Source organism: Aquarana catesbeiana, linkage group LG06 (genome assembly GCF_042186555.1).
Source record: "Aquarana catesbeiana isolate 2022-GZ linkage group LG06, ASM4218655v1, whole genome shotgun sequence".
Classification (NCBI taxonomy): Eukaryota; Metazoa; Chordata; class Amphibia; order Anura; family Ranidae; genus Aquarana; species Aquarana catesbeiana.
In genome coordinates this window covers 63,232,956-63,289,840 of record NC_133329.1, presented here as the reverse complement: position 1 = coordinate 63,289,840, position 56,885 = coordinate 63,232,956, and the positions used below count along the sequence as shown (strand labels likewise).

The 56,885-nt window shown below is 45.7% G+C and overlaps 1 protein-coding gene across 1 annotated transcript; it reads right to left on the bottom strand.

Annotated features, from left to right (window-relative positions):
* Positions 1 to 8,844: 8,844 nt before the first annotated feature.
* Positions 8,845 to 55,415, bottom strand: LOC141147616 (uncharacterized). Its single transcript, XM_073634848.1, has 4 exons — positions 55,047 to 55,415; positions 24,778 to 25,122; positions 20,578 to 20,880; positions 8,845 to 9,201 (listed from the first exon to the last, which is right to left on the bottom strand). The coding sequence occupies exons 1-4, from the start codon at positions 55,345 to 55,347 to the stop codon at positions 9,086 to 9,088; spliced, it is 1,065 nt and encodes a 354-aa protein (XP_073490949.1). The 5' UTR covers positions 55,348 to 55,415; the 3' UTR covers positions 8,845 to 9,085.
* Between the last annotated feature and the right edge of the window lie 1,470 nt (positions 55,416 to 56,885).

Genomic DNA, 56,885 nt, shown 5'->3' with positions numbered 1-56,885 from the left:
TTTTCGGATGCACTGTAAACAGTATATATATATATATATATATATATATATATATATATTTATATTTATTTATTTTTATTGTATTTGTATACTTGTTACCATTACCATAGCCCATAACCAAAGAACAATCCAAAATAAATTCTCCTGCTGCTGACAATCACAGTGACAGTGGTTTGTACTTGTAGTAGGACCAAGAAACAATAAGGCACCTTGTGTTGTCTAAACTGACACTAAATAAAAAAAACTATATTTTTTTCTAATTCTACCTAAAAAACACAGAGACTCTGACCTTGAACCTAATCCTGACACTGACCTAGATTAAATCCTGATCTAGCTTTTTTAAAGTGGTTGTAAAGGCTCCAGGTTTTTTGGAATGCATGAAAGTAAAGAAAAACTCCTGTATGCAGCAGCAGCCCCCAGCCCCCCAATACCTACCTGAGCCCAAGCCCAATCCAGTGATGTCCACGAGAGCTTCTGCTGTCCCGGGTATCCCCCTCATCATTGGATGAGACTGCAGCGGGAGCCATGTTTGTTATTTTAGAGAAAAAAAATGCCTTTACAATCACTTTAACTTTTTTTTTTTTTTGCACACATTTTGTTTTTTTTCTCCATTCAAGAAGAAATAGTACATTGGCAGTCTGTGCAGTGATCACAGTGATCATGTGATCAAGAGCCAGTTCCCCCAGTTCCCAATTGTTAGTTTGTGGCCAGGAATTTTGCTTGTAGCACAAACACATGTATTCACATATGGGCCCCACAGTAGAAGACCCACTTCAGTGGGGCCACATATGTGCATTTACTCCTTGGCAAAAAGTTTAATTATTTTTTTATCCTCCCCTAGGCAGATGCCTTTTGAAATGTGATGGATTGTCATGGGCAAAGCATTAACTTTTAATACCCAAAACATGTGCTGGCAGCGCTCAGTGTTTTTATACCTTTGCCCCCGGAGTGGCTCCATCATTTGAGTTCCAGCTCCAGGCTTACTCTGGAACCTTAGCAAACCCCCGGCTTCCATTCCAGAAATCCAGAGCTGGTCCGGAAAGGGAGGGCAGAGAGATTACGGCCCCCTTCTTATACTATACCAGGCCACATGCCTTAAAGCTGAACTTAGGGATAAGTATATACTGTCTAAATCCATTCTTCATGTGTATTCTTCTTGAATCAGATATCTGCTTCTCCCAGAGGAATGAGTACCCCTTACCCAATTCTACAAAGAGTCATAAAGTAAATAAAACACACATAAAGATGCCAATAAAAATCTAAAAGCCAACCCTACCCTACTAAAGTTTTTTCATTGCTGTCTGTGCCCCTTTGAAGGGACTCTCCTCACTTCTTATACCGATAACCACTGTCACCGATACAATAACCAATAACATTTTCCACGCTGTATCATTTTTGTTCTTTTATTTTTATCAAAACATTTTTGACACAATGAAAACTTCCTACTTCACATGACTACACATATGACAGCATTATCAAATAACATTATTATTATTATTATTATTATTATTATTATTATTATAATGTTATTTTATAATGCTGCCATACCTTTTTAATTATTATTATTATTATAAATAAAAAGGTATGGCAGCATTATCAAATATTATTATTATAAGTAAAAAAAGTATGGCAGCATTATCAAATCACATTAATATTCTAAGTAAAAAGGTTTCTTTATTTTTATGATGAAATTTGACAGATGTTCTAATCCACCTCCACTCTATCCAAAACTAATAAAAAAACATTGTCTTTAGTTACATTTCAACATGTATGAAGCAATCATGTACATTAATTCGGGGTGAATTTATTTTACTTTATACGATTTTATGCTGATGTTATATATATATATATATATATATACATATACACACACACACACACACACACACACACACACACACACACACACACACACACATATATATATATATATACACAGTATATAAAAAGCAGGGATGGGAAACTGAGAGATCACTCAGTAAAAGCAGCACACTGTACACACATTACACATAGTTAGGTACATATTTAACCCCTTGATTGCCCTGGATGTTAAAGGGGTTTTAAACCTACGTGTTTTTTCACTTTAATGCATCCTATGCATTAAGGTGAAAAAACTTTTGGCAGTGACCAGCCCCGCCCCCCCCCCCGTTTTACTTACCTGAGCCCCTTCATTCACTCGGCGGAGACGCGCTCTCCCTCTCTGCACAGAGTCCCGGCTGGTGTGTTCTGTCCCTAGGATCCAGGTAAAGAGCTGATGACACAAGGCTCTGTACCCATGTGATCAGCTGTTTTCAATCACAGCTGATCACATGTAAACAAGGAAATGCCGGTTATCGATATTCCTCTCCTCACGCTGACAGCGTGTGAGGAGAAAAGATCAGCGGCATTTCCTCACAGGGGAGATCTGCACAGATAATCAGTGCCCTGATTATCAGTGCAGCCCCAACAGTGCCCAGCAGTGATGCCAATAAGTGCCCATCAATGATGCCAGTCAATGCTGCCAGTCAGTGCCTATCAGTACTGCCTATCCATGGTACCTATCAGTGCCCATAAGTGCCACCCATCAGTGCCCATCAGTGCTGCTTATCCATGGCACCTATCAGTGCCCATCAGTCTGCCTATCAGTGCTGCATGTTAGTGCTGTCTATCAGTGCCCATCAGTGCAGCCTCATCAGCGCACATCAGTGACAGAGAAAAATTACTCTTTTATAACATTTTATAACAGAAACTATGGCCCCTTTCACGCGATAGACCCGCTTGGATCCGCCTGTCCATTTTTTAGGTGTATCTGAGCGGGCCATGATCCATTGACTTGACAGCGCCACCAGTGCCAGCAATCAGTGCCCACCAGTGCCAGCAATCATTGCCCACCAGTGCCACAAATCAGTGCCCATTAGTGATGCCAGTTAATTCTGGCTATCAGTGCCGCCTATCAGTGCTGCCCATCAGTGCGGCATATAGTGCTTCCTCATCAGTGCCACCTAATCAGTGCCCATTAGTGATGCCAGTTAATTCTGGCTATCAGTGCTGCCCATCAGTGCGGCATATAGTGCTTCCTCATCAGTGCCCATTAGTGATGCCAGTTAATTCTGGCTATCAGTGCTGCCTATCAGTGCGGCATATTAGTGCCTCCTCATCAGTGCCACCTAATTAGTGCCCATAGGTGCCGCCTCATCAATGCAGCCTATCAGCGCACATCAGTAAAGGAGAAAAATTACTTATTTACAAACAGAAACTAAGAAAAACTTTTTTTTTTCTAAATTTTCGGTCTTTTTTATTTTGTAAAAAATTAAAAACCCAGCACTGATTAAATACCACCAAAAGAAAAGCTCTATTTGTGTGAAGAAAATTATAAAAATTTCATATGGGTACAATGTTGCATGACCGCGCAATTATCATTCAAAGTGTGACAGCGCTGAAATCTGAAAATTGGCCTGGGCAGGAAGGGGGTGAAAGTGCCCTGTAGGCAAGTGGTTAATATGTGCAGTCTGGAGGAGAAGGGAAAGGTGAGATATGAGTGAAACCTTTAAACACATTAAGACTGTTAATTAAAGAGGGAGTCCACCTAAAAAAAATATATTAAAAGCCATCAGCTACAAATACTGCAGCTGCTGGCTTTTAATAAATAGACACTTACCTGTCCCAGGGTCCAGCGATGTCGGCAGCCGACGCCGATCACTCGCTCGACTCTCGGCAGCTGCCGCCGCCATCCTGGGTGAGGGAATCAGGAAGTGAAGCGTTGCGGCTTCACTTCCCGGTTCCCTACTGCGCATGCGTGAGTCGCGCTGGGCGTCATAACTGGTCCCTACTATCTCCTGGGAGCTGTGTGTTTCCAGGAGACAGTGCGGAGGGACAGGAAGAGAAGCGTAGACTCCCATGGGAGTCTATGCCAGGAAGTGGGTGCAAATACCTGTCTTAGACAGGTATCTGCACCCCCCTGAAAGGTGCCAAATGTAACACCGGAGGGGGGGAGGGTTCTGAAAAGCGGAAGTTCCATTTTTGTGTGGAACTCCGCTTTAAGTTCAGAAGGGCAGTATTTTCAATATGAAACCAAGATCAAAAATATTGGGATATGATTTCAAACTAGCAGGAGGGAAGATCAAAACCCCCAAAAAATGTTAGAAAGTATTATTTTACTGAAAGAATAGTTGATGCTTGGAATAGACTTCCAGCAGAGGTAGTGAGTCAGACAACAGTAAATGGCTTCAAACATGCATGAGACAAAACATAGATCTATACTCAGACAATATAGTAAAAAAGCAAAAAACAAAACAAAAAAGCAAAAACATGTATGAATATTAAAACTGTCCCTGATTTGGAAAAAAAAGTCCCTCTGTCCCTCTTTCCCCCTCATTTGTCCCTCATTTTGGTCTGATCTATATAGTTGTATATAAAATGCACCTTTCATCTGATTTCTAAATTGGTGCATTTGTAACGTTCAAAAGCCAATATAAAGGAATAGTACTGTAAAAAAAAAGTAGCATTTGTGGGTTTAACTAATCATTTTTGTTGTATAATTATCCTTTAAGGGGGCGTGGCAGGGGGTGTGTCCTATACCTACATATTTTTGCCAATAGGTGTCCCTGGTTCCCATCTCAAAAAGTTGGGAGGTATGTACTTGGTCTCTTTTCTGCTGTCACTCTTCTACGTTTCTATGTCAGTAAGTGATCCTGCCATCAAGTAATGTAATGTGCCACCAAATGACCATGCCAGCAAGTTTCAATGCCAGCAGGTGACTGTGACAATCTTTCCATGACCATCTTGAGCTGGGCCAAGCCAAGTGTCAAAGAGATCAAAGTATATGAATCCATCTTGCAGAGAAATGACAAAAATGTGGGCTATCACACCACAACCTAACCATTCCTCAAATCAGATCATTTCCTCTACATCTCATCTTCTTCAAGCACTTCCCACTTTAACCACTTCAGCCCCGGAATATTTTACCCCCTTCCTGACCAGAGCATTTTTTGCGATATGGCACTGCGTCGCTTTAACTGACAATTGCGCGGTCGTGCCACCTTGCACCCAAACAAAATTGACGTCCTTTTTTTCCCACAAATAGAGCTTTCTTTTGGTGGTATTTGATCACCTCTGCGGTTTTTATTTTTTGAGCTATAAACAAAAAAAGAGCCACAATTTTGAAAAAAAAGCAAAATTTTTTACTTTTTGCTATAATAAATATCCCCCAAAAATATATAAAATAAAACAAATTTTTTCCTCAGTTTAAGCTGATACGTATTCTTCAACATATTTTTGGTAAAAAAAAAAATCACAGCGTATATTGATTGGTTTGCACTAAATTTATAGTGTCTACAAGCTAGGGGATAGTTTTATGGCATTATTATTATTATTATTTTTTTTTATTAGTAATGGTGGCGATCTGCGGTTTTTAATGTGACTGCGACATTATGGCGGACACATCGGACACTATTTTGGGACCATTGTCATTTATACAGCGATCAGTGCTATAAAAATGCACTGATTACTGCGTAAATGACACTGGCAGGGAAGGGGTTAACCACTAGGGGGTGATCAAGGGGTTAAGTGTGTCCTAGGGAGTGATTCTAACTGTGAGGGGAGGGGCTACCACTGACATGACAGAGATCACTGCTCCCGGTGACACGGAGCAGTAGATCTCTGTCGTGTTACAAGGCAGAATGGGGAAATGCTTTGTTTACATAGGCATCTCCCGGTTCTTCCTCTCCACACTGCAATCGTAGGCCCATTTGCCTGCCTGTGCCATTCTGCTGACGTATATCTATGTGCGTCGGTCAGCAAGCAGTTAAAAACACTTTCAAGGGCATTTGACAAGATCTCTTGATGCTTTTTCAACGCCTAAAAATTCCAGGGGCACGTTACTTTCATAACCAACACACATGTGATCGAGCCCAAAACCACTCAGAGAAGCTTTCCCCTGCAATAATTATTTCACTCCACTAGATGTTACAAGTCCAGGTTGAATGACAGAAGTGATAAGTGGACTTTTGCAAAGTTCAGTTTGCTGGACATTCACCAAACCCAGCGGGAAATCTCCAATCCCCGAACATAGTGGCAAACCCCTCTATGGGAGGTAAACCTTGTCATTTTGAAATAGGAATAATTTAACCACTTGCCAACCGTATACTGTATATATACGGCGGCAAGTATACTGTATATATACGGCGGCAAGTATACTGTATATATACGGCAGCAAGTATATTGTATATATACGGCGGCGAGTATACTGTATATATACGGCGGCAAGGTGGCTCTGCAGCGCAGGATCACGCACCTGTACGTGATCCTGCACTCCGTTTGTGTTGCGCACATGTACCGCCGGAGGCCCGCTCCCATTGTGATTAGACACAGCAGGAGCTGATCAGCGGGTACGTGGACTTAATGTCTATGTAAACAAGAGAGATCGCCGTTCTGTCAGTACAGGAGTACTGTGTGTCTCTGCTAATCAGGGGCACCGATCCATGCCTTCCCCTAGTACAAGCACCCACAGTAGTACTAGCCTTCCCCTAGTACAAGCACTGGTCAGGCACACATTTTAACTCTTAGATCTTCCCTGATGTTTAACCCCTTCCCAGCCAGTGTCATTAGTACAGTGACAGTGCATATTTTTAACACTGATCTCTGTATTAGTGTCACTGGTCCCCAAAAAGTGTCAGTTAGTCTCCCGACTGTCCACAGCAATATCGCAACCCCGCTAAAAGTCACTGATTGCCGCCATTACTAGTGAAAAAATAAAATATAAAACAAAATAAAAATATCCCATAGTTTGTAGACGCTATAACTTTTGCGCAAACCAATTAATATACGCTTATTGGGATTTTTTAACCAAAAATATGTAGTGGAATACATGCCAGTCCTAAATTAACGAATACATTTGATTTTTTTTTTTTTTTGCTGGATTTGTTTTATAGCAGAAAGTAAAAAATATTGTTGTTTTTTTCAAAATTGTTGCTCTTTTTTTGTTTGTAGCGCAAAAAATAAAAATCACAGAGGTTATCAAATACCACCTAAAAAAAGTTCTATTTGTGGGGGGAAAAAAAAGGACATAAATTTTGTTTAGGTACAACGTCGCACGACCGCGCAATTGTCAGTTAAAGCGACGCAGTGCCGTATCACAAAAATTGGCCTGGTCATGAAGGGGGGTAAATCTTCCCGGAGGTCAAGTGGTTAATGCAGCTTAAAAGGCACCATTAAAAATTTACTAATCCTTAAAATACCATGCTTGAGGGATGCCCTAAGCTTGTAAGTAATGTTGTGACCACTACAATGTACTCCTGCAAATGTGACATAAAAAAACCCTGCTGCAAAAATGACAGTTACTGGCGGGTTTTGTTATGATTGGAAACAAAGCAGGAGGGGGATTCCAGGTAACGTCATTGACTAAATATGGTAAGGCTCCATGCACACTGGACGTTAAAATAATGTTATAAAAACGCCAGGAGCTTTGCAGTGAGTCTTTCAACCATTAACGTTTTTTGCAATAGTGTTTTTTTTTTGTTTTTTTTTGTGAAAACATTTTTTTTTTTTTTCAGTGGATCAAAAACGTTTAACGCTGGTGAACCACGTTTTTTAGCATATATCGACGTTTATCCGCGTTTTTTGGTGGTCATAAAAATGACTCCTGAACGCGATTTTAGGGCGTTCAGAAAGCAGCCCATAAACTCCACTGCTGATAGACGTCCAAAAACTTCCATGTGTGCATAGACACATAGGATAACATAGAGGGGAGTTTATGGGCTGTTAAAAAAAAACGCCCAAACTCCAAAAAACGGCCATTTATGAGCTCCATGCAGTGTGCATGGAGCCTAAAGATTATATTTGGTCAATTATGTCACCCAGTATCCCCATCCAGTTTGTTTTCATCATTGCAGCAGCCAGGAAACTGTCATTTACAGACAGGAGTGCAGCTGGGCAGCAATATTGGTGCTGCTGGTCATGAAGTCAGCGAGTTACACGTTACTGATGGATTTACATTCCTAGATGACGTGACTGACATTAGATTTACAGCACGGGACATTATTTTTAGGACATTATTTTTATATTGTTACATAAAGGATTATATACACTATATTGCCAAAAGTATTGGGACACGCACATGAACTTTAATGGCATCCCAGTCTTAGTCCGTAGGGTTCAATATTGAGTTGGCCCACCCTTTGCAGCTATAACAGCTTCAACTCTTCTGGGAAGGCCGTCCACAAGGTTTAGGAGTGTGTCTATGGGAATGTTTGACCATTCTTCCAGAAGCGCATTTGTGAGGTCAGGCACTGATGTTGGACGAGAAGGTCTGGCTTGCAGTCTCTGTTCTTATCATCCTAAAGGTGTTCGGGTCAAGTTCCCTGAAGTTCCTCCACCCCAAACTTGCTCATCCATGTCTTTATGGACCTTGCTTTGTGCACTGGTCCAAATCATTTGGTGGAGGGGGATTATGGTGTGAGGTTGTTTTTCAGGGGTTGGGCTTGGCCCCTTAGTTCCAGTGAAGGGAACTCTTAAGGCGTCAGCATACCAAGACATTTTGGACAATTTCATGCTCCCAGCTTTGTGGGAACAGTTTGGGGATGTCCCCTTTCTGTTCCAACATGACTGCACACCAGTGCACAAAGCAAGGTCCATAAAGACATGGATGAGTGAGTTTGGGGTGAAGGAACTTGACCGGCCTGCACAGAATCCTGACCTCAACCCGACAGAACACCTTTTGGATGAATTAGAGCGAAGACAGCGAGCCAGGCCTTCTCGTCCAACATCAGTGCCTGACCATACAAATGCACTTCTGGAAGAATGGTCAAACATTTCCATAGACACACTCCTAAACCTTGTGGACAGCCTTTCCAGAAGAGTTGAAGCTGTTATAGCTGCAAAGGGTGGGCCAACTCAATATTGAACCCTACGGACTAAGTTCCACTTTAAAATCCCTTTTTCCTATTATATGGGTGGGAATGTGGAGATTTAAAGTGAAAAGATAGCTGAAGACCCCATTATCACACTGCAGGTCAAGGCGAGAAACGGTCCCTATCCTTGCGCTACCATGATTTATATTGGTCCTGAATACCGGTGAATTTCAATTCTGTATCCATGCACAATGGTTTTATCACACTGGGTTTACACTGCCGTCCACTGATTTCAGATCATTGTTGGACTTTGTAATTGTCTTTGGTACTCGCTCCAGCGATAATTTTTCTTTTTTGAACAACTTCTCAAAACATCCTGTTTGGAGAAAAACGACATTTATAGGATTAGTAAATTAAAAGAGTATGGACTTACATAAAAACAAACAATCATACTCACCTGGGTGGATGCAGCATCAATCCGATGCTTCATCTGTCCAGCGCTGGCTCAGCAGTGAGACCAGAAAAACAAAACACCACTGATCGCTCAGTTCTCCCCTCCGCTCTGAGCAGAGAGCCGTGATTGTCAGTCTCTGGCTCTCTGCTTTGCCCCTCCAGCGCTCACTGGAGCGTTGGGCTGTGAAGGGGGTGGGAGTGGCTGGCTCGGGCTCTTGGAGGATCGCTGCGCTGAGAGGCTGAGCCAAGGGTCGGTCCAGGCTTCTGGGTGGATACCGACTATATGAGTGACGTCAGCTGACAGTGGACTTTAGCCCGCTGTCGGCTGAAAATATAAAAAAAACCTTTGGCCATACTTCTCCTTTAAAGGGAAGCTTCAGTCCCCTTTTTTCATGGGTCCCCCCTTGTGCTGTCTATTAGGGATGAGCCGAACACCCCCCGGTTCGGTTCGCAACAGAACATGCGAACAGGCAAAAAATTTCTTCGAACACGCGAACACCGTTAAAATTTACGTAAATGGGTGACCCCGCTCTCTGACACCACGCAATTTTTTTTTAAATTTTGTCTCAGGGGTCCCCTTAATATTCATAAAAGGGCCTGGTAATTGACTGTGGGGGAATCCCATGCTGTTTCTTTTCAATGACTGTTACGTGTATTGCAGAGACCCGACAAATCATTATAGCCGCGAGTAGTTTGAAATGACTTTTTTTTCCTTTAGAAATGTCATTTTGCTCTCGGACTGTTGTAAACACGGGAAACATGCGCCCCTTTACAGGCATATATAAGACAGTCGGGATCACGCCGCTACACAGGAATGCGCGTGCGATCCCACTCCTTCTGAGGGACATTCCTAAATGTCCATTCAGAAGGTGGAAGAGCCCAGCCGGCCGTATATGTGCAGTGGCCGGGTGGGAGGTGGTTAAACAAGGAATTGCTAAAGTATATAGTAGATTATATATTACAGTGGAACCTTACGAGCATAGTCCTTTCCAGGAGAATGCTCGTAATCCAAAGTACTCGCATATCAAAGCGAGTTTTCCCATATAAGTCAATGGAAACAAAAATAATTTGTTCCGCATTGAGTTCAATGGGATGCAATACCGCATGCGGCCAGAGGCGGGGGGTGCCGGAGAGCCTCAGAAACGGACCAAAAGGCCCGAGCACACTTCAGCTGACCTCGGCAAACCTTGGAAAGACTCCTTTCAAGAGCCTTTCCGAGGTTTGCCGAGGTCAGCTGAACTGTCCTCGGGCCTTTCCGAACGCCGATGATCAGCGCTGTTCGGCTCCGGCGCCCCCCCCCCCCCCCACCTCAGGCCAAAAGCGGTACTGCACACCGCTTTTGGCCTGAATCCTGCTCGTTTTGCGAGACAACATTCGCAAACCGAGTTAAGATTTTTAGACATACAGTGCTCGTTTCGCGAAACGCTCTTTAACCGCGTTACCGAGGTTCCACTGTATATAGTACAGTAATTCATAGATTATATAGTAGTGTTATATATTTATACCAGGCGGGGAGTGTGCTGTCTATTACAGAATAGGATTGTAATTTTGAGGACACCTGGTGGTTGCCTGTTGTAATTGCAGTCCAGTTCCTCACAGGAAAGACTTACCTTTGTTAATAAAGTTTCTTATTGAACAACATAAAGTTTTTACCTCAGCTACAGAAGCCATTTTAGTTGTTATGCAGATAACTGAAGATCTTCAAATTTGCCTCTAGATACACAAATGCCTGAAAGTCTATTTATTATTTCCCACTTTGACTTATATAAATATACTTATTTAAATATAAGCTTTCTGTATAGTAATATTTAATGTTGTACTTATTGTAAAGTGTCAGGTATAACTCCCAGATGTCATTCCCATCTATATCCAATTAAAGAGTGGGAGGGGGGAGCATACAGGGCACGAGGGTATTAGGTTTAGGCTTTAAAGTGTATGTAAACTTCACCAATAAACTTCTTTTACTTACTCCTATTCGTTCGGTAAATATACAATTGAATGCATTTTGTTAAATCTGTTTGATAAGTTCAATAAAATACACGTTGATTATGCCAAAAATCAGTTGAGCTTGTAACTTCCTGTGCAAATCTAAAGCAGTGTGATCAGCCCCGTCCAGTTCCCAGTTTAATAGATATTAAAGTAAAATGAAAGGTAACATTTGGATAGAGTGGAGAGGGATTAGAACACCTGTCAGGCTTTTATTTGCTGTCTGTGTCCCCGTTATGGAGATTCCCCCCTCTCTACTTGTTCTATTTACCTTTATTACTGAAAGGGAAAGAAAATCCCAAGTTTTGGGTAGTCACCAGAGCAGGAATAGAAGGGAAATTGTCCAATGGGGACAGTCATTCTAGGGATTCCCTCACTTTGGTGGGATTTCTTCTCACCTCTTGTTTTGGCTCTGGGACAGGAAGTGAAGGGAAATCTCCCCAGTGAGGATGGCAAAAAACAGACAGGGGCTATAACCATCCCTTAGGCCCCTTTCACACTGGGGCGGTGGGGGCGTCGGCGGTACAACAGCGCTATTTTTAGCGCTGCTGTACCGTCGTTCTTGCAGCTGTATTCGGCCGCTAGCGGTGCGGTTTTACCCCCCTGCTGGCGGCCGAAAAAGGGTTAAAATCCCTCGTACAGCGCGGCTAGAGCCGCGGTATTGCCGCGGTATAGCCGCACTGTCCCATTGATTTCGATGGGCAGGAGCGGGGAAGGAGCGGTGAATACCCCGCTCCTTCCCCGCTCCAAAGAAGCGGTTTGCAGGACTTTTTTCACCGTCCTGTTAGCGCACCGCTTCAGTGTGAAAGCCCTCGGGCTTTCACACTGAACAAACAGCGGAGGCTGTTTAGGGGCGGTTTGCAGGCGGTATTTTTAGCGCAATAACGCCTGCAAACCGCCCCAGTGTGAAAGGGGTCTTACATTGTCCAAAAAAGGAAAAATAAAAAAGTTTTGCTTTTAGTTCTATTTTAACATGAAAAATTGTCTTTCCATTTCAACCTGCAGCACTTAAATTTTCTGTAAAATTCAATGCAATGTGGCAACCCGGAGGCATTTGGTACCCCATTGATAGACACGAAGTAAAGGGAAATTTCCCCAATGGGACACAGATGGAATAAAAAAAATCTGACAGGGGTTATAACACTCCTTTACTCTATCCAATATGCACTAGTTCTACTTTAACTACTTCAGCCCCGGAAGATTTTACCCCCTTAATGGCCAGAGCATGTTTTGCGATACGGCACTGCGTCTCTTTAACTGACAATTATGCGGTCGTGCGACTCTGTACCCAAACAAAATTGACGTCCTTTTTTCCCACAAATAGAGCTTTATTTTGGTGGTATTTGATCATCTCTGCGGTTTTTATTCTTTGTGCTGTAAACAAAAAAAGAGCGACAATTTTGAAAAAATCAGTTTAGGCCGATATATATTCTTCTACATATTTTCTACATATTTTTGGTAAAAAAAAAAAAATCGCAATAGGCATATATTGATTGATTTGCGCAAAAGATATTGTGTCTACAAACTACAGGATCGATTTAGGGACTTTTTTTTAATTGTTTTTACTGGTTTATCTGTGATTTTTAGCGACTGCGACATTGCGGCGGACAAATCTGACCCCAAATGACACTTTTTGGGGACCTGTGACATTATTACATTGATCAGTGCTAAAAAAAATGCACTGATCAATGTGAAAATGACACTGGTAGGAAAGGGGTTAACACTAGGGGGCGATCAAGGGGTTAAGTGTGTTCCCTCAGCGTGCTCTAACTGCAGGGGGGATGGCTTACTGAAACATGACATCGATCACTGTTCCCGATCACTGGAAGCAGTAGATTCCTGTCATGTCACTAGGCAGAACAGGGAAATGCCTTGTTTACATAGGCAGTTCCCCGTTCTGCCTCTCCTCGGCACGATCGCGGGCCGCCGGTGGACATCGGGCCTGCAGGACCCTCGGGCACGCTCCTGCGGCACGCAAGCGACCCTGCTTTTGCGGACATCGTACAGGTACGTCGGTTTGAGCAGGAGTGCCATTCTGCCGACGTATGTCGACATGAGCAGGCCGGCAAGTGGTTAAAGAGGTTCTAAAAGGCATATATTTATTAAAATATCACACATGTTATATTCACCTGCTCTGTGCAATGGTATTGTAAAGAGTGACCCCGAATCTTCTCTTCTGGGATCCCCTGCTAACAAACTTGGCTTCTCCTCTTCTCAGTGCCAACCATAGCAAGCGCTTGCTATTGGGGCACACATGTGGGCTCGCACCCGAGCTGCACTGTGTATGTCTATAGACACACATAGTGTGGCTCAGCCCCGCCTCCTGCTTTCTGCTCACATGATTTGACTAACGGCAACAGGAACCAATTTGCACTTGCTGCTGTCAGCCAGTCTGTGAGAGAAGGAAGAGGGGAGAGAAGACTTTCAGACAGGCACAGCCCTGGATTGATTCAGGACTCAGGTAAAAATTTAGGGAAGGGGGGGGGGTGCACAGTGGCAAAACATTTTTTTTACCTTAATGCAGGTAATACAAAAAGGTAAAAAATGTTTTAGCTTTAGAGCCCTTTCACACTGGGGCGGTGCGGGCGACGGCGGTAAAACTGCGCTACCGTCGTACCCCCGCTAGCGGCCGAGAAAGGGTTAAAACCACCGCAAAGCGCTGCTGCAGCAGCGCTATTCCGGCAGTATAGCCGCGCTGCCCCATTGATTTCAATGGGCAGGAGTGGTGTATACACACCGCTCCTTCACCGCTCCAAAGATGCTGCTAGCAGGACTTTTTTTAGCGTCCTGCCAGCGCACCACTCCAGTGTGAAAGCCCTCGGGGCTTTCACATTGGAGTGTGAGGAATGGCTCTTTCAGGGTGCTTTGCAGGCACTATTTTTAGCGCTGTAGCGCCTGCAAAGCGCCCCAGTGTGAAAAGGGTCTTAGAAGCACTTTAACCGCTTGTCGACCAGGCGCCGTCATTATACTGCGGCAGGTCAGCACGATCCTGCGAACCGTCGTAGCTATACATCGGCTCGTGGGAACGGGATAGCAGGCACACGCGTGCCGCTGGAGGCGCGCGCACGCGCCCACTGCACTGCGGGGGTGCCGATACTCGTGGCCAACGGTCGCAATGACTGCCAGCCACGAGCGATCACAGGCACGAGAGGCGGAACAAGGACGCGTGTGTGTAAACACATAAATCCCTGTTCTGTTCTGTGAGGAGTGACAGATTGTGTGTTCCTAATAGCTAGGAACCATGATCTGTCATCTCCTCTAGGTCAGTCCCCTCCCCCTACAGTTAGAAACACACAGGGAACACAGTTAACCCCTTGATCGCCCCCTAGTGACACAGTTAACCCCTTCACTGACAGTGACATTTTTACAGTAACCAGTGCATTTTTATAGCACTGATCGCTGTATAATTGCCAATGGTCCCAAAAATGTCTCAAAAGTGTCCGATGTGTCCGCCATAATGTCGCAGTCCCAATAAAAATCGCAGATCGCCGCCATTACTAGTAAAAAAAATAATAATAAAAATGCTATAAATCAATCCCCTATTTTGTAGACGCTATAACTTTTGCGCAAACCATCAATATACCAATCAATATACACTTATTGCGATTTTTTTTACCAAAAATATGTAGAAGAATACGTATGGGCCTAAACTGAGGAAAAATTTGGTTTTTTAAAAAAAAATGGGGATATTTATTTAGAAAAAAGTACAAAATATTGTGTTTTTTTTCAAAATTGTCACTCTTTTTTTGTTTATAGCGCACAAAATAAAAACCGCAGAGATGATCAAAAACCACCAAAAGAAAGCTCTATTTGTGGGGAAAAAAAGGACGTCAAATTTTGTTTGGGTGCAATGTCGCATGACCGCGCAATTGTCAGTTAAAGCGACGCAGTGCCGAATCGCAAAAAATGGCCTGGTCATTCAGCAGCCAAATCTTCCGGGGCTGAAGTGGTTAATAATAGAATGAATACACAGTGCGTGCAACTTGATATAATGTTAGCATTGATACAATGTTAGCTAATTTTTTATGTGGACTGTGGAGTTTTTCTTCTTCTTTTCTGTATCACTAATGGTCTAGGAAAACTAAAATGGTTTGGGGTAAATCTTATATGTCTTTTTAACCACTTGCTTACTGGGCACTCATATCCCCCTCCTGTCCAGGCCAATTTTTAGCTTTCAGCGCTGTCGCAATTTGAATGACAATTGCACGGTCATTTTACACTGTACCCATAGGAAATTTTTATCATTTTTTCACACCAATAGAGCTATCATTTGGTGGTATTTACTACTGGGGTTTTTATTTTTTGCTAAACAAAAAAAGACCGAACATTTTGAAAAAAAAAAAAATCAAAAAAGAGTTTTCATAGTTTGTTATACAATTTTGCAAACAGGTTATTTTTCTCCTTCATTGATGTGCACTGATGAGGCTACTCTGATAGGTGGTACTGATGGGCACTGATGAAGTGACACCGGTGGGCACTGATAAGGTGGCACTGATGAGGCTGCACTGATAGGTGGCACTGATGACGAGGCACTGATGGGCACTGATTGGCAGCACTGGTGGGCACTGATGAGGCCACAGTGGCTCTCCGTGTGCGGCACCGATTTCCCTTTTACACAAGCCGGTAATTGTCTTTTTTTTCCCCTCCTCATGTTGACAGCGGGAGGAGAAAAATAAAGCCTTTTACCGGCTTCTGTTTACATCACGTGATTAGCTGTCATTGGCTGGCAGATGATCATGTGGTAAGGGGTCAAGGAGGTTAATGTGTTATTTTTGTCAAAATGCCTGAAATAATCTTTTTTATCAGAGCAGCACAAACAGAAGAGGAGGAGTCACTGCTCTTTTGTGTATAAATCACAGCTTGAGCTTTAGAGCTCCATAAGACCCCTTTCACACCAAGGGCGTTTTGCAGGCGCTATAGCGTTAAAAATAGCCCCTGCAATCCGCCCTCAAACAGCTGCAGCATTGTCTCCAGTGTAAAAGCCCGAGGGCTTTCACACCGGAGCGCTGTGCTGGCAGGACGTCAGGAAAAGTCCTGTCAGCAGCTTCTTTGGAGCGGTGAAGGAGCGGTGTGTTTACCGCTGCTCCCCATTGAAATCAATGGGGCAGCGCTGGGATACCGCAGGCAAAATGCCGCTATTGCCGGGCATTGCGGGCGGTTTCAACCCATTCTCGGCCGCTAGCGGGGGGTAAAAGCGCCCCGCTAGCGGCCGAAACGTGCAACAAATCCGACGGTAAAACACCGTTATTAATAGCGGCGTTTTACCGCCGACGCTATAGGCGGCTCGGTGTGAAAGGGGTCTAAACTACAGGCTTTTCTCAGCAAAGCAGATAATGAAAATCTGCATAATTAGTGTAAAGAAATTGAGAGCTCCACCTACACCCTGAAATTTAGAATGCCAGTGACATTGTATTTACCTAAATAAAAAAAAATAAAAAGCTATTCTTTTATGTAGACCATATAAGTAAAGAGAATATACTAAATACATAACAATTACACTAGCCTTTTAACCTCATCCCACTGAGTGTACAAGGGTCTTTATCCATGAGGTCACATACAATGAGGACGGAAAGTATTCAGACCCCCTTAAATTTTTCACTCTTTGTTATATTGCAGCCATTTGCTAAAATCATTTAAGTTCATTGTTTTTCCTCATTAATGTACACACAGCACCCCATATTGACAGAAAAACACAGAATTGTTGACATTTTTGCAGATTTATTAAAAAAGAAAAACTGAAATATCACATGGTCCTAAGGGTCCTTTCACACTGGGGCAGGGGCGTTGTCGGCGGTAAAGCGCTGCTATTGTAAGCAGCGCTTTACCGTCGGTATGCGGCCGCTAGCAGGAGCGGTTTTACCCCCCTGCTAGCGGCCAAGAAAGGGTTAAAACCACCGCAAAGCGCCTCTGCAGAGGCGCTTTGCCGGTGATATAGCCGCACCGTCCCATTGATTTCAATGGGCAGGAGCAGTGAAGGAGCGGTATACACTCCGCTCCTTCACCGCTCCTAAGATGCTGCTGGCAGGACTTTTTTTCCCGTCCTGCCAGCGCATCACACTTAATTAAAGCAGCGGCACTTTCGGGTCGGTTTGCAGGCGCTATTATTAGCGCAATAGCGCCTGCAAACCGCCCCAGTGTGAAAGGACCCTAAGTATTCATACCCTTTGCTCAGTATTTAGTAGAAGCACCCTTTTGATCTAATACAGCCATGAGTCTTTTTGGGAAAGATGCAACAAGTTTTTCACACCTGGATTTGGGGATCCTCTGCCATTCCTCCTTGCAGATCCTCTCCAGTTCTGTCAGGTTGGATGGTAAACGTTGGTGGACAGCCATTTTTAGGTCTCTCCAGAGATGCTCAATTGGGTTTAAGTCAGGGCTCTGGCTGGGCCATTCAAGAACAGTCACGGAGTTGTTGTGAAGCCACTCCTTCGTTATTTTAGCTGTGTGCTTAGGGTCATAAACCTTCGGCCCAGTCTGAGGTCCTGAGCACTCTGGAGAAGGTTTTCATCCAGGATATCCCTGTACTTGGCCGCATTCATCTTTCCCTCGATTGCAACCAGTCATCCTGTCTCTGCAGCTGAAAAACACCCCCACAGCATGATGCTGCCACCACCATGCTTCACTGTTGGGACTGTATTGGACAGGTGATAAGCAGTGCCTGGTTTTCTCCACACATACTGCTTAGAATTAAGGCCAAAAAGTTCTATCTTTGTCTCATCAGACCAAAGAAACTTATTTCTCATCATCTTGGAGTCCTTCAGGTGTTTTTTAGCAAACTCCATGCGGGCTTTCATGTGTCTTGCACTGAGGAGAGGCTTCCGTCGGGCCACTCTGCCATAAAGCCCTGACTGGTGGAGGGCTGCAGTGATGGTTGACTTTCTACAACTTTCTCCCATCTCCAGACTGCATCTCTGGAGCTCAGCCACAGTGATCTTTGGGTTCTTCTTTACTTCTCTCACCAAGGCTCTTCTCCCCCGATAGCTCAGTTTGGCCGGACAGCCAGCTCTAGGAAGGGTTCTGGTCATCCCAAACGTCTTCCATTTAAGGATTATGGAGGCCACTGTGCTCTTAGGAACCTTAAGTGCACCAGAATTTTTTTTGTAACCTTGGCCAGATCTGTGCCTTGCCACAATTCTGTCTCTGAGCTCTTCAGGCAGTTCCTTTGACCTCATGATTCTCATTTGCTCTGACATGCACTGTGAGCTGTAAGGTCTTATATAGACAGGTGTGTGGCTTTCCTAATCAAGTCCAATCAGTATAATCAAACACAGCTGGACTCAAATGAAGGTGTAGAACCATCTCAAGGATGAACAGAAGAAATGGACAGCACCTGAGTTAAATATATGAGTGTTACAGCAAAGGGTCTGAATACTTAGGACCATGTGATATTTCAGTTTTCTTTTTTAATAAATCTGCAAAAATGTCAACAATTTTGTGTTTTTCTGCCAATATGGGGTGCTGTGTGTACATTAATGAGGAAAAAAATGAACTTAAATGATTTTAGCAAATGACTGCAATATAACAAAGAGTGAAAAATTTAAGGGGGTCTGAATACTTTCCGTCCCCACTCTATATATATATATATATATATATATATATATATATATATATATGTATGTATATAATATTGTTATATATAAGTGTGGATCATCCCTTACATCAGGGTCCCCAGAGAGCCCCCCCACTTACATCAGAGTCCCCAGAGCCCCCTTATTACATCGGGGTCCCCAGAGCCCCCCTTATTACATCGGGGTCCCCAGTGAACCCCAGGGCTCAGAAGTGCACTACATAAAGAATGCAGGGCTCAGCTGTGCCCATCTATGCAGCCTCACCAGTGCCCAGCAATTCAGCCTCACCAGTGCCCAGCAATGCAGCCTCACCAGTGCCCAGCAATGCAGCCTCACCAGTGCCCAAGAATGCAGCCTTACCTGTGCCCAGGAATGCAGCCTCACCAGTGCCCAGGAATGCAGCCTCGCCTGTACCTAGGAATGCAGCCTCACCAGTGCCAAGGAATTCAGCTTCACCTGTGCCCAGGAATTCAGCTTCACCTGTGCCCAGGAATTCAGCTTCACCTGTGCCCAGTAATGCAGCCTCACCTGTGCCCACATCTCAGCCTCACCTGTGCCCAGTAATGCAGCCTTACCAGTGCCCAGAAATGCAGCCTTACCTGTGCCCAGCAACCGCCCTGGTCACCCTAGAGACTTGGGGCTATGGGCCCCAGATTCTGGGCTATAGCCCCAGAAGCCACCCACTAGCGACTTCACTGGGTAGAATAAAAAAGCAAAATGCGCACTATTGTTTCTGAGTCATACTGTGAGTACAAACAACAAATCACATATTTGATAGCTCTGTGATCACCAGCAGCAGGAGAATTTTTTATTGGGTTGTTCTTTGGTGGAAGGTCATGGTATTGGCAAGAAGTAATACAGCTAAATTAAAAAAAAATTTTTTTTTTTTACTATTTTGGGACAGTTTTTTTTTTTTCCATTTACCACCAAATAAACGCCTAATTTTTCCTGAAATAACAAGGTATAATTCACCTGGATACACTAATTAATTGTGATGATATGTAAAATTTTACTAACACATGTCAAAGTTGCTGCGTTCAGACATAAGGATTTGTTTTACCTTTGTTATAAAGGGGTTAAGTGTTTTTGCATATAATGAATCCCTATAAGAATATCTATTCCAATATTGACACATTGTCATGTTTGTCATTAACATCTCTGGTGGTAATCCCGAGTGTTACTCGTGGCAAATTTTCATTACCAAAAGCATTAACCCCGAGCCACACTTTGGATTGTTACTTACCTTGTCCCCAGGATCCTGCAATGTCCTCCCGCTGTGTCCGCCGGCTGTGTCCTCCGCCCGATGTACTGTGTGCCGGGCTCCGTTCCCAGCGATAGTAAATTAGAATCACTTGCAGGATTGAGAAAAAGTAATTAGTGGGGAAATTGGTCATCAGACACTGAAAGTAACGACAGCGACAATTCTGCAACTGAGCAAATTTCAGTGTTTTTGATTTGATTACTTTATTGAATACATTTTATTATTATATTATTATTTGTTATAATTATTTATAGTTATTTATTATATTAGAATTTATGATTTAGTGTTTCAAACTTTATCATACCTGAGATGTCTACTAGACTATTGTTTGGACAGATTTAAGTTATTCCTAAGAATTAGAGGCCTACAATATAAAACTCCAAATTTCCATGCGAAACAATGTACCGCTTTGAGACACAAAAATCTGACATAATCATAAAGCCAGGGAGGTTAAACAACAAGATAAGAAATGTCACACTATTACCTTTGTTGTAAAAGATGATCTCTTCTGGAGACTTCAGAGCGCTATGTTCTACGGTAGCTTTAAAATATCTGTCCTTTATCTCGAGCAACACATATGATACGTCACATTTACTGATTATTTTGAAGCTGCCATCGCTGTTCTCAGTTCTAGTGGTCGTGATATTTTTGTCTTTAATCATTTTGTATGGCCCATGTTCATTGTTAGCTTCCTCCCAGGTCAACACAAGATCCTCCGTGTAAAGTCTGTCCACTTCCAGTACAATAATGTTATCATCCTGTACATTACTCTGTATAACCGGGATTCCTAAAAGGTTTAATTTTGAGATCAATGATCATATAATTTATCTTACTAATGCACATTGATATTCTCACTAATTATATATAAAAATACAATTTTAGGCATTAAAGTGGTTGTTTAGCCACTGTACAACAAACAGTCCATCCCCTCTGTTAGCTATCATTTTCTATCCCAGTGTCTGTGCTGCAAAAATAAAAAGAAGCAGATTATACCTTCTATCAGAACGTCTCCCGGCGCTTATGTGACTCCTTGGCTCTCTCCTCTGCCCGGTTGACAGCTATAGTGGGCGGGGCCGAGCACTGCTTCTGATGTCAGCCGGGGAGGAGAGAGAAGAGAGCCCAGGAGTCAAGTGAGCCTTGGTAGATGCTCTGATAGAAGGTATAATCTGCTTTTTTTTGCAGCACAGACACTGAGATAGATAATGATAGCTAACAGAGGGGATATGATGTTTGTAGTAAAGTTATGATAGCAGCAGGAAGGGGTGGGGAGGGGAGCATAGTGGCACAGACTAGCTGACAGACAGGAAGGGAAGGGGAGAGAGGACAGAGAAGTGCTATGGATGACGGAGGCACGTAAACTGACCACTGTGTCAGGGCTCAGCAGCCATAATAAACCGTGATCAGTTTACAGGGGAGGGCATAGCAAGGCAGGATCAGCCAGGTTTTTTAGGTGATAGAAGGGGCCAAATTATACAGCAAAAGCACTGTGCTGTTATGCATGCTATAAGGGAACAGGATCTGTTTTTGTTTGGGGGGGTTACAAACACTTTAAGGAATCTATCACATGAGGGCCAAAAACATTTTTTAGACATTCAGGCATTTTTTAAATGATCTGAATGCAGCATGTTGCTATCAATGGGCCTGTACACACAGGCACATAAATATCAGTAAACGTGTGCTATGTTAAGATCAGTAAAATGTTTTTTTTTTTTTTAAATGTAGTATTTTGTGCACTTAACCACTTCAGCCTGCGGAAGAATTAACCCCCTTCCTGACCAGGCCATTTTTTGCAATACGGCACTGCGTCGCTTTAACTGACAATTGTGCAGTCGTGCGACGTTGTACCCAAACAAAATTTATGACCTTTTTTTCCCCACAAATAGAGCTTTCTTTTGGTGGTATTTTATCACCTCTGCGGTTTTTATTTGTTTGCGCTATGAACAAAAAAAGCGACAATTTAAAAAAAAAACACAATATTCTGTACTTTTTGCTATAATAAACATCCAAAAAAAAACAAAATGAATTTCTTCATCAGTTTAGGCTGATATATATTCTTCTACATATTTTTGGTATAAAAAAAATAGTAATAAGCGTATATTGATTGGTTTGCACAAAAGTTATAGTGTCTACAAAATAGGGATAGATTTATGGTATTTTTGTTATTATTTTTTTTTTTTTAACTAGTAATGGCGGTGATCTGTGATTTTTATTGGGACTGCAACATTGCGATGGACACATCGGACACTTGTGACACTTTTTGGGACCAGTGAAATTTATACAGCGATCAGAGCAAAAAATAGCCACTGATTACTGTATAAATGTCACTGACAGGGAAGGGGTTAACACTAGGGGGGCGATCAAGTGGTTAAATGTGTTCCCTAGATGTGTTCTAATGCCCCGTACACACGAGCGGAATTTCCGTCAAAAAAAGTGTGATGGGAGCCTTTGGTCGGATATTCCGACCCAGTGTATGCTCTATCCAACTATTTCTGTCTGAATTCCAGCCAGCAAAGGATTGAGAGCAGGTTCTCTATTTTTCGGTCGGAAAAAGTTCCTATCCGAAAATGCGTTCGTCTGTATGCAATTCGGACGCGCAAAAAATCATGCATGCTCGGAAATAATTAGACGCATGCTTGGAAGCATTGAACTTTATTTTCTCGGCTCGTCGTAGTGTTGTACGTCACCACGTTCTTGATGGTCGAAAGTTCAGAGAACTTGTGTGACCGTGTGTATGCAAGGCAAGCTTGAGCGAAATTCCGTCGGAAAAACCATCCATGTTTTTTCTGACGGAAATTCTGATCGTGTGTACAGGGCATAACTGTTGAGGGGAATGTGGCTGACTAGAGGAGAGAGATCTTTGTTCCTACTTACACACTAAGGGGACCCCCCAAGCATGATATTTAAGCGAATTTCTCATTTTTATTGTTGCACTTTAAGCATCATTAAAATCACTGCTACTGAAAAAACGATTGTTTAAAAAAAAAAAAGGTTTTATTGATACATGTCCACCAGAGCAGTAACCAGATATCCATACCCTTTTTATGCCCAATTACTTGCATATAAGCCTTCAAAATGGGCACTTTTGATTTTTTTGCTGTTCAGCTCCCATAGACTTCAATCGGGTTCGCTGTTAGGGTTAGAACATTTCCCCTGTTTGGGAGTTCTACTGCGAACCGAAAAGGGGGGTGTTCTACCCATCCCTGTTAAGGAGCATGTGATAATTACCACCAGGGTTTAGCTGGCGGTATCACATGCGGTATTCGTCAAAAAAACTGCCTGGGGTCGCTGTTTTTTGACAAATAGCTGGTTGCTAAGCAGCAGACCGGGAAGCTGGCCGCTACATCCTTAACAAACAATGACTCATCAGCTGTCAGCGGGGTTACCCGCTGACAGCTGATTGTAAATACTAAGCTAAAAAAAGTATGAAAGAGAAACAGCGTGGCATCCCCCCAGTCCATACCAGGCCACGTCAATATTTAAGAATAAAATGTTTTGGGACCTCCCCCAAAATCCATACCAGACCCTTACCTGGGCATGCAGCCCGGCAGTTCAGGAAAGGGGGGGACGAGTGAGCGCCCCCCCTCCCTCCTGAACCATACCAGGCCACATGCCCTCAACATGGGGGGGTGGGTGCTTTGCGGCAGGGGGGCTCTGCCCCTCTCACTCCAAAGCACCATGTCCCCATGTTGATGGGGACAAGGGCCTCATCCCCACAACCATGGCCAGTGGTTGTGGGGGTATGTGGGTGGGGTGCTAAATGGAACCTGGAAGCCCCCTTTAAGAAGGGGGTCCCCAGATCCCCCCCCCCCCCCCATGTGAATGAGTATCAGGTACATCGTACCCCTACCCATTCACCAAAAAAAGTGTCACAAGGTAATGAAAACACAAACACAGTTTTTGACAATCCTTTTATAAAAAAAATAAATAAATGAAACATAGGGGTTAATTTACTAAAGACAAATAGACTGTGCACTTTGCAAAGTGCAGTTGCCCTCCACAAGAGCAGAGTTTAGTAAATGAGCAGAAGCTCTGCTGACTTCCATCATCCAATCATCTGCAAGCAAAAATGCAGTTTTTTAAATTTTCCTTGCATGTGATTGGGTAATCTTTAAAAAATGAAGGCTTACCTCATTTACTAAGCTCTGGAGCAACTGCACTTGCAGAGTGCAACTGCATTTTGCAAAGTGCACAGTCTATTTGCCCTTAGTAAATAGACCCCATAGTGTCCCCCGATGTAAATCCACCGTCAACTACCCCGCCTGCCGCACCCGAAAAAGACAAAGAAAAAACAAAGAGCCCCCCCTGTCCCAAAGCACCCAACTCCCCATGTTGAGGGCATGTGGCCTGGTATGGTTCGGGGGGGGGGGGGGGGGGGGGGCAATTTTGGCGTTTTTTTTTTTTTTTTTTTTTTCATACTTTTTAATTGTTGGCTTTATTTTTTTACAATCAGCTGAGAGCGGGGAAACCCACTGACAGCTGATAAATCCATTGGTTGTTCAAAATCAAAACAAATACCACATTCAGTATTTAACTTCAAATTTATAGTGAATGCACTTGCACAATTGTTACTGCATTTTACCACATATTACTAGCTGTTAGTCAACTCTTAGTGAATTGACCCCTTTTGTATCATAAGAATTAGTCTACCCCACACCTGCTATGTGGATCGTGTTATGAAATTTACCTGCCACTTTTAGCTCTCCTGTGCATCTTTCCACATAAGTACTCAGAGTGGGGTGTTTCACCCGGCAAATGAACTCGGACCCCTGGTCTGTTTTGGCTGATATGGATACAATGAGACTTGCGGTACAGGAGTAGGTCTTATCAGGGTCCTGTGTAACATCCATTTCTAGAATCTTATATTTATCATCAGAAGACAATTCATACAGATCCGGCCTATCTGCGTCTCTCCGTAACCACTTCACCTCCAGATTGTTGGGGAAATACCTCCGGATCTCACACTGCAGCTTGGCTTCTCTTCCGTGTACTAAACATGGGACTATGATGTCATCCAACTGTGGACACGAATCTGCAAGACACAAAAAGTTAACATTTGATGAGTTTTAGTTTAGTTAGTTTTAGCTTGAAGTGGCTGACAGGCTTGGTTCACATATATGAGAATTAGATGCGTTTGGAACCAAATACAATTCGCATGACATGTGACCTGGCAGCCTTCTCTATAGAGGCGGTTCACATATGTGTGGGCATTGCTATTTTTAAGAGTCCTGTATGATGTTAGGTACAGTTCAGGTGCAATTTCAAGTGTCACTTAACAAATTCGCACCTGAGCTGGTGAATAAAAACTGCACCGGACTCCTTTGAAAAATCACAATGAAACCATAACCAGACATACACTATAACACCAAAAGTATTGTGACGCCAGCCTTTACACGCACATAGACTTTAATGACATCCCAGTCTTGGTCCGTAGGGTTCAATATTGAGTTGGCCCACCCTTTGCAGCTATAACAGCTTCAACTCTTCTTGGAAGGCTGTCCACAAGGTTAAGGCTGGGTTCACACTGCTGTATGGAGCGGCTCACGGCAGGGGTCTGCTCTGTTCCTGTTCACAGTTTCAGGTCTGATTTCAGTCCAAATTTTGGATGAATTCAGACCTGAAACAGACCAGAGGACACACAGGGCTGCTGTGCAATTCGCTCTGGAGCCGCTCCATTGAGAGCCAGTCACAATCTCCTGACATGCGAAATGTATGCTGGGAAACGCACATCCAATTCGCAATAGCGTGAACCCAGCCTTAGGAGTGTGTCTATGGGAATGTTTGACCATTCTTCCAGATGCTCATTTGTGAGGTCAGGCACTGATGTCGGACAAGAAGGCCTGGCTCACAGACTCCGCTCTAATTCATCCCAAAGGTGTTCTATCGGGTTGAGGTCAGGACTCTGTGCAGGCCAGTCAAGTTCCTCCACCCCAACCTCGCTCATCCATGTCTTTATGAACCTTGCTTTGTGCACTGGTCCAAATCATTTGGTGGAGGGGGATTATGGTGTGGGGTTGTTTTTCAGGGGTCTGGCTTGGCCCCTTAGTTCCAGTGAAAGGAACTCCTAAGGCGTCAGCATACCAAGACATTTTGGACAATTTCATGCTCCCAATTTTGTGGGAACAGTTTGGGGATGGCCTCTTCCTGTTCCAACATGACTGCACACCAGTGCAAGGTCCATAAAGACATGGATAAGGGAGTTGGGGTGGAGGAACTTGACTGTCCTGTACAGAGTCCTGACCTCAACCCGATAGAACACCTTTGGGATGAATAAGAGCGGAGACTGCGAGACAGGCCTTCTCATCCACATCCGTACCTGACCTCACAAATGCTGTTCTGGAAGAATGGTCAAACATTCCCATAGACACACTCCTAAACCTTGTGGACAGCCTTCCCAGTAGATTTGAAGCTGTTATAGCTGGAAAGGGTGGGCCTAAAGACTAAGATTGGGATGCTATTAAAGTTCATGTGTGTGTAAAGGCAGGCTTCCCAATACTTTTGACAATATAGTGTATATGAACCCAGATTAAAGGTTATTTTTTCCCATTTTGGATAGAATAAGGGAGGGATATAACCCCTGTCAGTTTACTTTTGTGCCATTTCTTCTGTCCTGGTGGGGAGATTTCACTTCACTTCCTTTCCCATGGCCAAAACAGGAAGTGAGAGCAATTCCCCCCAAAGTGGGGGAATCCCTGGAACTAGTGTCCCCATTGCAAGATTTACCATCTATTTCTTTTCTGATGACAACCCAAAATTTGGGATTTTCTTTCACTCCCGGTGATAACAGTAAACAGGTCAAATAGAGAGGATGGATCTTCCTAACAGGAGCACAGACAGCAATACAAACCTCAGAGCTTAACCCAAAAGAAGGAACACCAGACCAAATTCATAAAGAAACCAAAACAGCTTTAAGGATTCACAAAGCAGCCAACACATTTCACGGCAAAACACGCTCCGCACCCTTCATCAGGGCTCAGTAATGTTTGCTAAGGTTTAAATGGACTCAGGGAAGCAGATGCAGAGAGAAGCTTGAAGGGTAACTTTGCTTTTGTGAAAAAAATTGCAAATAAACAAAAAAAATGTAGTGTATTCAATTGTGTACAACTGTACATATTGTAATTGAATGTTATTACAATGACCTTTCCTTTTCAATCTGGAGTTCTGTAATTTTCTGTAAAATGCAATATGGCTACTGGAGGGGTTCTGTACATTAATGGTGTACAGAGTATCCAACAGAAATGTAATTTCCTGCTTGTGTGAATGGCTCACTGATTTTCCCAGAAGTCTGCACTAAAATGTCCGATTTTGAGGCCCCCCCCTGCAACAAACATGTAATTTTTAGTGAGATACTCCTAAAATGAAATCACGTCTAAAGGGATGCTGACCCTGCAATTTTCCTCATTAGAGCCCTGCAGGTGCAGCAGCGGACTGATAATTATAAATTCACTCCTATACAGAAGAAATAGCTATTTGTCTGTGTCCATGTGCACAGTAGCACATGGACACAAACATATAGCTATTTCTTCAGAATAACAAAAGGTAGGACTCTGCAATAAAGTTTGTTAAAATAGTTGCCATGTACATAGATTACACAGAAGGAAAGGTTTTTTTTCCCAACAAAAGCGGAGTCACTCTTTAAGCTGGCCATACTGTACACTAGTAGAATTTCTAATCGTTAGTGGGGTCTAACCGACATTGGTGACAAGAAAATTGAAAGGAGCAGGATGGAAAATATTTATTGAATTTCTAACAATGCGAGTAAGTTCACATTGGAGGCGGGTTTGAAATCGTGTGCGTGTTCAGCTGAACGCGCACGATTTCAAACCCGCATTTCATTGCGAGTTCAGGGGCGATTTGAAAGACATCTCTGTGGGTTCCTGCACAGATGTCTATTAAAATCGCCCCGAGTGCAGGAACTACTTTTGGAAATCAGTGCAATGCCGACATTGCGGCGTCGCACCGATTTCCAAAAGTAGTTCCTGCACTACTTTTGGTGATTTTGGGGGTGATTTCAATAGACATATGTGCAGAAACCCACAGAGATGTCTTTCAAATCGCCCCTGAACTCGCAATGAAATTCAGACGGTGCCGTTGCCAGCAATAGACTGCAATTTGGCATGCGATTTGACATGTCAAATTGCCCCAACATGAACGGGGGCTGAATGTGGTTTTCGTTTGGGAAAGTCCATTCATTCTAATATGTAATAAACAAAGCTAATTTTAAAAAAAAATGACATTCGTTGTTGAATGTGCTAAGGAACATTTTCACACAAGCGTTTGCTTGAAAATCTACTGATTTACGGCCAGCTTTACTGCTTTCAAAACATTCAGATTTCTCTTGCATCTGCTACCCTGGGTCCACACAAACATTTGCAAACATTACTGAGCTCCGATGAAAGGGGAGCGTGTTTTGACCCTAAAACATGTTCGCTGTCTTACGCGTATGTGTCATTAAAGTTGTTTTGGACACTTTATGAATTATGAATTCTGGTGTTGTCAGGATCTGGATCACCTACCGGTGGCACTCTGCTTCCCAGAAGTGGAAAGTTGTAGCTCTGGTTTCCACCAGTGGGTGTCACTCAGCCGCCAGCAGATCCCAGTAATCAGCTTCCACCTGATGCTGGCTGCTGGGAGGGTATTTAGATCCTCTCCTACTAGTGTGCCTGGCTCTGGGGGGCCTGGCCAGGACCGGCATGTGAGAAGACGTGTGTCTCACAGCTCCTCTCCAGCACAAACGATCCTCTCCCAGCAGCGATCCAATGGTGAAACACGGCTTTGCAGCTGGCTACCGTCCCGGTCCACCCACCAGCCCTCTCTACCCGTGGGAAAGCAAAGAAAAAGGAGGAAAAGATGACCTTCAAAATCCAAGATGGTGCTGCCTTGCACAGTGCACACTGAGGGGCAACGAAAAGGCCAAAGAAGGGTCCAGCAGAAGGACACAGAAACACCAGGGTAAGGACTACCCGAGGGACATGTTATATTATGCCCAAAAGCTGGGGGGACACCAGGAACAGGGCGCAGGTGGGTCTGCTGAGCCGTCACATGCGACAGCCCAAGAGACATTGGAGCAGAGTTCACTGCACACAGGCTGGCACGGAGAGCTTGAAACTTCAGTAGAGCAACCCCCCTCCCTCCAAACAGACACTGACAATGAGGAACCTGAACAACCAACTCTGGCTGAAATACTTAGGGCTGTATATGTCTGCACAGCCTCAGTGAACACCCTTAAAGAGCAATTCGGTGGGCTGAGAGAGGTTTCCCTATTAAGGCAAGACTTTCAAAAGATTAGAGAACGCACGACTGCTGTGGAAAGCAGGTTGACCGACATTGAAGATAAACTCCCGCCAGTTGCTTGGGAGGCCCATGCCGCCTATCAGCTGGCCAAAGACATTAAGAATAGAGCAGACGACATGGAAAATTGCCTGTGCCGCAACAATATCTGTATAGTAGGATTGCCAGAGAAAACAGAAGAGAGAGATACCACCACTTTTGTAGAGACCTGGCTGACCGAGATATTTGGGAAGGGGGCCTTTTCCCCATTCTTTACAGTGGAGCAGGAGCACCGCACACCAGGTCGCCACTGCAACCAGGAGCTCTCCCCAGACCCATTTTGGCCCGGCTCTTGCACTACAGAGACAGAGAAGTGGCATTGAGGCACGCATGAGAGAAGGCCAACGTTCAGGTAAATGGGGTTAGAGTGTCATTCTACCCAGACTTCTCTGCAGAAGTACAGAAACACAGGGCCAAATTCTCGGACATGAAGAGGCATCTGAGAGCTCTGCAGCTACCATATGCCATGCTGTACCCCGCCAAGCTAAGAGTTACAGCCAACAGACAGGCCCACTTCTTTGAATCGGCTCAGGATGCAGCCATGTGGCTGGACTGCAATGAACAGGCCCTACGCCACCGTGACAGAGATGAAGAAGGGGATAGACTTGCCTGATGCACCTACTACTGAAAACATTCGGAGACTCATACAAGTGCCTTACAGAAAGTTTGTTTGAAGCTCACGTATTGCCCCCTTGATGGAGCTGTTATTCCTCCCTTGATCCTGCACTTACCTGTCCTTTCCCTTTTTTCACGTCCATTTATTTTTCTATTCCCCCTGGATCTCGTTCCTATGTCAGGAAGTTTATACATATGGGGAATTTCCTTGCCTTATGCTGCTGGCAGTCTTGATATTACCACGCGAACCGTGAGCTATCTGGTGAAGTAGGCAAGAAAAAGTGCATTGGTTTCTGTTTCAAGTTCAAATACAACAGCTTGTCCTGTTGACGGCCTGGTTTTTTGTTTTTTCATATTAAGGCCCCTTTCACACTGTCGGACCGTTCAGGTCCGCCCGTCAGTTTTGTCGGCGGACCTGAACGGGCGCTCCATGCTAGTCTATGGAGCGACGGATGTCAGCGGTGACATGTCCTCTGACATCCGACCCGGTCTGATCCGCTAAAATCAGACGGATGATACTACCTTCTCATCCATCCCTGGCAGATCGGGTGAGATCTGAAGAAAACGGACATACTGTCCGTTTTCGTCTGATCTCTCCATAGTAACCAGCGGCGCTCGACAAGCCCCTCCCCGCTCAGTGAGCAGAGATGGCCCTGTCATCCGCCGGCTCAGCAGAGATCAATGGAGAGATCTCCCGCTGAGCTGGCGGACAGAGGCGGACTCCGTGGCAGCGGATCTGCCTTTAGAGAATGAAGCCTAAGGCCTCATGTACACTGCTGCTGGTAAACGGACGTTTAGGAGCAGTTGGGCATTTTTTTCAACTGCTCCTGAATAGGGATAAGCCTAATACCCCCTGGTTCGGTTCGCACCAGAACCTGCGAACGGACCGAAAATTCGTGCAAACTTTAGAACCCCATTGAAGTCTATGGGACTCGAACGTTCGAAATCAAAAGTGCTAATTTTAAAGGCTTATTTGCATGGTATTGTCCTAAAAAGGGTGTGGGGACCCGGGTTCTGCCCCAGGGGACATGTATCAATGCAAAAAAAGTTTTAAAAACTGCCGTTTTTTCGGGAGCAATGATTTTAATGATGCTTAATGTGAAAAAAAAAAAGTGAAATATTCCTTTAAATATCGTACCTGGGGGGTGTCTATAGTATGCCTGTAAAGTGGCACGTGTTTCCCGTGCTTAGAACAGTCCCTGCACAAATTGCCATTTTTAAAGGAATAAAAGTCATTTAAAACTGCTTGCGGCTTTAATGTAATGTTGGGTCCCGGCAATATGGATGAAAATCAGTGAGACAAACGGCATGGGTAACCCCCCCCCCGTCCATTACCAGGCCTTTTGGGTCTTGTATGGATATTAAGGGGAACCCTGCACCCAAATTAAAAAAAGAAATGGCGTGGGGCCCCCAGGCCCTATATACTCTGAACAGCAGTATACAGGCAGTGCAAACAAGACAGGGACTGTAGGTTTTTAAAGTAGTGTTTTTAAAGACAGGGGCTGTACATTTTTAAAGTGTAGTTCCAGCCAAAAAATCTATTTTAAGCTTTTTGGAAAACATAGGGAAGGGTTATCACCCCTGTGACATTTGTTTTGCTGTCTGTGCACCTCTTCAGAAGATTTCACCTCACTTTCTGTCCCAATGACAAATGTTTTTTGACAATTTGGGGTTTTTAGTGAAACAAGGATTGTTGGTAAAGCATCAGTGGAGAGGAGACACATTTTTCCCATATAAATTCTTACAGGAGAGAATTTCCCTTCCTAGGGGTAGATTTCATCTAACTTCCTGTTGTCTCCTTTCGTTTGCAAGTAGGAGTCGTTTTTAAGTTGGATGTTTAAAGTAGGGGCCTGCCCTATATACTCTGCAGAAATTGGGGCCTTATGTGTAGGTGTTGCCACAACACTGTAAGCCCTAACAGTTACTCTTGGTGGGCGCAGGAATGGGCCCTGCTGTGAAATATTAGATCAAGAATTGTAATTACATGCACCTGTTGAACAGGGGCAGAAAAATTGGGGCTTTGGTGGTGGTGGTGCTGGTGCCACAACACTGTAAGTCCTCACAGTTACTCTTGGTAGGTGCAGAAACGGGCCCTGCTGTGAAATATTGGATCAAGAATTGTAATTAAAGAAAAATAGGTATCCTATATGCTAACGCCCTCCGCACGAGGAACACCTCCACCGCGCCACTGATTCCACAAAAAACCTGAAAAATTACTAAATAAATGTGTTACTAAATAAATAAATAACTAAATAGATATGTATGCACCAATGAAAGTGTTTAAATAATACTCAACACTAGTGACAGTGATTATATGGTAAAATGGTGAAAACCAAAAATGTTGAGCTGCCCCCTTCAATGTACAGTATAACTCAATAATATATTTTAATCCTACATATCGATTAATAGACCACAAAGATGGTAAACCGACACCTAGGCTAAATGGAAGGCGCTCAAAAACAAAACGTGTATACCTTACAGTGTACAATAATGGTGACAACCTCTTAATAATCAATGAGTTACCTAAGTAAAACAGTGTACTTTGCAGTGTGTGATCGTGGTGATAACCTCTATTCGTGAGTCAATCACCTAAATACAATAGTGGTGATACCCTCTTTAGGTGAATCAATCACCTAAGTGTAACACACTGAAATACCAGTGACCCACAGAAATGTATATATATATATATATATATATATATATATATATATAAAACCTGAAAAAATAAAATAAAATTAAAGATGAACATACAAATGTATAGTGTGACCATATACATTAATACACACATATAAAAGTGACAGCAACTAGAAAAATGAACACGTGCAAGTTTTCCAATTCATGCTGCAAAAGTTAGAAACTTCATCTACAGTTCATGAATGAAAGCAGCCTCCAAACCAGCTGCAAGTGACAGAGGATAGTGACGATAAATTGAAAATAAAATGTCCCACACAGATGATTCCTCAGTGATATGTGTCAAATGATGAGTAACTTCGTGCTTCTTTCACCTCACCACCGTGCTAGTGAATTGTAATTACATGTCTATGTTAAACAGGGGCAGAAAAATTGGGCCGTAGGCACTGGTGCCACAACACTGCAACCCCTCACAGATACTCTATTTGGAGCGCAAGAATGAGCCCTCTTGCAAAATATTGCATCGAAAATTGTAATTACACACCCTGTTAAACAAGGGCTGAAAAATTGGGCCTTAGGCACTGGTGCTGGTGCCACAACACTGCAACCCCTCACAGATACTCTAGTTGGAGCGTAGGAACGAGCCCTGCTGCAAAGTATTGCATCAAAAATTGTAATTACACGCCCCAGTTTAACAAGGGCTGAAAAATTGGGCCTGAGGCACTGGTGTTGGTGCCACAACACTGCAACCCCTCACAGATACTCTAGTTCGAGCGCAAGAATGAGCCCTGCTGCAAAGGATTGCATCAAAAATTGTAATTACACGCCCCTGTTAAACAAGGACTGAAAAATTGGGCCTTAGGCACTGGTGCTGGTGCCACAACACTGCAACCCCTCACAAATACTCTAGTTGAGCGCAGCAACGAACCCTCCTTGAAAAATATTGCATCGAAAATTGTAATTACACGCCCCTGTTAAACAGAGGCTGAAAAATTGGGCCTTAGCCACTGGTAGCGGCGCCCAGAACCAAAATTATTCTTACAAGCTATCAGCATGATCATTGAGGAGGAAGAGGATAGTCACTCAGCATAACAGGATAGTCATTCAGCATCAGCATAGGCAGTCTTGAAGGGATCTGAAATTTCAAAAAAAATTATTCGGTTACATCAGCATCAGGTGCTTGGTAGCTGGTGGTGATCCAAGACTGATTCATTTTTATGAAGGTCAGTCGATCGACCGAGTCGGTGGACAGGCGCACCCTGTGATCGGTTACAAAGCCTACCAGCAGCACTGAATGGGCGTTCCGAAAGAACGCTGGATGCAGGACAGGCCAGTAGCTCAATTGCATACTGTGCAAGCTCTGGCCAGTGATCCATCCTCAAGACCCAGTAACTCAGAGGATTTTCGGTGGGAAAGGTGTCAAATTCAGATCTTGCCCCTAGGTATTCCTGCACCATGTAAAACAGACGCTGGCGATGGTTGCTGGAACCGATCATACCTTGGGGCTGCGGACTAAAAAATTGTCTGAACGCATCGGTCAGGCGGCCACCTTCTCCACCGCTCCTTCTTTGACTGACCGAAGCCTCAGCAACACGTTGTCCAGGAACAGGAGTTTGTAACCTCCCAGTCTCTGGGAACGCGTTGCACAGACCTTTCTGCAAGGCCTCCTGAAGATGTTTCATCCTCTGCTACCTCTGCGATGGCAAGATAAGGTCTGCAACCTTACCCTTGTAACGTGGATCAAGGAGGGTTGCCAGCCAGTATTGATCCCTCTCCTTGATACCACGAATACGAGGATCCTTCCACAGGCTTTGCAGGATCAGGGAGACCATGCAGCGTAGGTTTGCAGAGGCATTCGGTCCGGAGTCCTCTGGGTCACTAAGGACGACATGATCCGCAGCCACCTCCTCCCAGCCACGTACAAGTCCATGGGTTTTTTGGGACTGTAAATAATCCCTTGAAGACTGCTGCTGATGCTGAATGCCAGGCTCCACCTCCATGCTGACACAATCCTCCTCTTCCTCCTCATCCTCTTCCTGTGTGATCGGCGGGCACGCAGGAACACTGTCTGGATAAAGGGGGCCTTGAGAGGTAAGAAAGTCCTCCTCTTCCTGCCTCTGTTCTGCCTCAAGTGCCCTGTCCGTTATTCCACGCAGCGTGTGCTCCAACAGGTGGACAAGGGGGACAGTGTCACTGATGCATGCACTGTCACTGCTCACCATCCTCATGGCCTAATCAAATGGTGACAGGACAGTGCATGCATCTCTGATCATGGCCCACTGGCGTGGGAAAAAAAAACAAGCTCCCCTGACCCTGTCCTGGTGCCATAGTTGCACAGGTACTCATTGATGGCCCTCTGCTGCGTGTGCAGCTGCTGCAGCATGGCCATCGTTGAGTTCCACCTGGTGGGCATGTCACAGATTAAGCGGTTCTTGGGCAGGTTAAATTCCTTTTGGAGGTCAGCCAGCCCAGCACTGGCATTATATGACTGGCGGAAATGCACACAGACTTTCCTGGCCTGCCTCAGGACATCCTGTAAGCCCGGGTACCTGCCCAAGAACCGCTGCACCACCAAGTTAAGGACGTGAGCCAAACAGGGCACATGGGTCAGTTGTCCCTGTCGGAGGGCGGAGAGGAGGTTGGTGCCATTGTCGCAAACCACCATTCCTGGCTGAAGCTGGCGTGGCGTCAACCACCTCTGAGCCTGCCCCTGCAGAGCTGACAGAATCTCTGCCCCAGTGTGGCTCCTGTCCCCCAAGCACACCAGCTCAAGCACCGCATGGCATCTTTTGGCCTGCGTACTTGCGTAGCCCCTTGAACGCCTACGGAGCACCGCTGGTTCCGAGGACAAATCAGCACAGGAAGAGGCCATGGAGGAAGAAGAAGAGGAGGGGGTGGAGGAGAGAGGTGTGTCAGAATCACCAGTAGTAGCATTTTGGAGGCGTGGTGGCGGAACAACCTCCAACACTACTGCACCTTGTCCTGCATCCTTCCCAGCTGCCAGAAGAGTCACCCAATGCGCCGTGAAAGATAGGTAACATCCCTGTCCATGCCTGCTGGACCATGAGTCAGCAGTAATATGCACCTTACCGCTGACCACCCTGTCCAGCGAGGCCAAAACATTGCCTTCCACATGCCGGTAGAGACCCGGAATCGCCTACCATGAGAAAAAGTGGCGTTTGGGAACCTGCCACTGAGGAACCGCACATTCCACAAACTCACAGAAGGGGGCAGAGTCTACCAACTGAAAAGGCAGCAGTTGAAATGCTAGCAATTTAGCCAAGCTAGCATTCAACCGCTGGGCATGTGGATGGCTGGGAGCGAACTTCTTTTGGCGGTGCAGCAGCTGGGGCAGGGGAATTTGCCTGGTAAAATCTGACGTTGGTGTACCGATAGCAGATTGCCCGCAAGTACTTGGCTGTGACACACCTAATTCTACACCTTCATTCCTCTCAGTGCAGGTTTCAGAGAGGACTGAAGGTTTCAGAGAGGACTGAAGGTATAGTGGGGTTGGAGATCCCAGCTGATGAGGAGCAAGGAGGAGCTTTGTTCTTTGGTGTGGGTCATTTAGGTACGCTTGCCAATGAACTGCATGGCAGGTCAACGAACTGCATGGCAGGTCAACATATGTCTGGTCAAGTATGTGGTGCCCAAGCGGGTGATGTTTTGGCCACGCGAGATACGTTTGAGACATATGTTGCAAATAGCAGCGGTGGGATCTGATGCACCCGTCTCAAAAAAGGCCCACACCAAAGAACTTTTGGAATAACGCGCAGAGACAGCAGCACCCTACACATGCAAAGCTCTTTGGTGTGATGCAGTCGGTTTGCTGCGATTAAGCTGGCCCCTGGAGGGCATTCTGCCTCGTTGGTGATGTGCCTCCTCCTCCTCCTCTCTCCCATCAGGCACCCACGTGGAGTCAGTGACCTCATCATCCCCTCCCTTCTCATCACTGGAGCAAAGCTGGCAGTATGCTGCAGCTGGGGGAACATGACTGCCAGATTGCTGTCCTTCTTGGGCACCCCCTCTGTCTGGGCTCACGTTACTGCCTTCCTCTAGCTGAGTACCATCATCGGAGCCTTCAAAACGCTGGGCATCCTCCTGGAGCATGTACCCAATACTGTGGTCAAACAGTTCGGGGGACTCCTCAAGAGGACATGGTGGGGCTAGGGAAGGAGTGATTGATGCAATTGAGCCAAGGGAAGAGGCCGCTGCTTTGCCAGACAACGTATCCTGAGCCTGGGTGTGAGGATGAGAAGGATGAGGATGGCTTGGGCATCCACTCTACCAAGTCGTCTGCATGTTGCGGCTCAACACGGCCAGCTGCAGAAAAAAAGGCCAAGCATGTGCCACGGCCACGTGCTGATAAGGATGCACCGTGTCCACGACCAGCACTGTTGCCTCTAGACACAGAGCCTGCTTGTCCTCTTTTATTGGCTTGTGACTGTCTGCCTCTCCTTGTTGGCCTTCCAGACATACTAATGGCCTGCACTTCAGTGAGATGTAGCTGCACAAAACTGGGATGTATATATATACTGATTATGCAGCAGCTAGCAGAATGCCTGCCTGTGGTATTAATAGGATCAGAAGAAGCACACCAGCACTTGTCTTCGGGTAGCTATAGGTGCAACTGTGCAGGGTACACAGTACACTAACTGTAAATACTTCAAGAGCCTGCCTGTGCTATACATAGGATCAGAAGAAGCACACAAGCACTTGTCTTCAGGTTATTATAAATTAAAAGTCCGCGCTTAGGACTTGGAGGGTTGCAGCCTACCCCTAAATTAGTTCCCAATTAGGACTAATAAGGTATATGTATAAAAGAGTGGGGAAATGGCGCTACCCTATTGGGGTCTAAGGTAAAATAACCAATTACAATCCAGATTTAGGTAAACATAAATAGTGCTGGTCCCAGTGTAATTAACACTTATAATTATGCGTGACGATAATAATAAACGTGCACTAATTCCCATACAGTGATATAAAATACATATATCTATACTGTGGCAGTGTGCCCCTAAGGGCAAGTAACAATGATGTGCAGTACTCCCGTGTTTATTCAATGTGTACTTACATTCCAAAGGGCTGTATGCCCCTTAAAACAAACACCAGCATTAGTGTATATTCAAAAAAAAACAGTATGTGCATGCAGCCCAATTGGCTGCTGCATATAATGAAATAATCAAAGTGGCATCAACTAGTCTAACCGACATCCAACCATGTGTGTATATATATATATATATATATATATATATATATATATAAAATAAAATAAAAATCACAATAAAAAAATATTTAAAAACATAACTAAAAATAAAAAGTATTATAAAATTATAATGTAATTACATGTGACATATATACCATGGTCTATAAAAGGTATATCAAGGCTGTGTATGCATAATGCTACAGTAAAGTCTCTGTGAGAAACCAAAATCTCTGTGTAGTCCATTAAAAATAATAAATAATAAAGGATAGTAAAGGATGAAAGTCACCGTTGATTTTCATCCTTTATTATTTATTATTTTTATTGGACTACACAGAGATTTTGGTTTCTCACAGAGACTTTACTCTAGCATTATGCATACACAGCCTTGATATACCTTTATAGACCGTGGTATATATGTCACATGTAATTACATTATAATTTTATACTTTTTATTTTTAGTTATATTTTTAAATTTTTTTTATTTTGATTTTGATTTTATTTTTTATTTTAATATATATATATATATATATATATATATATATATATATATATATATATATATATATATATATATATATATATATATATATATATATATATATATATAATATACACACACACATGGTTGGATGTCGGTTAGACTAGTTGATGCCACTTTGATTATTTTATTATATGCAGCAGCCAATTGGGCTGCATGCACATACTGGGTTTTTTTGAATATACACTAATGCTGGTGTTTATTTTAAGGGGCATACAGCCCTTTGGAATGTAAGTACACATTGAATAAACACGGGAGTACTGCACATCATTGTTACTTGCCCTTAGGGGCACACTGCCACAGTATAGATATATGTATTTTATATCACTGTATGGGAATTAGTGTATGTTTATTATTATCGTCACGCATAATTATAAGTGTTAATTACACTGGGACCAGCACTATTTATGTTTACCTAAATCTGGATTGTAATTGGTTATTTTACCTTAGACCCCAATAGGGTAGCGCCATTTCCCCACTCTTTTATACATATACTTGTCTTCAGGTAGCTATAGGTGCAACTGTGCAGGGTACACAATACACTAACTGTAAATACTTCAAGCTGCCTGCCTGTGGTATTAATAGGATCAGAAGAAGAACACCAGCCCTTGTCTTCAGGTAACTATACTGTAGGTGCAACTGTGCAGGGTACACAGTACACTAACTGTAAATACTTCAAGAGCCTGCCTGTGCTATTAATAGGATCAGAAGAAGAACACAAGCACTTGTCTTCAGGTAGCTATACTGTAGGTGCAACTGTGCAGGGTACACTTTACACTAACTGTAATACTTCAAGAGCCTGCCTGTGCTATTAATAGGATCAGAAGAAGAACACAAGCACTTGTCTTCAGGTAGCTATAGGTGCAACTGTGCAGGGTACACAGTACACTAACTGTAAATACTTCAAGAGCCTGCCTATACTATTAATAGAATTAGAAGAAGCACACAAGCACTTGTCTTCAGGTAGCTATAGGTGCAACTGTGCAGGGTACACAGTACACTAACTGTAAATACTTCAAGAGCCTGCCTGTGCTATTAAAAGGATCAGAAGAAGAACACAAGCACTTGTCTTCAGGTAGCTATCGGTGCAACTGTGCAGGGTACACAGTACACTAACTGTAAATACTTCAAGAACCTGCCTGTGCTATTAATAGTATCAGAAGAAGCACACAAGCACTTGTCTTCAGGTAGCTATAGGTGCAACTGTCAGGGTACACAGTACACTAACTGTAAATATTTCAAGAGCCTGCCTGTGCTATTAATAGGATCAGAAGAAGCACACAAGCACTTGTCTTCAGGTAGCTATACTGTAGGTGCAACTGTGCAGGGTACAGTACACTAACTGTAAATACTGTAAAAACACCTGCCTGCCTGTCAGTATATTAGGAGGAGAATAACAGGAACGGATCTAGATAAACTGAATACAGTGTATATATATATATATATATATATATATATATATACACACACAACACCTAGGATGCATATATATACACAATACTCTGTAAGTGCAGCTAACTGACTTGACCTGCCTACTCTAACTTAAATCAAATGACACTGTCTCTCTGTCTATCTATCTCTCTCCGCCGCAGCAACACACTACACAAGGTCGCCACGCAGACGGCCTTATATAGTGTGGGGCATGTACTAAACCCCCTGAGCCATAATTAGACAAAGCCACACTGGCTTTGGCCAATTACGGTTCTCTGTACACACGGCGCTGTGATTGGCCAAGCATGCGGGTCATAGTGCATGCTTGGCCACTCATCAGCCAGCAATGCACTGCGATACCACAGTGAATTATGGGCCATGACGCGCCACTCGAATTTGGCGCGAACGGCCCATATGGTTCGCAATTCGACCAACGGTCGAACAGGCGATGTTCGAGTCGAACATGGGTTCGACTCGAGCTCGAAGCTCATCCCTACTCCTGAACCCTCCTCCATGTTATCTTATCAGTACATGTACACTGGTTCGTTTATATTCATTTCTAGGCAGTTGTATTTAGAGGCTTTTTTTGGAACGCAAAAAAATGGATTCAGAAGCTGTGTTTAGAGGTTTAGAGATTTCAAACGCGGATAAACACGGCAACTTGCATTTAGCAGCATTTTGTTTACAGCCGTTTTTCATTTTTGGCTATTTTGAAAAAAAATATATATTTTTTTCCAAACGCTTCTGGACGCAAACGCAGCTAAACGCGACGAAAACGCAGCTAAACGCCTGTTTTTAGACGCTGGTTTCTAGCTGTCAAGTTAAATCTTTCAGGAGGGGTTGAAAACGTCCCGTGTACATGAAGCCTTAGTTTACTTATACTGAAAGCTGCGCATTGATGATGCTGAATTCTGGAACTGTTGTTCTGCAACCACTGACAACCGAGATGAAAGGCCTCTGGCTCATGCTTAAATCCCCCAACCGGAGACTGTACTGGCTGGTATTGGCCCCATTTTGCCCCCCAGAGGAGGGGACCCCTGAACCTACTCAGCCCTATGGGCCCAGATATGCTACAGAACTCTCCGGGGGCTGTACCGGAATCATACTCCCCACTAAGGTCATGAATTATTTCTCCCAATGGCTAAATTACCAATAATTTCCTGGAATGTGAGGGGCTTAGGCTCCCCACTTAAATGTATGATGATATCCACTTGTTTGAAAAAATATCACCCTATGATTTTATGTATGCAGGAAACACATTTAACTAATGAATCTCAGTGTTGTCTTAAATATGCTTGGGTGGGAAAGGCCTACCATCCCACTCACACTTCCTACTCGTGAGTGTAATGATACATGGATCAGTAGACTTCCAAGAATGTGATGTTTGTATAGATGCTGAAGGAAGGTTTATTTTCTTGCATTGTCGGGTTGGAAAGGTGCAGTGTATCCTGGCTTGTGTATATATACCCCCACCGTTTACTGTGGCGGTGCTCCGGCTATTGCTAGCTTACTTGGAGAGCCGACCAGATTTGCCACTACTGGTGGTGGGGGATTTTAGTTGCTGGTTGAGTCCCTCCATGGACAGACCCCCGAACTTGGGTGTCTGTCCATGGAGGGACTCAACCAGCAACTAAAATGGAGTGTGGCTCGGGGTTAAATTTGAGTACCATTAGCGGTAACCCCGAGCCACACTGGGGATTGCATTGCAGGATCCTAGTGCGGTGTACTTACCTTGTCCCCAGGATCCTGCAATGTCCCCCCGCTGTGTCTGCGGGTTGTGTCCTACACCCCGATGTCCTGTGTGTCGGGCTCCATTCTCTGCGAGCTTTGCAATGCATGGCGGCGGCGCCTGGTGGCAAATTCAAAAAATTGAAAATTCATAACACATACAGTACACTGTAATCTTACAGATTACATGACTAAAGGATTCGTCAACCTTGGGTCCTTACCATTAGATTAAAGATACAGACCGCGTGACATGGGTTTTAAAAGGCCACAGCAGCCCCATTTATTAACCAAATAATAAATAACATAACGTGAAAAACACGTAACACATACCCGTAAGAACAAAAATACTATCCAACAGCAAGAGGTCTTTGGGTGTATTAAAAAAGGCACACTTTATGACTTTAATGGTCTATATCCTCAGCTGTACCCCAGCTGGCTCGGGGACGCTCGGACTTCACGCCAACTTCCATATTCCCTTCCCCCAGGGGACTTATCTCCTGGGAGAACCACCGCTAACCAAAGGAAAGCGCCATCCTTAGATGGGCCCCACTAATCCTGTGACCATGCAAAATTTTCACTGACCCCCCAAAGACCCCTTGAACCGCCACATGAGCTTGATTGAAAACCTCATTCAAGCGAATCCCTCCACACCTGCAAAGCCCCAACCACCCCTTCCTGAAGGCCAAGGGACCAGATGGCTATACCCACAGCATTCAAATGAACACCGTCATCTCTCCAATATCAAACAGACTGATCCTCCAACTCCCTGTGTCAGACCACTATCCCTCCCAGCCTGGCCACAAACCTCCCAATCTCCCTGTTCAACTTGGTTCTGGCTTTGTTCACTCGGGCTACGGAGCGGGCGAAACGCCACCTCTTTGTCGCCACAATATCTGACCATACTATGATGCAGCCAGGGAAATCACGCAACAGGCGCAAAACATCAAACTTTATATCCCTCGCCAAATCCCTGGCTGCACGTACCCCTAAATCATTGCCCCCTGCCTGGAGAACTACCACATTTGGTGGCCTGTCAACTCTTGAAAAATAATGAAATTCCGGGAGAACCTGGCCCCACATCATTCCACGAATCCCTAACCATTTTAGGACAGCCTCACTCCGTGAAATGCCCAGCTGTCTCCCATACGGTCGGACATCAGCCCGAACAGCCCCCCAGAAAACATATGAATCCCCCAGGATCCACACCAGCCCAGGAGGAAGACCTGAAAGGAAACAAAAAGGAACATAGAACCATGCACAACACTCAATGACACTTCAAAGCAGGTGAGGGCGAACATAAATCTTAAAACGATTGACTCCCACCTCCCTATCCGTCTCACTACCTGGCCGCTTCTGTGGCTGCCCCCACGCGAAAGGAGTGAATATTTAAATTGTGAAACCTCCCTGTCCGCCTGCTTTAAACAACGGCGAAAAACGGACAAAATTTGAAAACGCGACAGGGATGAACCATCTTAGTGCAATAAAAAGGTCCCCGACCCCCTCGCTTCAAGATACCGTTGCACAGAAGAAACCGGACAAACAGACGCCGGCAGCACCCGAAACAATGACACAGAAACTCCTTTTCCCAACTGATCCGTTTTAGACTTACTAATATGAATCTGAACACACTCCCCTGACATTGTCACGTCTGTCAATTGTAACCCCCCAGCCCCCGACCTGTTCTTACTCACCAGCTCCCCAATACGCAACACCCCGAAAAGTGCTAATGCAAAAGCCACCGTGAACAGCCTCACCTCATAATCAGAAGTACAAACCCCTGGCAACAGCCCCACTAACTCCTGAAGCAACTCAAATGAGACCGGGCGCCTAGAATCCGGCTGCACTCGCCCCCTCCGAAACCCCTTCATGGCCTGGCACACCCTAAAATACTTCGTCACATCCATCAGGCCTTGAATCCGAAAGAAAAAGGCTAAGGCAGCTAAACTCTTGTTCATTTTCGACACCGATGTGCCCCGTGCAAACCCATTCCCAATAAAGTACAGCAGCAAAGCCAAGTGCTCCTGTTGTGAAACACTCCTCCCAACTGAACTTACCAGGTTAGACCACTCACCCCACACCGACGAGTACGCTGCCCATGTACCCCCCGGTCACCGATCGACGTAACAGCTCCTCCGTTACTCTAATGCCAGTCTCCACAGCCTGTCTGGACAAGGAACTCCCAGTTGCTCCGACTCCGGCGCCAACCTTCGAAACCTTGTCCACTGAAAACGAGACATAGAATTGGCAATGGAATTCAAAACACCCGGGACATGAACAGCTTGTACAAGACAATTCAAACTTAAACACCGTAAAACCAAGTGACGCAGCAATCGCACCACCGGCGGCGAAGAAGCTGACAAGCTCGATATTACCTCCACCATCCCCAAGTTGTCGCAGTGAAAACAGACCCGCCGGTCCCGAAATTTGGAGCCCCAAATCTCAACCGCCACCACAATCGGAAATAGTTCCAGCAACACTAAATTACGCAAGAACCCCGCCACACTCCACTCCTCGGGCCACGCCGCCGCGCACCAAGCCCCTTGGCAAAAAGCCCCAAAGCCCGAACTACCCGCCGCATCCGTGAAAATGTCAATGTCGGAGGCTGCCACAACAGGGGCCATCCATAATGACCTGCCATTATATGTGACCAAAAACTCACCCCAAACCCTCAGGTCGGCCTTCAGCTCCCTCGAAAGCCTGATGAAGTGTTGTGGCATAAGGACCCCCACGGTAGCAGCACAGAGACGACGACGACTAAAGACGCGTCCCATAGGCATGATGCGGCAGGCGAAATTAAGCTTACCCAATAACGACTGCAACTGCCTAAGCCTCACCTTCTTTGCCACCAGCGCCTCCGCCACCCCCCGACGCAAGTCTTCCAGTTTGTCGCTCGGGAGCCGACATTCCATTAGACGCGTGTCAATGACAATGCCCAAAAATTGTATGACCGTGGAAGGACCTTACGTTTTACCCGGCGCCAAGGGAATCCCAAAACGGGTCACAATAGATTCCAAAGTGTGCAACATTACTGAGCAGACTGAAGAATCCGGGGGACCAATGCAGAGGAAATCATCGAGATGCAGCTCCGACCTCAACTGAGTCTCTTCCCGAACCACCCATTCCACAAAGGTGCTGAAGACCTCAAAATATGCGCAAGAAATGGAACAGCCCATCGGAAGACACCGGTCAAGATAAAACTGCCCCTCCCAACGACAACCCAGCAAATACTGACTGTCCGGGTGCACTGGTAGCAAGCAAAAAGCGGATTCAATATCCGTCTTTGCCATCAATGAACCCTGGCCCAACTTCTGAACCCAACGAATTGCGGCATCAAAAGAGGTGTACGACACTGCAGCCAAATCCGGAGAAATCGCATCATTCATCGACGTCCCTTTTGGATACGACAAATGATGAATTAACCGGAATTTGTTGGGTTCCTTTTTGGGGACAATCCCCCAAGGGGGACACGTGTAAAGGCGACATGGGGGGGTGATGGAATGGTCCAGCCATTCTCCCGAGTTCCAACTCCTTCGCCAACTTGTCAGAAACAACCTGGGGAACTTGGCGGGTTGATTTTAAGTTTTGGTGCCGAGGCGACGGGGTCACTGGCCCCGAACACGGGATCCGAAAACCGTGGGCAAAACCGTCAGCTAAAAAAGTGCCACCTCCCTCCGCGGATACCTATCTAGATACGGCACCATTGCGGGGAGGTTTACCAGCGTCTTACCTTTTTGAAGTCGACTCGGCTGGTTGGGACTTTCCTTTAAAACACTTGGCATAACTGTGGGAGCCCCCGCAACCAGAGCACTCGTGCCGGAAACGACAGTTCGTGCCAAAACAGCACGATCCCTCGTTATTCTGCCAACAAAATCCTTTTCGTTGTGAGGCCGACTGCCCTGCGGTACCTGAACTGCCGCCCCCCCCCAAGAAAGGGCTGTCCCGAAACCCGTGCCTGGGACATAAGCTTCATCCAAAGCCCAATGTCCTTGTGATCCCAACGCAAGCCCGGATGCAAAGCCTTGCGCTGTCAGAATTGCTCGTCATAACGCAACCAAGCAATACCCCCATAAACCCGATAAGCCTCCCCAATGGCATCCAGATAACAAAAAAGCAGAGAACAATTCTCCGGTGCTTTTTCGCCAATCACGCTAGCCAAGATGGCAAACGCCTTAAGCCAATTCGCAAAAGTGCGAGGAATAAGCCTCCAGCGACGCTTCTCTTCCTCCTCCTTCTTCTTGCTTTCGTCTGCTTTCCCTTTGTCAATATAAAATTTTTCCAATGGCAAAAGAGAGAATATTTCGACATATTCCCCTTTCCAAATTTTTTCCCGTACGTCTTGCTTCAAATGAACCCCCAGTGGGCCCTCGAAGCACACATAAATTTCGCACTTCGCTGCATCCGCCAACCGCACCTTATCCTCAGCCGACTCCTTCCCCTTACTCGCATCCGCCCCAGTCACGTCTGTCTGCGACACGGCCGTCACGCTATCACCGGAGGACACCCCCACCCCCGAGACCGCCACCGGCCCCGTTGCGGGAACCGTGGTAGGAAAACTCGAGATCCCGCCCAAGGCTGCCGGAGCCCAAGCCCCAACAGGCCCTTGCAATGTGTTAGGAGTTCCCGCCGGGTCAAAACGGGCCAACAAATCCCAAAAACCTGCAAAAAATGCGGACAAAACCGGCACGGCACCCGCATCTCCCCCCACAACTCCTGATCCACCTGTACTAGCCCCCGCAGAAACCCCCACTTTACCCCCCCCACCTGACTACTAAGTATAGGTAAAATTGGCGACTTACCAGGCTGCAGCCGCACCGCCACACGACTAGCCGTCTGTCCGGATCCCAGCTGACTCCGTAAGGCAGGACGCCTCCCGACCGACCAAACATCATCATCTGCGCTGGTAATCTCGCCGGACTCAGCCGAAGAATCTTGCCGCGGCGACGTCCCCTGCCTCCTTCGCACTGACGACTCTTCACCTGGGCTCCCGGAAGCCTCCTCTTCTGCCCCAGGCACAGTTCTCATCACCGAAGAGCTGCTGGGCACTGTAGTACCCCCAGCTGCAGCAGGGACGCGCTGTCTCTTTAAGGGGGGTGTCCCCCAGCTTGAAGGCTTGCACTGCTCCTGGCCTGCGATCCCGCTGGCAAACCAGCAGAGGGCGCTCCAACCCCCCTTCCGTTCGTATCAGCTCCTCTCTCCTGCCGAGTTCCCCTCCGTGCAGCGTCTGTGGAGGGAGCCGAACGCTCCGGAGCCCTGCGTCTGCGGCTGGCGGGGGACGATGGCGGCACCCCCCCAGTGAGTACCCTCTGTTCCCGCGGCTCCTCTTCACTCTGAGCAGCTGAGGGGCATGGCCGCCCCCAACCGCTGATACCGCTGCTTCTCCCACGCCGAGCCGCCCTCCCCACCGTGACATCCATGCGGGGGGAGGGGGATGGCTGCCGTCTGCTCCGGCCAGTGTTGCGAGCTGCAGGAGAGCGCCGGGGGGTAGGATTCCTCCCAAGGCCCCCACCAGAACTGATAGGATGCAGCCCGGCAACAAGCCCTGGAGGGTCCCTGGGACAGGGGCTCCTTCTAGCCTGTTGAGCCCGTGGGACAGGAGATGGGCTCAGGCGCTCCAGAGGGTGCACCTTCCTAGCTCGTTTTCACCCTGGGGGAGAAGGGGCAGGTGAGGGGGAAGCTCCCGACCCCCCAAGCACATCAGATAGCTGTTGTTGTAGCCACTGAGGGCCCCGCTCGACCGCTGCAGCCTTGACCTGAGCCAGCAAGGCTTCAAGATCACTCATCTCCCTATTTCTCTACCTGCAGGTGATCCACAAGGGTGTCCCTAGAAGATGTCTCCTCTCCAACTTCTCTGAGTGATGAAGAATCCACCCCCTACACCGGACCCCAAGCTTCTGGACCCTGCCCCATCTGCTTTCTACCTCCAATCAGGTAAGAGATGACTTCGTGCCCCCACCACTGACCTGACTGACCGTTACTTGACCCCTGTTCCTCCCATAGTCATGCAGCCCCTGCGTCCATTCTCTCCTATGGGTCTCACTTTACTGTATGAAATTATTTCACAACCCTTTTGTGCCTAGTGACTTGTCCAATGCCCTGCGTGCAGTTTTATATTATATATACTGTACTTTCTGCCTGGAAACTTGAGATTGTCCCTTTACGTCAAAAGCGGTTTTAGACCAGCTAGAAAACAACAATAGTAAATTAGAATACTTGCAGAATTGAGCGATAGTGAATTGTGGGGGAATTAATTTTATTATTATTATATTATTATTTTTTATAATTATTTATAGTTATTTATTATATTATAATTTATGATTTTGTGTTTCAAACTTTATCATACCCAGGATGTCTACTGGACTCTTGTTTGGACAGATTTAGGTGTGTCATTGCTAAGAATTACAAGCCTACAATATAAAACGCCAAATTTCTATGCAACAAAAATCTGACATAATCATACCGCTAGGGAGGTTAATAGATAGTAGCGCTGCAATATATATATATATATATATATATATATATATATATATATATATATATATATATATATAAAAGGGTGCCCACGTGTCCCGGATTGCCGGGGACTATCCCGTAATTGACATCTCTGTCCCCGGTCCCGGGCACCTTCATTCCGGGACAATACCTGTCCTGGAATGAAACTGGCACTGGGAACATTCAGGAATTCATGGGACAGGGGCGGACTGAGCTGCCATATCACTGGCTCTGGCTCCACCTCCACCTGACTGTACTCCTGATCACTGGTTGCTATAGCCTCGGCCAATCCCCAGACGACGTCCTATCGTGACGAAACGCGTAGGGAGGAGCCTGTGACGCTGACGTCATTAGGTTTTTCTTTGTGATTGATGGGACATACACAATAAGCAGGCGGAAGCTCGTGGAGATGCCGCGATCCTCATGTTTGGCTACACGCTGTTAATGGATGAAGATTTTTGTAAGTGCAATCTTTTTAGCTCAATAAATCACACTACATTGCAATTTTACACTATGGGAGCCTTTCTTGTTTTTGTCTTTTGAGTACCATCTTTACAACTGTGAATATCGGCATAGGTTTGTGGGTGACCTGATAATTTCCCAAATGCCTGGTGAGACCACTGTTATGGTGGTCACCTCGAGCTGGTAAGGAGCCTCATATCTCACTTGGGTGTGAATCACTCTGGATGCTGGACTCACCTATGTCACGTTTCCTCTGAACATATGCACTCTGGTCATCAATTCACTTTGTTTATGGACTTTTTTGAGCTTTTGCAATGTTTGTTACTGGGACTTGATTCACCTCCTTACATACACTTTTTAATTTTCTCACTTGCTATATATGGTGAGACATCTGTCTTAGTCTTCTATGGGAGACTTGTTTTTTTACTTTTTTCTTTATTTAATTTGTTTTTGGTGGGTTAATCACTCCTTATGGTATTTTCAGTATGATATATAATTCATATTTAGTTTCAGCGCTGCACTGATTTTTTGTTTTTTGGTTGCTATAGCCGCCTGGCGTGTAGCAACCAGTGACGTCACGGCCGTGACTCCCTCCCTGCCCAGTGTTGAAAGCGGAGGAGGATTTCACTTCCTCCTCCTCCGCGCTAGTGCTCCTGGGGCCCAAAGCAGCTGCCCTTTGAGCTGAGCCCTGCAGCGAACACCCTCTTGTAATGCTATGGAGTGACAGCCCCGCTGGTCTAGTGGCGGTGGGTATGCAGTGCAGGGCAGCGGAGCTAAAGCTGGCGCTGACACTAGCAGCAATTTTAAACAGCGAGCGGCAGCCCCGGTGAGCAGCACGAGGCTGATAGAACCAACAGCCCAGGAGGGAGTGGAAGAAGACCCCACCGCCGGCCACCCTGACCTGAACAGCAGTGGGTGCAGCATCCCCAGAACTCCCAGAGCTTGCACAATTTCGCCAGCTTCCTCTCCTAGCTGTCACTGTCATCAACAAGAAGGAAGACAGACTGACCAAGGGCCCAGAGAACGAGGATGGATGGGAGGTAGGTGAATCACACACACCTACCCACAGACAGGTGCTGGGACAGGGGGGCGCAGGGGATAGGGGGTCACTTTCACCCACCCCCCCTCTCACCCACCTGCCTCCCCTCTCACCCACCTAACTCTCTCTCTCTCTCTCTCCATTCCCCCTCTCTCATACCCCTCCTCCTCTCTCTCTCCCCATCCCCCTCTCTCTCCCATCCCTCCTCCCCCTCTCTCTCCCACCCCACATCCCTCTCTCCCCGCCCCTCCTCTCCCTCTCTTCCCCATCCCCCCTCCCTCTCTTTCCCCGTCCCCCCCTCTCCCTCTCTCCCATCCCCCCATCTCCCCCTCTCTCTCCCATCCCCCCCGCTCCCTCTCTCTCCCATCCCCCCTCTCTCTCTCCCATCCCCCTCTCTCTTTCTCTCCCATCCCCCCTCTCTCTCCCATCCCCCTCCCTCTCTCTCTCTGTCCCACCCTCTCCCATCCCCCTTTTCCTCTCCCCGTCCCACCCTCTCCCTCTATCTCTCCCATCCCCCTCTCCCTCTCTCTCTCTCCCATCCCCCCTCCCTCTCTCTCTCCCTCCCATCCCCCCTCCCTCTCTCTCTCTCCGTCCCACCCTCCCTCTCTCCCCCCACTCTCTCTCTCTCCCCCACCCTCTATCTCTCCCCATCCCACCCTCTCTCTCTCCCCGTCCCACCCTCTCTCTCTCCCATCCCCCCTCCCACTCTCTCCCCCATCCCCCCTCCCAATCTCTCCCTCCCTCTCTCTCTCCCCTGTCCCACCCTCTCCCTCTATCTCTCCCCGTCCGGCCCTCCCCCTCTCTCTCCCATCCCCCCTCCCCCTCTCTCCTCCCAAGTGGACACTGACTAGAGTTTGTTATCCCATCCACCCCCACCACTGCCACTGACTTCATCCTCCTAATGAAGGACTACAGGTCCCAGCATGAGCCCCTCATAGCTGAGGATGTGACAAGCACCCACGGTAGGTCAGTGTAGGGATCAGGTAGGTCAGTTTAATGGTCAGTGTAGGGGTCAGGTAGGTCAGTGTAGGGATCAGATAGGTCAGTGTAGGGATCAGGTAGGTCAGTGTAGGGATCAGGTAGGTCAGTGTAGTGGTCAGGTAGGTCAGTGTAGTGGTCAGGTAGGTCAGTGTAGTGGTCAGGTAGGTCAGTTTAGGGATCAGGTAGGTCAGTTTAGGGATCAGGTAGGTCAGTGTATATCCAGTTTTTACTCCAGATCCCTCAGGTCATTTGTATTCCTTTTGTAGTATAAAGTACGGGGTTTTATATACAACTTTAGTGCCTTCGATATAAAAAGCATTTGATTTATGTATGTTATGCCCAACATTGTAAGAACAATTTCACTCTGTGACTCTAAGTGGCCGCCTGCAATGTTGGGCTAACATACATGAAACAAATGCTTAAATAGGTAAGGAGCGGGCACCCAGTGACATCACATGGTGGCACAGCCCCCTTGTGATGTCACCGACCGGTGCATGCTGAGGGGTGTCCCTGAATGGCAGTTTGGAAATGTGGTCACCCTAATATATATATATATATATATATATATATATATATATATATATATATATATATATATAGCACCCTCTACCAGAAGGTAAGTAGTAAGGGTTGTTTTACTAGGTTTGTTCAGCACAGGCAAATTTAGGCAGGCCTATGCTGCAAGCTAGGCCTGTCTGTTTTGATCTGTGGGGCTGGCAGTGGTTAGAGTAGCAGTGGATGTGACCACCTGGGCTCCAGTTCTGAGGCGCCTCCCCTGCTTCCAGGGAGAATGTTCTGGAAGAGGAGGCTGGGCCTAGAGCTGGAGTGGCAGGCAGCACATGTGGAAGCTCTAACCAATCCCTAACTGGCATTGGCAGGGGGCGGGCCTCCTATATATGCTGAGGTCACATGCTGCTGGGGAGGAGTAGTCGACTGGGTGACATGAGCAATTGAGTGCTAGACAGTCGCAGGAGCACACCTTCGTCTGGGGGGGTGTGGGATTGCAGGAGGAGGTCCAGGGAGAACTGTGAAGGAACATTGCCTCTACACGGTCACTGGCAATGTCTCTGTCACCACACGGTCAGTGGCAGGGAACTCCTGGAGCAGAGGGGCAGGAGAAGCTGTCGGAATGCATGGTCCGGACAAGTTCCTCATCAAGGACTCAGGGCTGGAAGGTTGGAAGGTCAGTGAGTGTTACCACAGAGGATGGCTGGAGGTGCCAGGGATTCTGTAAGGGAACTCTGCTTCTACACAGTCACTAGCAGAGTCTTTATCATGCACATGGTAGATGGTGAAGAGTCCTGGATCTGAGAAGAGACTGTGGGGAGTTGTGTCAAATCAGTGTGGCTGGCTGGCACATGGTTTGCAAGTTGGACTGGCTGGGAGCAGTAGTCCATTTCCTAGAAGATAGACTTCAACCTACTAGGCCTCTGGGGAGAGGTTCTGCAGGCCTCAGGCCTAGTAGCAGCGAGTCAGCAGAGCCAGTAGAGGGGCTTATGCAGAGTGAGTTCTTCATAACCATTAGAAGAGGATGTGTTATACCCTAATGTAATTACAAGTTGTGCAGGAGGAAACCAAGTGTGCAAGGAGAAGCAAGTTTGGGCTGGTGGTGAAGAGAACTAAGACCGTTACTTTTACACGGTCAAAAGTGATGTTTCTGTTAGGGTGACCACATTTCCAAACTGCCATTCAGGGACAATTTTGCCAAGGATCGGGGGGGGGGGGTTTGTTGAATGTAGTCTCGGGGTTGACGGGGATTTCAGGGGCGAGTGATTTGTCAGGTGAATGGCTAGTTTTAGCCCTTATATCATCCCATTACCATATATATTGAAATAGTTTAACTCACCATAATGCTGAATCATTGGGAACCCTGAGCTTGTCACTTGCCACCAGATGCAGTGTGTCACTTGCCACCGTCTCCTGCCACCAGATGCAGTGTGTCACTTGCCACTGTCTCCTGCCACCAAATGCAGTGTGTCACTTGCCACCGTCTCCTGCCACCAAATGCAGTGTGTCTCCTGCCACTGTCTCCTGCCACCAAATGCAGTGTGTCACTTGCCACCGTCTCCTGCTACCAGATGCAGTGTGTCACTTGCCCCCGTAGCCTGCCACCAGATGCAGTGTGTCACTTGCTCCCGTAGCCTGCCACCAGATGCAGCGTGTCACTTGCCCCCGTAGCCTGCCACCAGATGCAGTGTGTCATTTGCCCCCGTAGCCTGCCACCAGATGCAGTGTGTCATTTGCCCCCGTAGCCTGCCACCATATGCAGTGTGTCACTTGCCCCCGTAGCCTGCCACCAGGTGCAGTTTGTCACTTGCCCCCATAGCCTGCCACCATATGCAGTGTGTCACTTGCCACCATAGCCTGCCACCATATGCAGCATGTCACTTGCCCCCGTAGCCTGCCACCAGATGCAGTGTGTCACTTGCCACCGTAGCCTGCCACCGGATGCAGTGGCACTTGCCACCCTGTGCTCTTGCTGGGTAAGTCCCTTGATCCAAGTGCCTACCTGGTTCCTACACTGACCTACCTGTCCACTGCACTGACCTACCTGTCCACTACACGAACCTACCTGACCCCTTAAATAACCTACATGACCACTATAACTTACCTGACCTCTACCATGACCCACCTGCCCACTACACTGACCTACCTGACCCCTTAAATGACCTACCTGACCACTATAACCTACCTGACCTCTACCATGACCTACCTGCCCACTACACTGACTTCCCTGTCCCCTGCACTGACCTACCTGACCCCCCTGACCACTACACTCCTTCCTGCATTACTCACACTACTGACCACTCCCCCACACAAACATAAGGTAGATCGGTGGATTTCACTCACCACTCCAGGCCTGGACTCCATTAAGCTCATCCATAGATGTCTATCCCTCAGTCACTCCTCAGTATCCCCCACAGGCTGGGAACTCTGCCAGCAGCCGCCGTACAACATTTCCCTGAACATTTTGGGGAGGATGGGCAACCCCCAGGCTTACCTGGTCTCAATGTATTCTTTACTATACATGTCCCAAGATGGGGGCTCTTATAGATTGGTGTTATGGACTACACTTCACAGAGGGGCCTGGGCAAGAAGAAATTTGCAGATGTATGCAACTAAAATCTAATGTTTTAATGCAAATTGTTAAAACAATGAAAATTCAAATGCTTGGGGCCAAGACGCAACCTTGAGCCATACACCTAGTTCACAGTTGCACAGCTGCGGTGCAGTATCCCATCTGAAATACTCCTTGGCTGAGAAAAAACCTTCAGGAGGTAGCCGTATCGCCTTCTGAATGTCTGACATTGGCTGCTCTACTGCCCCCTGATCTGCAGTGGATCATTTTTCAGAGGGGCAGTAGAGACTGACAGCTAATGTAAATTAGCCCTTAGTGTGTCAGGAATTTTTTGTATTGTGCTTGTTCTCTGAAATTGCCACAAAAAAAAAAACACAATACAAAGATTTTCCAACACACTAAGGGCTTGTTTAGATTGGCAATGTCTCTATCTCCACTTTCTGAAAAGTGATCCAGTTTTCACTTGTAGCACCCTGCCCTAAACGGGGGTTACTATCTAAATTTAGCCTTGCTGGGTAGTGGTCAGCCCAGACTGATTCATAGTGTATTTGTTCACTTGTTGGGTGCTGTGGTTTTTCTCTGCTGCCAGTAGGTGTCACTGGTACTTCCGGCTTGTGTGAGAAGCTACAGTAAGACTGCGTTATAAATATTTATTTTTTCTCTAGCCAACCAGTAGAAGGTTTATGCCACTGGTGCATGCTGGGGGGGAGCATAAATATTTGGGGTAGGCCATGTGATCTCTCTCATCACCCCATACTGTGGCCTGGGGACGGTGTATTAGGATCAGCTGAGAAATTAGGTCTAAAGTTTACAGGCCTATGCATGTTCTTGGCGTAGATGGAGACTGCCTATCCAGAGTGCCCTGTTGCTTGGGGTCCCTATGTTCAGGGAGCCTTATAGAGAACAGGGAAGAAGAAGTAATGTCTTGGGATGGAGTACCAGAGGTGACTCTGTTGCTTGAGGTCCTATAGAGAGTGAACTTGCATCAAGGCTGGGAAAGCATTGGAATGATCACTAATGGTGTTGCTGCTGCTAAAGAAGAGGGTACAATTGCCATAGGGAATGGCTGCTACTTTCCAGAAGGTACTGGCTGCTGATTACAGCTTAACAGCCCTTTTTCTGTACTGGATGCTATTGTTGTGCTATTGAGTCTGCAGGTCAGTAACAGGTGTTCTGAATTCTCTACCCCTTTCTCCCTGGAGTTTTGAGTGGGAATCAATAAACTCCTAAGAACTACACCCTGAGGCGAAATGTTAGCCCTCCCTGTCTCTAGGGGTACCACCATGTGTTCGGGGGTCAGTGGGGCATTACACACTTTTAAAGTAAGGTGAACTTTCTGTGTGCAAGTTATAAATTGATTGGTAGACATTTTCTTTTTTTTTTTTACACTGAATATATGTCCAAAAATAAACATAAAAACCTATTACCGGAATCTAAGCTCCATTTCACGCTCTTCTTTCTGGTTTTCCCATCACAGAGGAAGCTACAGGTGATTGTCATATTGCGGTTTCTTGATCCTGTTGGTGTGAAGGTAAGTGATGAAACGGCGTTGTATAATCCATCTCTCTGTGATTGACCAGTTCTCACTTCGTAATCACTCAGTAACTGTTCGCTTTCCTCATTGCTTGGGGCCCCATGATCTTCCACCGTCACCCTCTTTCCACTGTTCTCTAACACAGTCCATGTAACCTGGATTTCCTTTGGGCAGTGGAAGGCCATACAATACATAGTTACCTTTTCTTCTTTTTTATTGGTCCATTCATCTGCTACATAAATATTGCTGAGCTGAAACCTCTGGAAGTCTAAAGAAAAAGATGGACATTGCATTTTCAATTGTTCTATAACAAAACTTGCCTGTTCAGAATATCTTTAAAGTGACACTCTGCTGGCAGCTCCTCCCCCAAACCCCTAACTTCCCCGACTGGAATCCATAGCCGAAAACTATTGGGTTTTTCATTTATGATACAAGAAACTTTTACTGGTCAAATGACCTTAGTTTGCTGTGTCATCCATCTATATTGATTATTTGTAAAAGTATGTATCAGAGAGCCCACAAATCCCTGCACATAGAGTCAGGAATAGGGGCAGGAGTGCGCATGTTCATTCACGTGCTTCACAGTGTGTGCGTTGATCAGTGTTAATTTTGACATCAAATTTCGATTTATGTTTGGTCATAGTCTTTTTTTAAATTTTAGTCATATTTGAATCATCTTAATTGTTTTAAGTTTAGTTTTATTTTAGTTGACTAAAATCTGCAGTGCATTTTAATTGACTAAAATCATTTTAGTCGACTAAAGTCGAATGGGTTTAGTTGAATTGTAGTGCATTATTTAACGAAAAACATTTTTTTGTTGCGCTAAGAAATAACAGCTGTATGCACAGGCTATATGTGAAATGGATGGGAGGGAAGAGGTAAAAAAAGTCCAGGAGCAGGATACTGTTGAAGGTAACAGCAGTAGGTAAATGTACAGTTGTCCAAAAGGTAAAGTTCATGGTGTGGATATATGCGGTGGGGGGGGGGGGGAGAGGACAAAGTCTGTGACCTGGGTATGTAACCTCAGGGGGAAATATACTGGCACAACACAGGAGGCAGCACGCTGAAGGACAGAAACACCTTTGGAGAGAGATACAAAAGAGAGAAAAAGCAGCGCCAACCTAAGTGCAGTATTAAAACACACACATTTTAATTTCAGTAGAAATACACTAACTCTGAGTTCAGTAATAAACAGGCACATCAATTGAATAAGTCTGGGTGGGCCGTGAAGTGGGCGGCAGGGCTCCACAGGGGGTGATCCTCTTATGCTGTGTAGTCCTGTCTGGCGGAACCGGTGGATTCCAGTGTCCCAGACTAGGGTCGGTGATGCACAGCAGGGATCGTCCGTCCACTTGGGTCCCGGGTCGTGGAGTGATGATGCTAATGGCGTGCACGCGTTCGTAGCGTACGTGCTCCTTCGTCAGGTATAGCAGTCCTCCATTTTGGAAGTGGTTACGAAGGGAAACGGCAGAGTGGGCAGGCCAATCAGGTCATAGTACCACCCTGTCTCAGGTTCAGTGGACTGTTTGGCTCCAGGATTGGGTGGGTTTTTAGAAACTCTATCGATCATAGTATTAAAAACAAGCGACATAATGTGATATAACAAAAGGAGGAGGCAAGAAAAGATAGTGAAAGAAGTTTGTGAAAAAGCGGTTTATATGGTGAACATGTATACACAGGGGAGGATCGGCATAGGAGAGAACATAGGAGAGAACACATGGATATGTGGTGT

What these genes read in the sequence shown, in the direction of transcription:
- LOC141147616 (XM_073634848.1), bottom strand. Translation starts at nt 55,347, where the DNA reads ATGTATTGTATGGCCTTCCACTGCCCAAAGGAAATCCAGGTTACATGG. An exon ending in GAAATGGAGCTTAGATTCCG is followed by an intron (nt 25,123 to 55,046) that starts GTAATAGGTTTT and finishes TGTGTCTTGCAG; the next exon opens with ATTCGTGTCCACAGTTGGAT. An exon ending in AGGAGAGCTAAAAGTGGCAG is followed by an intron (nt 20,881 to 24,777) that starts GTAAATTTCATA and finishes TAAACCTTTTAG; the next exon opens with GAATCCCGGTTATACAGAGT.